This window comes from Sorghum bicolor, chromosome 6 (assembly GCF_000003195.3).
Source record: "Sorghum bicolor cultivar BTx623 chromosome 6, Sorghum_bicolor_NCBIv3, whole genome shotgun sequence".
NCBI lineage: Eukaryota > Viridiplantae > Streptophyta > Magnoliopsida > Poales > Poaceae > Sorghum > Sorghum bicolor.
In genome coordinates this window covers 40952379-41024467 of record NC_012875.2, presented here as the reverse complement: position 1 = coordinate 41024467, position 72089 = coordinate 40952379, and the positions used below count along the sequence as shown (strand labels likewise).

The window sequence follows — 72089 nt, the reverse complement described above, 5'->3', positions numbered from 1 at the left end:
ACTACCAGCTCTGCATCCCAGAGTGATCTCCTCAGAGGGTGTTTGTACTCAGTGCAGAAATACTCCAATGTGGCTTGCAAATCCGGGTAATGGTGTTTCAATGTCAACACCAAATTCTCATGGAAGAAAGCCTTGGGATCTGCTTCTAGAAACCACAGCTCAGTAGTCCACCCCATCCTTGCATTAGCTAACTGAGCAGACTATGGTGGAGGTGGATCTTGCATCTCCTCATCTTTAGGCACATCCTCCTGAGCTTCCACCCATGATTCCTCATCTGCCAGCTCAGGAACACCTTCCACATGCTGCCCTCTTGGGTTGAACAGGGCACGGTACTCCTCAGTAGTCATGCGTGCAGCACTACGGGTACGGGGCGACATCTACAAAGAGTTTTTAGACATAGATCAGATGGATGCAATAATTTCATTATAGAGCAAGATAGAGAAGCATAAAACTTTTAGCAAATAACAAGACCATAGTGGGAAGCATGAAGTAAGTAAAATAAGGGACCTAAATTTTCAACCATTGCTAACTAGGTTTGCGTCCTACAGTCAACAAAGCTTTGATACCAATTTGTCACACCCATATTTTAAGAACAAAATAGGATGCATAAAAGACTCATATGTGCCCCAGAAACAGTCGCGCATATAAATAGACAAATCTCAAATGTACCATTATAGTGTTTAGTACATAGCGGAACATAATAAATCACATAGTCTTATATATAAATGATAGCAAGAAGTAAACAACGCTCTCGACGGAAGCTCCACACAGGGACACATTGACTGGTTGACTTCAAACCTAATACTCATAGCGATAGTCCTCATTCCAATCATCATCATTAGCATAACCTGGGGTGTTGGGAAATTGCAAGAGTGAGCACATATCGTACTCAACAAGTATAACTAGGGGTTCATGAGGCTCAAATAGCTGACACTGGTTTGACTGCATTTAGCTTTTAATAGTGGATAGCATGTTCATAATTAAATAGCAAATGTCAAGGTAGCATAAATAATCTGATAATCACATGATCAAGTGTAAACATAATTAATTCATAGCATAAATGATAATCAAATGAACATAATAACATAATAAGCTCATCATCTTAATGTAGATGTCCCCAAGGCCGCTCCTGACCGTGAGGTCGGCTAATATATTAGTTTTAACACTCTGCAGAGGTTGCACATCTTTACCTATGAGTTATGATTTACCCTTTCGCTCGAGGTAGCTAGTCTCTTAACCCCCTTCCTAGGGAGGTCGACAGGGATCACTATGAAACCTTTCAAAAGTTCGAGTAACATGTTAGGGCCGCAAGGTTTCCTTCGCGTGTAGATATAGATACCCCCCTTCCGAATGGCACAATAACGCGCAGCCTATACACATAGGGACAGGGGCTCGCACTATACCCGTGTCGGTTCAGCCCCTCTAGCGCCCTTTCGGGTAACCGCTAACAAGCTAGAAAAGGTCTTTATACTGAGCTAAAGCCAGAGTCATTATAGCCCTCATGGTTGCACTGTTATCCCGGGTGATCACGTACAGACAAGATCTGATACAGTTATTTGTCATTCTTTTATGTTCATTGCACAACTATTAATCATCTTACAAGATCATGGATTATATCAATCACTAGCACATCTACACCAAATGCATATCAAGTAGGTAGCAAGGAATCCAGGTAACAATCATCTATGATTTTGCTAAAGTCGACAAGGTGAAAGCATGCATATGATATATATGTGTATTTATAAGTGAATAGGTAACAAGGATGATCCCAAGTTATACTTGCCTTGATCAAAGCTCTCCTGAGCCTGCTGGTCTTCAAAGGGTTGGTCTTGCTCACCAACGTACGGCTCACCGTCTATTCCCAAACATCAATCAACAACATGCAATCCAATATAGACAATCATACACAAAGCAAACAAACTATAATTAGGATATTACACCAGCTGTGAGAAATCAAAGATAAAAGTTTATAAAAATAATCTACGCAGCGCTACGATCACACAAACATAAAGTTCACGAAAATCGGAATTAAAACGGAGAAGATATGAATTTTCCAAGATTTCCTATAGAATCTAACAAAATTTGAATGGACAAAAACGGAGTTAAAGTGAGCATTTTATGGCCTAAAGAAACTCAATGGTATTTTTGTAAATTCTGGAAAACATATTTGGGCGTTAACCCGACGCTTTACGCTTCCCCAAGAGCAAAACGTATTCTCTGTAAGGCGCTAAGGACTGTGGGTCATATTCTAAAGAAGTTTGAGGACTCTTTTAACAAAAATACCCCCCAAGGGGTATCTTCTGTTCGGGGCCATCGATCTCCGATCGGACGGCTCAGGAATCACCAGGGGAGGACACCGGCCAGCCGGCCACCGGAATTAAATTCCGGCGCGGCGGCGCCATGGATCCCGCTCTGGAGCTCGCCGGCGACAGGGGTTCCTGCAAAACTGTGCACTAGAGAACAAAGGGATTACACCGGGCGGATGAGGAGCATACCCCGAGCTCGCCTATGCACCTTGCTAAGGCTGAGGACGCGCATGTGGAGCTCGCGGCGGCGGCGAAAAGGGCTTTGCTCGGCGAGATCCAAAAATGTCATGGGGTATAAAGCTAGGGCGTGTTTTTGCCGCAGCCACGGAAACAAGTGTTGGGTATTTTAAACGCAAATAGAAAAATCTGCAAGCACACAGATACCGATGTAGCTTTCACCCGGGAGTATTCCAGAGTATCGATTTTCCACAGGGAACGTGAGTGTACTAATTAAGATTCAAGATCGCCCAAGGATAACTATATAATTATTTTTGGTGGAAAGAGAGAAAGTTTCCTAAGAGTTCTCTAGTTGATCTAAGAATCAAGAATTACTTCAAAGATTATTTATTTCGGGACATCAGAACACTAACCACAGAAAGAGATGAGAAGGGGGCTAGGAAGCTCTAACTACGGTCCTACAAACACCGATCCGAACGAGGTGGAATACGTCGACCGTTAGGGCTGTCACTACCCTAGGGCTACCATAACAATCTGCATGATTGGGTGCAATTCCAGGTAATTGCAAGACTAAACACCACGTCTAATCTATTAATTACTACTCTAGCGTTGCAAAGACTAGAGCACTTGATGCAAGCGGGAATCCAATAAATAACTTGAATGTAAATAAAAGTAATTAAAGAACTCAGGAATTATGAATTGAAGAACCTGGAGAACGATGAAGGACGAACCAATTGCTGCAAAAGTATAATGTTGAGGAAGATCCGACAGATCCGGCTCCTCCTCCGCTCTCCTCTTCTCTCTCCCTATTTTCTAGATTACAACTAGAACTAACTAGAACTAGAACTAGAGGAACTAGAACTAGATGAACTAGAGGGATCCTCTCTACTTGGATGAAAAATTGAAACCCTAGCTTTGATTCTTTAGAAGAGGTATGCCTCCAGGGGCTGGTGGGGGTCTGCTTATATAGTCCCCTCAGGTGAATCTGGGCCGTCGGATCAAACCGACATTGATTGAACGGTTATCCTTGATCCTTTAGGTCGGTGGAGCACGATCAGCGAAGTTGACCCTGATTGGGCACTACAGGAGGGCGGGCGCCGTGGTCTCTAGGGCGGGCACCCTGGGCCAAGCCCCGTTCTGCCTCTGCTTCGTTCCCGTGGCTTCGGGAGTCTTCTAGATGATAGAAAATTGCCGCACACGTTAATATCTCTATGTAAACCCGACGTGTGGGCCTTTCCTCCGTATTTCTTGATAACCCCCTGCAGAAATAGACAAACACCAAAACTCATGGAATTCTGTCAGTTGAAACCGTAATTTTGGATGTTGGTTGCATATAGGTGCTTTTCCATGATTAGTTGACGGTTAAATGTGAGCATTAAGGACTGTCAACAAGCTCCCCCAAGCTTAACCTTTGCTTGTCCCTGAGCAAAGCTAAAATCATCAAGAAAACAGGGGTTACTTTTATGCCTTTTACTACAGAGTTTTAAGTTATCACTAAGATCTTAAGTGATTGAAAAACAGAATGATCAAGTCAAGCACTATGTCTCAAGTTCTTCTGTCTTACCTTTGTTCTGGAGTTTTTTGTAAGTTTCCAAAATAAAACTGAGGCATTTGCCTTCTTCTCGAAAGATATATAAGCAGAGCTTTAAAAGTTTTAGCATACTTACTTTGCATTTTGCTATGTCAATGCTCGGAGCAAGGGAGAGGAATGTCATACTCCTAGATCAAGACCTTTGATCTTTTTGAATAGTTGTCATCTCTTACTGGCATATTGCTTATTAGAGGGGCCATGGGCTATCATTTTATTTCTTTTTTTCAAGTGGGCACCAAGTACCCCTAATTCTACTGTCGGACACGTGTTCATTTTTTTCCACTTAGGTGGGTATCTTTGTACCCCTAATTCTACTTCAGACACTTGTCCATTTTTACCGCTCGTCTCACTCTCTTTTTTTTGAATCAAATTTTTGCATAGTCCCATGCCTCTAATGCAATAATACTTCGGAAGAGTGAATCTTTTATATTTTAAAAACAAAAAGACCTTAATCTTTGGAGCATGATAATACTCTCAACCAAAACTACAAGAATTAACAATGGTTTGAACAAAGCAAGTGCCCACAGTTTTAATATTTATATCTTATAAGACTCTAGGTATTATGTCAAACATGATCTCATCATTTTTAGATTTTCAAAAGATAAAATCTCCAGAACTCTAGCGAAACTTGGAACAAGTTAAATAGTAGCTCAGACCTTCTCATATTATGTTTGTCAATTACCTAGACTTGGATCAAACTTTCTTTTTATTTTACTTAAAACTTAGGATTACACAAAACTGTTGTATATTACTCAAAAGAAAAACATTGTTTGGTTTCATGGTTATGCATTTTTTATTTCCGAATACTAGTAAATAAAGCCAAGAAAGAAAAGTAATACTTATCTAGATACACGTGGGGGTGCCTCCCCCAAGCTGGATGTTGACATAGTCGTTCACTCTTGTGGCCTGCACGTTCGGTCTCACTCTTCTTAAGCCTCAAAATCCTACACAACCCAAATAGACAACAAAACTCTTGGAGCATGTTAAGAGTTAGGTAAATGTCTAGAGCTTATGAGAGCTTAATGTGAGAATTCTATGAACTCAATAACATCAAGTTCCTCTACCAGGTTGTTTTGTGGCTCGAGATAGATTTTCAAGCGTTGACCATTTACCTTAAAAGTGTTACCTATGTCGTCTTGGATGGTAATGGCTCCATGAGTTGAAGTGTCAATAACCTTGTATGGTCCATCCCACTTACTTCGTAGCTTACCATGCCCAAAGAGCTTAACTCTTGAATTGAATAGTAGAACCTTATCTCCAGGCTTAAACTCCTTGTGCTTGATTCTCTTATCATACCATCGTTTTGTTCTCTCTTTATAGATCCTTGAATTGTGGTATGCTTTCTCTCTCCATTCTTCTAGCTCAGATAGTTGCATCAGACGATTCTCGCTAGCGAGGTGGAGATCCATGTTCCATTTCTTGAGTGCCCAATGAGCCTTAAACTCTACCTCCATAGGCAAATGACAGGTCTTTCCATATACGAGTTGATAAGGTGACATGCCTATAGGTGTTTTGAATGCAGTTCTATATGCCCAAAGTGCATCAGGAAGTTTGTCCTTCCACCCCTTACCCATCTTATCTAGGGTCTTTTGTAAAATATTTTTGATTTGTTTGTTAGATGTTTCGGCTTGACCGCTAGTCTGAGGATGGTATGGTGTTGCGACGTTGTGTCAAACTCCATGATCGGCTAGGTAGTTCCGGAAGATTTTATCGATGAAGTGGGAACCTCCATCGCTTATAACTATCCGGGGTATACCAAAGCGAGGAAAGATTACTTCATGGAACATTCTCTTGGCATGTTTTGAATCAGCATTTCGACAAGGTAGGGCTTCTACCCATTTGGACACGTAGTCCACAGCTACCAAGATATACTCACAATTCCCGGACATAGGGAATGGCCCCATGAAATCAATGCCCCATACATCGAAAAGTTCTACTTGAAGATTATTTGTGAGAGGCATTTCATTTCGTGAGTTGATATTCCCATGTTTTTGACATCGGTGGCATCTCCTGACAAAGTCCTTTGTATCTTCATACATCGTTGGCCAGAAAAAGCCACTTTGCCAAATTTTAGCATGTGTCCGGAATGCTCCGTAGTGTCCTCCATATGGCGAGGCATGGCATCTTTCCATAATTTGAGTAGCCTCAGCCATAGGAACACACCTTCTCAAGAGTCCATCAGCGCAGACTCAGAAAAGATATGGCTCATCCCAAAGGTGGAAACGACTATCGTGAAGCAACTTCCTTTTGTTTGTACCAGGTGGGACATGGCCTTTTACTATAAAGTTTACGATGTCTGCGTACCATGGATCTGCATGTGTTATCTTAAACAGGGTGTCATCCCTTAGGTAGTCATTTATGGGAAGCTCATCATGTGTTTCCTTATATTGAAGCCTAGACAAGTGGTCGGCTACGGAATTCTCTACTCCCTTCCTATCTCGGATTTCTATGTCAAAGTCTTGGAGTAGAAGAATCCATCGAATTAGACGAGGCTTAGCATCTTTCTTAGTGAGGAGGTGCTTGAGAGCAGCATGGTCTGAATAGATGATTATCTTTGCCCCCACTAAGTAAGATCTAAACTTGTCTAATTGAGCTGTGGTCCAGACAAGGTTTTGCTAGCGTAGGATATGGCATAATGCTTTTTATCCTTGGTTTGTCCTAAAACGGCACCAACCACAAAATCGCTAGCATCACACATGATCTCAAAAGGAAGATTCCAATCAGGTGGTTGGATAATCGGGGCTGAGATGAGTGCTTTCTTAAGAGTTTGAAAAGATTCATGCAACTCATCACTAAAGATGAAAGGTGCATCCTTAGCTAGGAGACTAGTTAGGGGTCTAGCAATTTGAGAGAAGTTCTTGATAAAGCGTCTATAGAACCCTGCATGTCCCAAAAAGCTACGGATTCCTTTCACATTCGTGGGAGGTGGAAGTTTTTCAATAACTTCAATCTTTGCTTTGTCCACCTCTATACCACGTTCGGACACTTTATGTCCTAGCACTATTCCTTCCTGAACCATAAAATGGCATTTCTCCCAGTTCAGGATTAAGTGCTTTTCTTCACATCGCTGCAAGACTCTATCTAAATTCTCCAAACAATGATCGAAGGTTTTGCCATAGACGGTAAAATCATCCATGAAAACCTCCATGATCTTCTCAATCATGTCCGAGAAAATAGACATCATGCACCGTTGGAAAGAAGCTGGAGCATTGCACAATCCGAACGACATTCGTCGGTATGCATAAGTTCCATACGGGCATGTAAAGGTAGTCTTTTCTTGGTCATCTGGGTGGATTGGGATTTGGTGATATCCAGAATAACCATCAAGGAAACAAAAGAAAGAGTGGTTTGCAAGCCGTTCCAACATTTCATCAATGAAGGGTAACGGAAAGTGATCTTTCTTTGTAGCCTTGTTGAGTTTTCGATAGTCAATACACATACGCCATCCAGTGACAATTCGTTGAGGGATGAGTTCATTCTTCTCATTCCTAACAACCGTCATTCCTCCTTTCTTTGGCACTACTTGGACAGGGCTAACCCACTCACTATGTGGCACAGGAAAAATAATCCCAGCACGATAGAATTTGAGGACCTCTTTCTTAACAACCTCTCGCATAGCATTGTTAAGTCTCCGTTGTGGTTCTCTTGAAGGTGTAAAATTGGGATCAATAGGGATACGATGAGTGCAGAGAATGGGACTAATGCCCGTGAGATCTTCGAGAGAGTAGCCAAATGTGGATCTATGCCTTTCAAGAACAGTGACAAGTTGTTGTGTTTCATAATCAGAAAGTTTGTCACTGATAATTACTGGAGTTTTTGGGTTGTTGTGCAAAAAGACATATCTAAGGCTAGAAGGAAGAGGTTTTAATTCTATTGAAGGAGGTGAAGGTTGTTTATTTTTGTCTAGCTCAATGGGTTCTACCAACTCTTCTTCTTCTTGAACAAGGTGTTCATGATTAAAGAATGGTTGGGCCATCTCCTCTTGAGTCAGCATTAAGATCTCCTCAATAGGATCTGGTTCAAGTTTGGGTTCCACTATTGTGTTAATTGATCTAGCAAGAGGAACAACAATAGTGGAATTCCCAACCTTGAAGTCTAAATGACCTCGTTGTGGTTGTTCTTGTAGAAGTTTCATGATTGGTCTGCCAATCAAGAGAGGAATCTCTGGTATGTCAAAAATGTGAAAATCTAGACATATTCTAGAGTTCTTGATTCTAACAGGAACTGCCCTTAATACCCCATGGCTTTCTAGAATTAATCCAGATGGACTTTGTAAAAGTTTCTGAGATGGGGTTATGGACTCGTTGGGATAAAGAGTGTCAGCTAACTCCATGGAAATAACATTTATCCCAACATATGGATTGTAGTGGACCTTCCTAGCGGACCCTCTAATTTGGCACAGAAGAATGGTTGAAGGAGTGATGATTCGAGCTACCTCAGGAGACAGCTCAGCTTCTGTTAGCCATTCATAACTCAGAATAGCCGAAAGGCTTTTGATGTGTTCTATGTCAACAAATTCTACTCTTAGAACGGATTGAGTGGTCCCTGCTAGAGGTCGTGTTTGGATAGGAAAGTTCGAGGTGTTTCCATAATCTTCAAAAAGATCTTCCTCGAATTCAAAGGGATGCTCTAAAGGTGGTGGTTCATCATCCCTTAATTGGTTTTGCATTTCCTTATCAGGAGGTTTATCTACAACCAAATTAATAGATGGGTCAGGTGGAATTTCTAACTCGGTTGCAAGTTCCTCATCTTTTGGTTTAGGATCAGGCTCGACTTCTTTTTCTTCTTTAGGAAACTCATCATAAATGCCTGTGTAAGAGGTATTTTCAAGGATTCTCTCTAGGATAGCTCTCCCCTCATCTGTGAGTTTGTGTGTGAATGAGCCTCCTGAAGCAATGTCGAGGTGAAGAGCAGCTTCCTTGTTTAGACCACGATAAAAGTGGTAGTACAGTACATGGCTAGGCAGGGAAAGGTTTAGACCGGAATTGATAAGGCTTGTGAACCTAGCCCAAGCTGATCCTAAAGTTTCCTTCTCTCTTTGTTTGAATGTAAGAATTTCGATTCTAAGGTTAGCGATTCGAAAAAGTGGGAAGAAAGCGAGACAAAAGTTGTCCCGAAGTTCATCCCAATTTCCATTAATGCCTCCTACAGAATGAGCATACCATTTTTTTGCTTTCCCCAAAAGGGAGAACGGAAATAATTTCCATTTAAGGGTATCTTGTGTCATGCCAGAAATAGATCGGCAAGAGCACAACTGCTCAAATTCTCTAAGGTGGGTGTATGGATCTTCATCTACTTGCCCAGAGAAGAGTTGCTCCTGAATCATGGCTATTAGATCAGGGCCGAGGTCGTAGCCATCTGTAAGAATTGGATGTGATGATGGTGGTGGCTCTAATAACTCGCCCTTTGGAGCAAAGAATTTATAGATAGAAGTGAAATCCATGTGGTGTGGTGAAAATGGTAAGGTGAGTGTGGAAAAAAAGGAAAAGAAAAAGGATACATGGACGACTTGGTTCGAAACTAGCACAGCTACCGTTCTCCGGCAACGGCGCTAGAAAGCTTGTTGGGTATTTTAAACGCAAACAGAAAAATCCACAAGCGCACGGATACCGATGTAGCTTTCACCCGGGAGTATTCCAGAGTATCGATTTTCCACAGGGAACGTGAGTGTACTAATTAAGATTCAAGATCGCCCAAGGATAACTATATAATTATTTTTGGTGGGAGGAGAGGAAGTTTCCTGAGAGTTCTCTAGTTGATCTAAGAATCAAGAATTACTTCAAAGATTATTTATTTCGGGACATCAGAACACTAACCACAGAAAGAGATGAGAAGGGGGCTAGGAAGCTCTAACTATGGTCCTACAAACACCAATCCGAATGAGGTGGAATACGTCGACCGTTAGGGCTGTCACTACCCTAGAGCTACCACAACAATCCGCATGATTGGGTGCAATTCAAGGTAATTGCAAGACTAAACACCACGTCTAATCTATTAATTACTACTCTAGCGTTGCAAAGACTAGAGCACTTGATGCAAGCGGGAATCCAATAAATAACTTGAATGTAAATAAAAGTAATTAAAGAACTCAGGAATTATGAATTGAGGAACCTGGAGAACGATGAAGAACGAACCAGTTGCTGCAAAAGTACAATGTTGAGGAAGATCCGACAGATCCGGCTCCTCGGCTCTCCTCTTCTCTCTCCCTATTTTCTAGATTACAACTAGAACTAGAGGAACTAGAACTAGAACTAGATGAACTAGAGGGATCCTCTCTACTTGGATGAAGAATTGAAACCCTAGCTTTGATTCTGTAGAAGAGGTATGCCTCCAGGGGCTGGTGGGGGTCTGCTTATATGTCCCCTCAGGTGAATCTGGGCCGTCGGATCAAACCGACATTGATTGAACGGTTATCCTTGATCCTTTAGGTCGGTGGAGCACGATCCGCGAAGTTGACCCTGATTGGGCACTACAGGAGGGCGGGCGCCCTGGTCTCTAGGGCGGGTGCCCTGTGCCAAGCCCCGTTCTGCCTCCGCTTCGTTCCCGTGGCTTCTGGAGTCTTCTAGATGATAGAAAATTGCCGCACACGTTAATATCTCTATGTAAACCCGATGTGTGGGCCTTTCCTCCGTATTTCCTGATAACCCCCTGCAGAAATAGACAAACACCAAAACTCATGGAATTCTATCAGTTGAAACCCTAATTTTGGATGTTGGTTGCATATAGGTCCTTTTCCATGATTAGTTGACGGTTAAATGTGAGCATTAAGGACCGTCAACAACAAGCGCGTGGTGCATGACACTAAGGCTTTATAGGGGTTTGATTGGCGCAAAAGGCAAGGGAAATCCCGCTGTTTTTGGGATTGAAATCGGCCGGATAGGGAGAGTTCGTCTCGGTTACGAACCGAGGAAGAAGAGGCATTGTTTCGGTGGGTCCCACCTGTTAGCGAGAAGAGAAGGGGGGTCCAGCAGTCGGTGAAAGAAAAAGAGAGAGAGGGAATCAGGGCGCCTGCGCGGCTGCTGGGCCAAGCAGGGTTAGCTGGGCTGCGAGGTTCTTCCCCTTTTCTTTTTCTTTTCTGCTTTCTTTTTTCCAAGACATTTTCCAAAAGAGTTTTGAGCAAAGAATAAACTCCAACCAAAAAAACAATCAATGATCAAATATGCTCCAGCATGTATGCACCACATGTTCCTAACCTTAGGATAGATTTTATTTTCCACAAAAATTATTTGTTTACTAGGTTCAAATGCTCACATAAATTCTTAAATAAATCAAATAAATTCCTATTAAATAAAATCCAGGTTTTGGGTGTTACAAAATTTTTTAGAACACTGAATGCACTTGCTCATTGCGCTAGTAGGGACAAAGACTTCTAGTTAGAGAGGAGCCAACATCAATGTCCCTTGAGGTTGTTAAGAACTAGAGGATGAAGAAGGGCTTCATCAGGCATCAATGAAGGATTAAACCAACATGGAAGCACTTGTTCACTCAGTCTTTCACTATTTGTTTATTTGATGTGTGAGATCTCTTGATGTGTGATGAAGCGGCGATGGTGCAAGGTGCTACTTAGGCACATGAGCAGTGTGTACTACTAATTATGGGGGATAGGTGATAGAAAGAGTAGTAACTAACTCAATAAGAGGTGGCCAAGTGAGGTAGGGTTACATAGCTTTTATTTAACTGGCTGCTTTGGGATTAGCTAGACCAATATACCTATATTGGGTTTATTTTGATTAGTGTATGAAATGCATTATATAAATTTTAGAACCCCTAATGGGTAACAAGAATGGTATGTAGGGAATGGGCTGACCCTATTGTATTTCATATTGAGCTAAAATTTTGTCATAAAGCCCTCTAGGGGAGTGAAACCAACCCATCAAATGTCCCCTAATGGGGAAATCTCCATTAGGGATTGGGGATTGGAGTCCATTACCATGCCTAGTGGAATGCTTATTTAGCATGTGCACTCTAGAAACATAACTTGCAGATGGATGACATGATCAAGACCTCTATCTGCTTCATATATATAGATACCCACCACGTGCTTTAGGCTTCCTTTCCCCTCCACATTCTTATTTGACTCTTGTCTCTAGTCATCTCATTCGTTCTAGACACTCCATCACCAAAGTTATGCCTCCTTGTCAACGAACCTCAACTCCCCACCACCACAAAAGTCTCTCTCTCCCTCTGCTTTCAATTCATTAGATTGGTCTACTTGTTACCGCCTTGCTAGTTCCCAAGAAGGACTAGCTCCATGTTCCTTACTATAGTTGGCACAAAGGAGGGCCATAATCCTTAGCAAATGTGGAGCTCTCATTGGTTCCATCTCGTCCATTGGAGGAGGAGGGCACCATGATAGATATTAGTACTAACAATAACTCTTAATTTTCTTTTAAGTTCAAAATATTTATTTCATTTAAATCCTTTTAAGAGAAAGGGTCCCATTTAAAACTTCCTAGTTGAATGAAGTTTTCTCAACTTGAAACTATTTGTATTGTTTGTACTCAAAACTTTTGACTTGGAGTGTTTAGACTTGTTGAAACATATATGATTGCTTTGGGCTTAGGTCAATATACCTATATTGGTCTTCTTTTGGTCAGTGCATGAAATACATTGTATGAATTTTAGAGGCCCTCATAGGTAATGGGAGTGAAACGAGCCTAATGTCCCATAATGGAAGAAATCCTGATCCAATATTGGGGCCCATTGTCATGCCTAACGGAATGCTTATGTAGCATGTGCACTCTAGAAATATATCTTGTGCATGGATGACATGAGCAAGACCTTTTTCTTCTTCATATAAAAATCCATCACGTGTGATACACTTTCCTTTTTGCCTCCACATTCTTATGATCTCATTTGACTCTTATCTACAATCTTTCTCATTTGTCCTAGACACCACTAGAGTTTGCCTTCTTGTCAACGAACCTCATCTCTCCACCACAATAAAATCCTTTTATTTGCTTTCATCATATTTGTCAACTTGTCATTTCCTTGCTACTTGCCAAGCAGAACTAGTTCCATTACTCCTTAGTGGTTGTGACAAACAAGGGCCCTCGATCCTTAGCAGATGTGGAGCTCTCATTAGTTCCATCTCATCCATTGGAGTATGTGCACTCTAGAAACATAACTTGTGGATGGACAATGTGATCAAGACCTTTTTTTCTTCGTATAGAAACTGATCGCGTGTCATATACTTTCCTTTTTGCCACCACCTTCTTATAATCTCATTTAACTTTCATCTCTAGTCTTTCTCATTTATCCTAGACACCACAATGCTAGAGTCTGCCTTCTTACCAACAAACCTCATCTCTCCACCACCACTAAATCCTTCTATTTGCTTTCATTAGATCTATCTACTTGTTGTTGCAATGCTACTTGTCAAGTAGAACTAGTCCATTGCTCCTTATCAGTTGTGACAAAGGAGGTCTGCAAATCCTTGGCGGATGTGGAGCTCTCATGGGTTCCATCTCATCTAGTGGAGCATGTGCACTCTAGAAACGTAACTTGTGGATGAATGACATGATCCAGACCTTTTTATTCTTCATATATAGAAACTGATCACATGTGATGCACTTTCCTTTTTGCCTCCACATTCTTCTAATCTCATTTGACTCTCATCACTAATCTTTCTCATTTATCCTTAACACCACATCGCTAGAGTCAGCCTCCTTGCTAATGAACCTCATCTCTCCACCACCACAAAATCCTACTATTTTCTTTCATCATATTTTTCTACTTATCGTCGCCTTGCTACTTTCCAAGGAAACTAGTTCTAGAGCTCCTTATCAGTTGTGACAATGGAGGGCCGCTGATCCTTGAAAAATGTGGATCTCTCATTGGTTCCATTTCATCTAGTGGAGCATGTGCACTCTAGAAACATAACTTGTGGATGGATGACATGATCAAGACCTTTTTCTTCTTCATATAGAAACTGATCGCATGTGATACGCTTTCCTTTTTGCCTCCACATTCTCATAATCTCATTTGACTCTTATCTCTAACCTTTGTCGTTTATCCTTGACACCACATCGCTAGAGTTTGCCTCCTTGCCAACAAACCTTATCTCTCCATCACCACAAAATCCTTCTAGTTGCTCTCATCATATTTGTCTACTTATCGCTACCTTGCTACTTGCGAAGCAAACTAGTTCCATTGCTCCTTATCGGTTGCAACAAAGGAGGGCCCCTGATCTTTGGCAGATATGGAGCTTTCATTGGTTCCATCTTGTTCATTGGAGCATGTGCACTCTAGAAACGTAACTTGTGGATGGATGACGTGATCAAGGCCTTTTTCTTCTTCATATAGAAACCCTAGAAACATAACTTGTGGATGGATGACGTGATCAAGACCTTTTTCTTCTTCATATAGAAACACATCACGTGTGATACACTTTCCTTTTTGCCTCCACATTCATCTCATTTGACTTTCATCTCTAGTCTTTCTCGTTTATCCTTGACACGCCATCGCTAGAGTCTCCTTGCCAACGAACCTCCTCTCCACCACCACCACAAAATCCTTCTAGTCCTTTCATTGGATCAGTCTACTTATCCTTGCAATATGCCAAGCAGAACTAGTTCCATTACTCCTTATCAGTTGTGACAAAGGAGGGCTGCTAATCCTTGCAAGATGTGGAGCTCTTATTGGTTCCATCTCGTCCATTGGAGTAGGGTACCATGGCAGGCACCAGTATCGATATTAAGCTAGCGTACCTCTTATTTTCTTTTAAATTGAAAACATTATTTGATTTTATATCTTTTTAGATGAAAAGTATTGTTCAGAGCTTTCTATTGAATGAAGTTTTTTTCAACTTGAAACCTTTTTTGCATTATTTGTATGTATTTGTTCGGTTGGTGGAAAAGTGGTTGAAAGTATTGTTCGCTGATTTATTGTGAGAGAAAAATACTGATGAATGACTGACAGATTAGGCAGATAAGCTCAAGCGAACAAGCTGTTTGACTCGAAGTGTTTAGACTTAAAACTAAATATTTCCCGCTTCACTTGAGGCTAACTAGTACCAAAACCCACCAATTTCAATCATGTAGGAATTTACTCGCAGCTCTGATATGTTTGTTTCTTAATTGGGGTGTGAAAGGATTCCCAGGAACTCATCGTTTCCATCAGCAGTATTGAACCAAGATGGCAGAGTAATTAACCGCTGCCAAAGTGCCCACTGTAAAGTTTGGTTATCTTTAGTGGTTACAAGGAAATGTTATCTGTAACAATTTATGAAGCTAGCTGGTAATAAAACGCGTGAGCTCTAAACAAGGAAAAATATAATATCTGTTATACATATAGAATTGTATGCTGCAATAGATTTAGATGTTAACATATATATGCATTAGATATATATGATACCTATATACAATCCTGATATTAATTTCTTCCAAACACTCGTGATCAAGGTGCATATAAAAGGCACATCCTGCCACAAACATTTTTGCATTCCACGATCGAGCAGCAGCTACGATAATCAAGAGAATGGAGCACGGTGTCACCGCCACCGCCGCCGGTAAGCCCAAGGTGGTCTTTGTGCTCGGCGCCACAGCCACCGGGAAGTCGAAGCTCGCCATCGCCCTCGCCCAGCGCTTCAACGGTGAGGTTATCAACGCTGACAAAATCCAGGTCCACGAAGGCGTGCCCATCCTCACCAACAAGGTCACAGAGGAAGAGCAGGCCGGGGTGCCCCACCACCTGCTCAGCGTGCGCGACCCCGACGCCGAGTTTCCCCCGGAGGAGTTCCGACGGGAGGCGGCCGGCGCCATCGCCGGCGTGCTCTCGGCGGGCCGCCTGCCCATCGTGGCAGGCGGGTCCAACACCTACATCGAGGCGCTGGTGGACGGCGACGGCGCCGCCTTCCGCGCGGCGCACGACCTCCTATTCGTCTGGGTGGACGCCGAGCGGGAGCTGCTGGAGTGGTACGCCGCGCTGCGCGTGGACGAGATGGTGGCCCGCGGTCTGGTCGCCGAGGCTCGCGCGGCGTTCGCCGGCGCCGGGGCTGACTACACCCGCGGCGTGCGCCGCGCCATCGGCCTGCCGGAGATGCACGCGTACCTGATGGCGGAGCGCGACGTCGTCGGCGCCGCCGGGGAGGCCGATCTCGCGGCCATGCTGGAACGCGCGGTGCGCGAGATCAAGGACAACACCTTCCGCCTTGCGCGCACGCAGACGGAGAAGATCCGGCGCCTCAGCACGCTCGACGGCTGGGACGTCCGCCGCATCGACGTCACCCCCGTGTTTGCGCGCAAGGCCGATGGGAAGGAGTGCCACGAGCAGACGTGGAAGAAGCTGGTGTGGGAGCCGTGCGAGGAGATGGTTAGGGCTTTCCTCGAGCCGGCGCCGTCCCTGGCTGCCGTTCCAGGTGTTGCAGCAACTGAAGATGGGGACGAAGGCCGTGATGCCGGCGTCGTCGCCGCCGCCGCCATTGCTGCCCCCGCTGCCAATGTCGCCCCCACTGGAGATGTCGCCAACGCCGTCGTTGCTGATGCAGCGGAGACCATATAAGTAGCTAGTGGACGTGGCCATGCATGCAGGCAGGCAGGCCTTAGTGCCTCCGGCTTGCTTAAAACTGATAGGTGTGGGCATGGGGAGAGAGGGAGAGATACATTTGTATGCGACTTGTCTTTCTTTGTAGATGTCTCTCCTTTTTAAATTTATCTCCCCGTAGCGTCTGGTTTAATATAATTATAATGTTTTTTAAATCATATCATATATAATGCTCACACTCAGCCATATGAATATACGAACGTACTTTATCCCTGTAAGCATTGGAAGACTGAGGTGGTATATATATCTTAGGATTGACAATCGTCTCGCTGTCAATGGTACATTATTTACACTTAGAAATTAGAAATGAAAACAGTCAGAAAACACCTCAATGTTTTCTACCGGACACAAAAACGAATGCGAACTTATGGAATATCAAGAATTTTGAAAATGAACCAAATCAAGCAGAATTATATCAAACATGGTCGGTATAAAAAAAATCAATATAAAACACTAACCCATAAGACCAAATGCATAACAAATATACTTTACTCATAAACATGTGAAAACTGATTAAGCTATATTCTCTACGATCTCAACATCTAAACGTAGTTCAACATCAATGCTATAACGGCCCACTTCAGCCCAACGAGCAGCGGCAGCAGCAAGCGAGCCAGCCCAACGAGCAGCGCTGCAAGCACCAGGCTCATTTTTCAATTTTAGTCCCATGCATCTTGCTTATTAGATACTCCCTCCACCCCAAATTATAAGGTATTCTAAGAATCTTATAGAGTCAAAGCATTTCAAGTTTGACCAGAATTATAAAAATAATTATAAAGATTTATGAGATCAAGCAGATATACTATAAAAATATAATTAATAAAGAATCTAATGATACTTAGTTGGTATCATAAATGTTGTTATTTTACCATATAAGTTTGGTCAAACTTGAGATGCTTTGACTCTCCAAAATTCTTAGAATGACTTACAATTTTGAATGAAGAGAGTAGATGGGTAAGAGAGTCCATGGTCTATATAATAAGATCTAGATGCACTAATTTTTTTATCAAAATCTAGATCCACTCATAGCTTAGTGTGCTCTTTGCGCTCCCTATCTCTTATTGGGCTAGGCTGTGTCTAAATTAGGATTCCTATCGGACTAAAAATGGGATAGTCCATATTTTAAAAATTGGACATTCCAAATAAAAACTGGAAAAGTGGAAGACGACCATTTTTGTTTTATTACTGAATTTGGAATGTTGTATTTGGTATACAAATTTTGAATTTTTTTTGAAAATACGAATTTAAGTAGGCCAAATGTAGAAAATGATGTGGTACAAGATGTATTTTGATCGTTTTCATCTCTACACTGTAGGAATAGTACCGTTAAATCATAAACAAATTTAAAAAATTGTGAGCACCTATATCAATGCAAGTCTAGCATTACCCTTGTCCAAGCCATACCATCCTCTCTTAGGAAAATTATGAGCTCTGCGTTGCAATTTGCATGAGATCAAAGAAATCCAAAAGACGAACCAGCTCTATTAAATTGCCTAAACTCTGGTCTACTTATTCTAGATGCAAAGCTTCTTCTATTCCCTAGCTTAAGACTATTTGTAGTAGCTCTAATATCGATTTGAATGCAAACAATGCACAATGCCTACTTTTGTTAAGTCGATATCTTGCTTTGGATTACCGAAATGATTGTATTGGAGGATTCAATCTAGGTGGATAGCTTCCACCATAATGAACCCATTTAGTTCAGCTATGCTCAATTCACTAATGTATGGATGTTGTTTTGAGTCCACAAAACAGCAAAAGCACAAACATGTAACATGAGGTGGTACTTATTGATATAACAGTAATTTTGACAGCAAACTTTCAAATCAGGCATATGAATGGTAAATCATTAATTTGTGCAAATATATAGTAGCACAATATTGATATGATATAATTATTGGCAAGTGATATTGTCAATAATTAAAATGGCTATATTTGAAGGTCATACAACTATCAAAATATTAAAAAGATGCTAAAAAGTCAAGCATTGTTCAACTGTTCCATACATTAAGACGTCTTTGGTGACTTTATCACGCAAAATATATGCCTGGGCCCCAATGCTAATCAAGTGGTAGGTGGAAACACGAAAACTAATTCAAAAGACATATTTAGGTTATTAAAAAAAATCAAAGTTTGGCATATCCATAGTACATACAACTATGTACTCACATATGCAAAATTTGAGACGCAAACTCACTTTTGAAAACTTCTACAAAAATGACCATACAGGGATTCTCCACAAAGATCCACTAATCTTAAAGAAATCCAAGCCGTTCTGACTATGAGCATGGCTAATATGTCAGTTTTACACTCCATAGAGGTTGCACACTTTCACTATGTGTTGTGATTCTCGTTTGCCAGGGATAGCTAGTCCCATATCATATTTCTAAGAATGTGCGGCTGAGCTTCACAACAAAGCCTTTATGAAGCTCCTCCAAGCCTGTTTTTACACCTCTACTTGGGTTTCACCGCTAATAGTTGATACCAACACCACTACAGAAGCCCGCTCTTGTGCCACACAAACCGACCCAATATTAACCATAGCTTGGACAAAACTAATTAACTGGCCAGACCCATAGCCCATATGGGTCTCATGGTTGCATTGTTTACCTAGGTTCTAGGCTCTGAGAACCATTTTTTTAATCCAAGCAAGAACTATCACAAACCCAACATCCAACCACTGTATCATAACACATCCAAAACGAGATCCACCATATCATGGCATGAACCAACCTCAACCAAACCATTCATCTTATTGAATTCATATTCTTCGCATTGCTAAAAACATTACATCCCAAGGTTTCATATACTATTAGTCAAAATTAACATTTAGCCCAGCCTAGGCTAAGACTACAAGGTTAAGCATATGAATCTACCCATCCGAACCTAGGTTCCAAGGATGATATATCAAATCTAGTAAACCCTAACATGAGCTTTTCAAATTAAGACTCTACATGCAACTAATGTTCTAAGACTATCTCCAACAGCCCATACCCAGATACGAGACCTGTTCCACAATTGGGTCACCCACAACAAAAGGGACAAGCACCCAAATCAAATCTTCTCCAACAACCAACCCAAATCTCACCCAAAAACTGCATCTGTGCAAGGCAAGGGACCACATGGAAGGAGCAGTAATGGTCTTGGCCGCCGACTGGAAGGAGGAGTCACCATCGTCGTGGGGGGAGGAGCAACCTGCGGTGACCTGGCTGAGGCCGTTGGCGAGGAGCAAGGTGATGGCGTTGAGCCTCGTGGCGAGGAGCGAGGCCAGCGGTGAGCGATCTCGTCCAGGCGGCCCGAGGAGGTCCGGCGCATCGCAGGTGAGTGACATCGACTAGCTCCTCCTCGTCATTGTAGTCAGATGGCAAGGAGCCTGTGCTCAACAACCGCATCATCGTGGCATCCAAGCCCCATCACGGGGGCCCTAGCTCTCGTAGTTTTCCTCCTCTTCACATCATACCACTCCCCCTACGCCGCCGCCGCCAATGGGGAACGATGAGATGATGGACCCCATGTGCCCTAACCGTGTCTAGAGATTTGGGTCATGCATCGTGAGGACGCTTATTTGCCCCTCCTCTCTCCTCCCACCCAAAATGGGTAGTCTGATTGCCTACTATGTTGGAAGGGGATTTTTTACTGTGCAGCATGTATTTTAGGTTTAGGTAGCCTTATGCATAGTCTGCTGGAGATAGTCTAAGTACACTAACACAAAATATATAAATGTAGGTGCAAGATGTTAAGAACACTTGCCTCCAAAAAGTTATTTAGACATCTGTTCTTTCCTTCTGGATCAACCTTGATCAAGGCTTCTTCAATAGACTACAACCATATGAATAAGCATAACAAATGTACCTAAAAATAATACACCAAGCATTACAATACATAAAGGCAACTAATGTGTAGTGTTTGTTTCTATGATTGCATGAGAAGAAAATTCACTAAAAACATAGCTACGCTTTTCAAGTTTTAGTAGCATATTTGTAAATATTTTTTTGTTAATGTTTTAGTAACATTTGCATGTACTTGCATTCTTCTCTTCTTAACCTTCATAAATAGAACAATTTGAATCATTAATGTTTCATATTTTTTGTTATTTAATTGTGCACTTAACGTCCACTGCTATGTCCAGGAAAAAAGAAGATTAAATAATACCTCTATAACTGAAATAATTCCCTTTTTCCTACCGAAACATTAAAAACAAATGATAACACTTTCTTGTTGTCTTTCGTTAGCTTCTAGCTGTGTTTAAGTTTCTCAGCTTCCCTAAAGTATGCTAGATATTCATTTGGTATGTTATTTCTATTAGATTGTTAAAGCATCTTTGTTGAGCATGGACATTATTTAATTTAGAGTTGTTTTATAGAGGCTTCAAAGCTTTTTGTTTCTGCTAGATTAATTTGCACAACAATCGTAGACGATGGATTCGGAGATCTTTGCTTAATAAAAATAGTTAGCCTTTGCTATCTTTTGTTTGTTAATAACAACTTCTGCATTTTATCCGTGGGAACTGTATTTATCTTTTGTTTGTTAATAAAAACTTCTGCATTTCATGTAGGCTATCGCTGCTTCCTGAACCACCAAAGGTAAAAATCCCTCTTTGGGCTGTTTTCCCTTCTTAACCAGTGCAATGTTTGTTAGAGTAGCAATCCCTCTTTGGGCTGTTTTCCCTTCTTAACCAGTGCAATGTTTGTTAGAGTAGCTTATTTAGTTGATACTGAAATTGGGCCTTCCTTATTTCAAGACTACTTTTACTTGAGAGATAGCTATGGCAGTTGTGTTGAAAAACTATTATACAATTCTGACATATTTCACTGTTTAATGCCCAAAGTATTGTCTAAAGATCCATCTTACTTAAGCAAAGTATGAAGTCTATTGTAACATTGACACTAAATAAATTACATACAAGAAAAGCACAACTATATTGTAGATGAGAACATTAAAATTATTAAGTTTTATTGACCTTTGCTCCCCTAAATAAATACATACATGGTTAGTGGAATATTAATTTATAACTGTAAATGAAGAAAGCTTCCTTATAATAAAAAAATTAACTTTTCAAACAACATGGGGTAGATAAAGAAGAGTTTTGCATCTCAGATTGTGCCTTAAGTTAGTTTAATCAATGTTCCATCTATTTATCCTACTATTTATTTGAGAATCATATATATATATATATATATATATATATATATATATATATATATATATATATATATATGGGCAGCATCAGGAAGAATGCAGCTACAACCTAGGTGAGTGACTAGTTACCCACATCCACATGTTCATGACCAAATATTAACTGATTTGTTGCTGCTTATTGACATGACATATTTATATAATATATATATATATAGATGTGCTTTCCCTATTGTCCAATTCCCAAATGTTTGTTACAGTTCCTGATTTTGTTGATACTGAAATTGGGCCTTCCTTAAGACTAGCCAAAGGATGCTAGATCAGTTGGTCTAGTCACTCCAACGGCACCTCACAAGTCAAGAGTTCAAATCCAGTGGGAGGAAATTCAGGCAGGTTAATAAATCCTCTGATCCATCCTCATACCAAAGCACTGGGGGCCCCGGCCCAATTCTCACTTAGACGGCGGAAAGGCCACCGTGCATGGATTTGGATGTGGTTTGGGGGTTTTCTCGCCGCCCCCATTCTCACTTCGACGTAAAGGCCACCATGCATGGATGGGGGTGTGGGTTTGGGGGTTTTCTCACCAAGTGAGAAGGCACTTTCCTCTTAATTTGAAAGTTGCGCCAGCAGTCTTAACCGCCCCGGTAGAGTTTTTTTATTTCAAGACTACTTTTACTTGATACGAACCATGCTATAGCAGTTGTGTCAAAAAAACCATTATAAAATTGTGGCATATTTGATTGTTTGATGTCCAAAGTACTGTCTAAAGATCCGTCTTACTCCAGCAAAGTATGAAGTCTATTGTAACATTGACACTAAATAAATTACGTACAAGAAAAGTACAACTATATTGTAGATGAGCACATTCAAATTGGTAAGTTTTATTGACCTCTGCTCCCATAAATTAGCACATACATGATTAGTAGACTATTATTTTATACCTATAAATGGAGAAAAGTTCACTAGAATAAAGAAACTAACTTTTCAAACATCATGGAGTAGATGGAGAAGGGTTTTGTAGCTCAGATTGTGCCTATGTCTTCAAGTTAGTTTAATAAATATTTCATCTATTTATTCAGCTAATTATTTGAGAATCAAATATATATATATGCTCTGCAACACAACAGGAAGAATGTTGCTAAGCCTTGAAAGCTAGGTGAGTGACTAGCTTCCCACTTCATGCTATATCTCAAACCAATTCAGTCTTCATATTTGTAACTGCGCTTTCACTAGTGTTGTATAAATTTGAAGACTTGCTAGTGTGCTATAAATTAGAATACCTATTTATTTATACGCACAAAACATGTATATTTGCTAGAACACATGATTTTTTACATATATATAGAAAATAATACAAAACCATTTGGACCGTTTGACTCCATGTAAATGGCTAGAATGCTAAATGAAGGGTGACCAACTGTTAACTATTTTGCATTTAGAAAAACATTGGCAAGGTCTAATCGTACACATAGACAATGGTATCATGCTCTCAACCACGAGATCTCTCTCAATATAGTCACGGGCAAGACTTAACCAAAACTAAGTCTAATGGCTCAAACAAAGTACTAGAAGAGATAGCTGGCTTGGCCTCTTATTTATAGAGCTATTACACATGTTGAAGCATGTCCTTAGATATTTTGGTTGAACCACTTAACCTCAAGGGCATATAATGGTCCAAGTAGAGATCCATGCATCCGATGGCCGTGAGCCCCTCACGAGAATGCTTTGCCTCGACGTAAGCTTCCCGGTGACACCATGTGTCGCCTCAAACTTCATCCTAGGTTTTGAGACCCAAATTGACCAAGCAAAACCGTTCTCTGTTGGTTTTGATGCCCAAACCACCAAACTCAGCTGGAGAAGCATATCTGCTACACCTCCTCCATGATCTCAATATGTGTCACTACTTGCCCTCAACTGCATGTGCATGACCACCAAGTCCTTTGCATCCCCGCGTGATTTGGTTCACTGTCATCTTGACTTGGTCAACTCAGTCTACTACACCATCTCCTTATGTACACTTGTTTATTGATGTTCCTATAACACTCCGAAATTTTAATTTTGGATTGTTATTAGAAAACACTAAATTAAATGAAGGATTTAAAAATTTTCTAAAATATTCCAAGATTTATCCAATTGTTGATAATTCAAAATGAAGAAAATATGGAATTTTAAAAACTTTTACAAGTGAAGTGAAGGGTGTTTTGTTTGATTAGTGTGCCCTTGCTTGTTCGTGGTTGTGTGTAAAAAAATGAATTTCTAAAATTAAAGCAAGCCACGATTAGGCCCTTCTCGATTTAAAAAAATAGCACTTTAAAAAACCGTATATGAAAACCTAATTCCAAATTTGAGTCAAGAATAATTGAAAAATATGTATAAAAGAAAATAGGTTTTGTTTTCAAAAGTGTTAAAGAAAACAAGCTCCTAAATAATATCAAATTAGGAATTCAAAATGGTTTGAAAATTGGTTAGGCAAAATAGTTTAGAAATTTTATTTTATAAAAATGAAAGGTATTTCTTTTCCTCTCTCTTTCCCTCCCTCTATTTTGGCTTGCTCGTGCTTGTAGCCCACTAGCAGCAAGCGGCAGTAGCCCAACCCCGACCAGCCTCCCTCTTCTGCGCCCGCAACCGCCCTTGGGCCTTCGCCCAACAGCCGCGCAAGCCCACCTTCCCCCTGCGCACAGCCGCTACCATGCGGGCCCCGCCTGCCAACCCGCCGCTTCAGCCGCTGACGCTCCGGTCCCACGCATCAGCGGGGAGGGGTTGTCCCTAACATCTCGCCCGCATCGCGCGGGATGCACCCGCCGCCGCTCGATCCCCCCTGTGTGCGCGAACCGAGGATGGACGAGCCTATAAAGGTCATGCCCTGAGCCCTGCATCCCCCTTCGAGCCCTAGGGCAGTGCCGCCGCCGCCCCGGTGCCCTAGCAGCGCAGCCATCATATCCACCGCCGCCCCGAGCTCCATGCGGCCGTCGATCTTCTCGAATGCTATACCCCGGATGATGAGGATCGGTCTCTAAGCTACCCGCCAGACCCTCTCCCGCCTTCCCCCTCGCTTTCTCTCGCATGCTCACGCGCTCACCGGAGGAGCTCCACGGGTCCGAGCTGCCCCGCCGCGCGTCACGCTGGCCCCAGCAAGCCACTTCCACCGCCGTCACCCTCGGTGAGTTCGTGAGGTCACGCTCTACCCGCCCATGCCCCCGCGTCGTCCGATCATGCCCCGTAGCGGCAGCGCCGCCCTACTCCGGCAAGCCGCCGCCATGCACCACCGCCAGGGGCGGCACCCCGGTGACCATCTCCGCCAGAGAAACTGTGGCCGTCCGATTTGGATCTAGTGGCCCAGGTTTGATCTGGAGCCAGGTCAACCCCTGGTTAACCGAACCAACCCAGTCACCTACCGCGTCAGCGCCACGCAAGCGTCATGTCAGTGTTGACCAGTCAACCTGGTCAATCACCCCGGTCAGCACTGCTCACTTTGCACAAAGGCCTCTGTAGTTTTTGGTAATAAACCCGTAGTCCATCCCTATTCAAAAATAATTAGGTTTAGGTCCAAATTTTTGCAGCTTAGACCCTAGATCCGTTGGTATTCATAGATTTAGTCCAAAATGCTTTTAAAATTCAGTTTTGATTTATTTAAAATACGAAAAATGGTTCTACTTATTCACAGTTTTACCACTGACCTAGTTTTGGCCATATAATCCGCGTTTTAACTCTGATTGAGCTCGTTCTTGTCGCGTTAGGTTCGTATCGACATAAACTACGTGTTAGCCATGACATATGCCTTGTTTGACACTTTATGTTTTCACCATAAATATAAAATGATTAATGTCTAACTAAATGCCTTTTTAATCTATAGAAGTAATTAGGGTTTATAACTTTAGTTTTTCTTAAACAAATATTAATATGATTAATGTCAACATGATTGTCTTTTTAAGTGTGACTTACTTAGTCTGGCCTCTTTTCATAAATGTTTTGTTTCACTTATGTCACCAATTCCATGTTTCCTAAGCTATAAATGATAAAGTGACTTAAATGATATATAATTGTTTATGATTAAAACAAGACTAACGGTGAACCTCAACTTTTATAATCCTTTATAATTTGGTTAATTCAACCTTGAGATATTTCTTTGAAAAGTCTATCACCTTCTTTCACAAAATAAAATACGACTAGCGTGTAGCTATCTTTTCCGTTAAGTTACATGCCTCAATAGTCGTGTCTATTTAACTATAGCTTCGTTCTCACTCGTTCTTGTGTTGTCATGATCGTAGCGACAAGTCATGTTGTTTAGTATGCTCTCTTTCAAAGCTTTTTTTTAATTGATATCTGTTCTTAATCATGATTGTTATTTGTCTGTTTGTGTTGCTTGGTTGCTTTGAGTAGAAGAAGCATGGTTCGTTAGCGTCGAAGACTAGGAGCTGAGGACCGACAGTGGCAGCACAAGATGGAGATCTGGAAAATAGAAACCGAAGACTTCTGAGCAGTTGTACACTGGGAATAAAGGCAAGTGCAGGCACCCTTTGATCATATTGTACCTATGAACTTTAAATACATTTACTTTCCATTGCATGTGTCTTAATACTGCAAACTCTAAGGACATGACTAGTCCTCTACTATATTCCTTGTACTCCTGGGTTTATACATGGGTAGTATAGTGAACAGTAGATACGATTAGTTGCTCTACTCATCTATTCCATATGATAAATAAAAGTAATGATCTTGCTTAATAAATTCTTCAATGATAATTAATGTTTAAATGATGAATGATGGTCACTTTGGTGATGGAGATGTGGCGGTGCTTGCGAGCATCATGGTTTGTTGAGGAAAGAGGGAACGAGTACTAGAGCTTGGCCCAATTTCTCAGGGTACTCGTTGCCGCCCTCTATAAGGACTTAGTCATGGAGCGGCTGAAAGTACTAGAGCTTGGCCCGATTTCTCAGGGTACTCGTTGCCGCCCTCTATAAGGACATAGTCATGGAGCGGCTGAAAGGTCCAAATGGCTAGAGGAGGGTGAATAGCCTATTTAAATTTTCTACAAACCTCAACTAGACAAGTAGATTAGTAAAACAAATGGCAAAACTATTCTAGCACTAGCACAACTAAGCTATGCAAGCCACCTACACAAGTCTAGCAAGAAGGCTAAACACTAAGTCACAGCAACAAAACAAAACAAAAGTTAACTACACTCCTATGTAAGAAGACTAAGCTACACAAGCTATATAACAAGTAAGATGTGCAAGAAAGTAAAGGAGTAGAGAGTGATTGTTATACCAATGTTGTAGAGTAGATATATGACCAATCAATCAATCACAATCACTAGAGATCCTCGGCAATAGATGACACAAGATTTTTTTAACGAGGTTCACTTGCTTCCCGGCAAGCTAGTCCTCGTTGTGGCGATACACCCACTTGATGGATCACGAGCTAATTGGCAATCCAAAGCCAAACCCTCAGCGGGTGCCGCACATCCACTCAAAAGATGGGGATCCTCCAAGCCACGAGCAATCCACTAGAGTAGCCAATTGCGATCTCCCGCGGGGAAGGCTCAAGAACCCCTCATAAATCACTTGGTGAGGCTCGAAACAATCTCCAATCACGAGCTCAACACCTCCACTGCTCCAAGCCATCTAAGGCATCGAGAAACACCCAAGAGTAACTAAATCCGCAGCAAACTCAAAGATCAAGTGCCACTAAATGCAACTCTCAAAGCAATGCACTTGAATCTCACTAGGATTAGCAATCAAGCAAGGAGATGAGTGGAGGGAGTGTTCTCTAGCTCAATGTATGCCTCAAGTAATTAAATGTGCAAGAGGGAACCCCCCAAAGCCGGCCACCTTCTATTTATAAGCCCCCTCAAAGAAATAGACATTGGCCACTTTCATTGGGCTGAAGTCGGGGGCACCGGACTCTCGACTGAAAGGTCCTAATATGGCTAGAGGGGGGTGAATAGCCTATTTAAAAATTCTACAAAACTCACTAGAGCAAGTGGTTAGTAAATAACAAAGTGTAGCTTTTTGCTCTAGCTCTAATGGGGTGTTTGCAAGCCACCTATCCAACAATTCTAGTTGATATGATCACTAGGCACACAAGAGCTATGTCACTACTTACACTAGAGAGCTATCTAAAGTTTCTATACAAGTAAGTAAGCTACTCTAGTTTGCGGGAATGTAAGAGAGATGGTATGATCTTTATACTGCTGCGTAGAGGGCATGAACCAATCAATAATTTGAAGTCCAATCACCGGAAGAAATCCAATGAACAATCACAATAGAGACACACAATTTTCTCCCGAGCTTCACGTGCTTGCCGGCACGCTACGTCCCCGTTGTGTCGACCAACACTTGGTGGTTTGGCGGCTAAGAGGTGTAGCACAAACCTCGTCCTCATTAGGAGACCGCAAGAACCGACCCACAAGTGAGGTAACTCAATGACATGAGCAATCCACTAGAGTTACCTTTTGACTCTCCGCTGGGGAAGGTACAAGACCCCTCACAATCACCGGGAGATGGCCACGAACAATCACCAACTCGTGCCAATGCTCCTCCGCTGCTCTAAACCGTCTAGGTGGTGGCAACCACCAAGAGTAACAAGAAAACCGCAGCTAGAACGATCCCCAAGTGCCACTAGATGCAATCACTCAAGCAAATGCACTTGGAATCACTCCTAATCTCACAAAGATGAATAATCTATGAAGGAGATGAGTGGGAGGTGTTTGCTTAGGCTCACAAGGATGTCTAGTAGTCAAGAATGCCAAGAGAGGGAGCCCCAAGCCGGCCAACACGTATTTATAGGCCCCTCAAGCAAATAGAGTCGTTGGCTCTTTCACTGGGCAAACTGCGGGGTCACCGGACGCTACTCAGGAGGCACGGGACGCTCAACCCTTGCGTCCGGTGCTCCAGAAATGGCCACGTGTCGCCTTTTGAATTTCTCGTGTTGATTTCTAACGGTAACCTGCAGAGCACCGGACGCTCCTAAGTTGGCACCGGACGCGTCCGGTGCACACCGGTCTTAAACGCAGAGAGGTTCGCAAAACGTGTAGGGCACCGGACGCTGAGCATCGGATCGTCCAGTGCTCACCGGACATAAACCCAGGGAGCATTGCAAAACGGATCTCACATCAGACATGGAACACCGGATGCTCCAGCCTGCGTCCGGTGTCTGGCGTCCGGTGCCTAACCCTAGCTGAGCCAGGCAGCCTGCACACCGGACGAACAGGCACAGCGTCCGGTGCTTCTGGGCCAGCGTCCGGTGCCCGCGACTTCTCCAAAATTCCCACCGGCGCAATAGAAAATATGCACTTCATTTTCTCAAAAAGCGCCGAATCCCGCCTCGCAAGCTCGGCAGGAGGGAGAGAGGAACCAATTCTCTCTCTACCCTTCAAACTCCACCTCCTTCTTAAAGTGTGCCAACACCACAATGTGTAAACCAACATGTGCACGTGTGTTAGCATTTTCACAAACATTTTCTTCGAGGGAGTTAAGTTAGCTCACTAGGTTCTAAATGAATGCACAAGAACAATGACACCTAGTGGCACTTGATAACCGCTTAGCCAAAGAATTTCTCTCTTTATAGTACGGCTATCTATCCTAAATGTGATCACACCCTCTATGGTGTCTTGATCACCAAAACCAAAACCCTAAGCAATACCTTTGCCTTGATCTCCATAGGGTTTTGTTTTTCTCTTTCTTCTTTTCCAAGTTGAGCACTTGATCATCTTGTGGTCATCACCATCATCACCATGATCATCACTTGCTCCATCACTTGGCATGTACCAACCTCATTAAGTCTACACACACTTAGTATAGAGGTTAGTACTAGGGTTTCATCAATTATCCAAAACCAAACTAGGGCTTTCATCGACCCCCTGCGTCTGGTGCTTTGGGGTTGGCCACGTGTCCTCCTTTGAATCTCGCGTGTCAAACTCTAACGGTCACCTGTGGACCACCGGACGCGTCCGGTACTCACCGGACTCGTGCGCAGAGAGTTTGTAAAACTCAGATCTCACTGGACTCAGAGCACCGGACACCGGACTCATGCGCAGAGAGGGTTGCGAAACCCCCTCACACCGGACGCACACCACCGGAAGCACGCAGAGCGTCCGATGCTCTCAGTCAGACACCCTCTGCTAAAGGCCACACCGGACACATGAACAGGGAACACCCTGCGTCCGGTGCTCAACCCTAGCAGGGTCAAGCACTGACAGCACACCAGACGCTGAGGCCAACGTCCGGTGCCTCCGCACCCTGCGTCCGGTCCCGCGACTTCGCCAAATTTCCTACCGGCGCAATAGAAAATATACACTTGATTTTCTCAAAAACGCCGAATCCCGAGAGGAACCCAAACCTCTCTCAACCCTACAAACTCCACCTCCTTTGCAAAAGTACTAACACCAACAAGTGTTCACCACCAAAGTGTATGTGTGTTAGCTTTTCACAAATATTTTACCAAAGGAGTTAGGTTAGTACTTTTCTAGATCCTAATGCATATGCTCAAGATATGGACCAAGTAGCATTTGATTCAAAAGATAACCGTGATTTCCCCTCTTGATAGTCGGCTATCTATCCTAAATCCGGTCAATCACTTCTCTACTCATTTTAGACCGACAAAAGTAAAACTCTATGTTTATACATTTGCCTTGATAACTTTGCTCCTCGTCTATCACCATGATCTTCAATTTATGCTTTATCCCTTTGTGATCATGTGGCCACCTTTCTATGCCACCATGCACCTTCATCACATGTGTTGCTATGCCTAACTCAAATCACTTAAACACAAGGCATTAGCAACTTGGTGTCATTAATTACCAAAACCAAACTTGGGCTTCAAGCTATATGGCTCTGGCTTGACGTAGTATCACGACCTCTACTACTAGGGTGTAACTTTCTGGGTAGGCGTAAGGAAGTAGCTTGGGTATTCATATTAAGAGGTCGGTCAGTTTGGGGTCCCATGGCTATGGGCACGACTACCGCGCGCCCTGGCCAAAACTTACGAGTTGCACTCTATTAGCTAGAACTTGTGAAAAGTCTCGTAGTGAAACCCTGTCTGCTCACCTTGGTAGTGTTTTGGAGAGTCGCAACTCCGGGTAAATGGGAATCACGACTTGAAGTGAAAGTGTACAACCTCTACAGAGTTTGATCAAACTAATATATCAGCCGTGCTTACGGTCACGAGCGGCCCAGACTCTCACACGATGAGTAAATTGGAATCAAATAGAACTTGGAGGCGAAACTTGGTTGAGGTTGCTACCTCGTGTTTTAGCGGAATAGCTATTATGTGTTAGCGGGATAGCAATCCTCCCATGACCTTAATGAGGTTGCTACCCGAGTTAGTGTCCGAGGTTGCTACCTCAGAAATAATAATAATAATAATAATAATAATAATAATAATAATAATAATAATAATAATAATAATAATAATAATAATAATAATAATAATAATAATAATAATAATAATAATAATAATAATAATAATAATAATAATAATAATAATAATAATAATAATAATAATAATAATAATAATAATAATAATGGTGGCTAATAATATTGTTAATTTACTTTCATATAATTAAGGGTTGGGATGTTCTACTCGCAACTATTTGTTTTAATAATAGTATTGTAATAAAAGTTTACCAACTAAAAAGCTCACTTGCAGTTAAACAATGTCAGCTTTTCTTTTGATTAAGCCTTGCATGTCATTATACTTTCCGCCTGTACTTGTTGAGTTCAACATGAACTCACCCTTGCTATTTTCCCCACACCCCCCAATTTGTAGTAAAGTGCTGCTCGGAAGAAGGATAAAGATGTCATAAAGTTTTCTAGAAGCTTAACAGAAGTGCTTGTAGTCACCTGTCCTTGAGAAGAATGGAGCCTAAAAAGTTTAGCTACTGTTTTCGCGTACTCTGATAGTTGTAAGTGTTATTATAAATATGTTTTCCGCTATATATATATATATATATATTCTATTATTTTGTTGTATGTATGGAATTTCTGGGCACACATATGACGACTCTAGTTTTCTTTTAAAAAAAACAGGGTGTGACAGGTGTCATTCACACACAGTCAGTCTTTAGGCACTCCTTCGATCTAAGCCTCACGTCCATCCTTCATCGCTCCCAGTCTATCGGCACAAACCCGCTTGACCTTCTCCATAGCCATCGATCGTCTCAGTGCTCCACATATGCGCACCACGTACAAGACAAGAGACATATTGCACAACACCACACTCATGCCTTGATTAGTTCAAAAACACTAAACCAAAGCTTGATCATCTTCTGACAATCACTCATCATCACAACACATATGGGCATAACAATGTGCTCGCAGTTTTTCTTTAAAATGACCAATATATTTTGTTCGGCTTTACAATTCTTCTTCAAGTGGCCGAGAACTAGTGGGTTGTCTAACTTAGGCATTCCCCTAGTGTGAAAACATAATTAACAACCGTAATAAAGAATCACCAACAACCATTTGACAAATGGTGCTAGTAGTAGTAGCAAAAGATAACAAAATAATTAAACGGAAAAATCTTATTATGGGCAAGTGAACCAGTTTAAATAGTCTAGTAGGGTAATTATAAATAGGGCAGTTCAAATTTTGGATTAGGTCAGGTGGACAAACCAAACAGTAGGCCTAGTAAAATGGATGTATTGGCGGGTGTAAATGAATTGCTACTGAAGGCATCATTGATATCAAAGAACAAATGGAGATCCTGAAATTTGTATATGTCTAACCATTCGAGTGTTTCTTTTTTTTTTCTGGCAAGGTTACTTTTGCAGAGCTGGAGCCGATACAAATCATTTGATCAGGCACGCCTGAAACAGGGTGAAAGTGACGGCACAGAACAAACAGAAATAATGGCAGCTATGGACACGGACGACGGCGCGCTGTGACTGCTGAATAGCAGAGTGTGCCTTCAAGGCTTCAACGGTTGCACTTACACACACACATGTACACTATGGGTCAGTGAACTTGACACGAGTGGTCTAATTGCATCAAGATCATTTTTGGCTCTTTATTCAGACGCTGCCTGCTTAACACGGCATCAAACGGTGTATCCAGTCTGAGCCAATGCAAGAACACCCAATGCACGAACAATATAATGATCAGACTGGCCACATTATGGTAGAACTATCATATACAGACAATAAAGGGTTTACTAGGGAAAAAATGTACATATAATAGCAGGTAATAAAAGATATTACACTGAAGTGAAGCGCCAGCAACACACGAGTGCATGCCGACTGATCATTTTTTACACATATATATCATCACTACTAATACAAGCACCCAAAAAAACAAATGAGAAAGGAGCATAAAAAGAACACATCACGGCCCAATATGAAAGGCCCATCCATCATCCAGAAAATGGAGATGGAGGCCCAAAAAAGTGAAAAAAAATACAGTGACAGTACATTATAGGGGTATTATTAATACTATGATGACACGACTGAAGTAATTAAACTGCTAAGCGCACCCAGCAACTCACCACGCCACAGTCCACCACCGGCGGGCGCAGAGGCGGTCGTCGATCGATCCGGGAAGACGGCACACGATCAGTAGTAGTAGGACGACGAGGAGCCGCCGAGCTGGAAGCCGTCGGCGCAGGCGTCGTCGACGGCCGGCATCGGCGAGAAGAGCGGGCTGTGCACGTACCCTTCCTCGAAGTAGACCCCGTGCGAGGCGGCGGACGACGCACCACCGTACGCGCTGAACTCGGACGCGTCGCACCACCCGCCCCCGCCGCTGCCGGAGCTGGCATTGGCGCTGCCGCTGCCGCCGCCTCCGCCTCCGCTATACATGTCCACGGAGCCGCCGGCGTCTTCGGCGGTGAGGTCGTCGGGTATGGCGAGGTCGTCCATGAGAGCGGACATGTCCTCAGCGCTATAGTCGTTGTAGCCGTAGGCGGAGGCGTAGTAGTCGTCGCCGGCGCCGGCGCCGTACCCGTATCCCGCCCCGGCGTTCGCGGCCGGCGGGGCCGCGGCCGCCGCCTGCAGGGACGACGCGGCGGCGGGGTCGGCGGCGTAGAATGGCTGGAGGAGCTGCGTGGCGTTGTCGCCGGAGGTGAGGTCCGGGGACAGGTAGGGGGTGATGGAGGAGCCCGGCGGGAGGTCCGGGTAGGCGAAGTTGGTGCGGGCGCGGGCGCCGCGGAGGGAGCGCGCGGCGCGGTCGTAGGCCACGGCGGCCTCCTCCGCCGTGTCGAAGGTCCCCAGCCAGTGCCGCTCCTTGGTGGCCGGGTCCCGGATCTCCGCCGCGTACCGGCCCCACGGCCGGCGACGCACGCCCAGGTACCGCGTCGTGTTGGCGTCCGGCTGCGCCTGCTGCTGCTGCTGCCGCCGCTGCTTGGACGACGACGACGACGACTTCTTCTCCGAGGATGACGAGGAGGAGGAGAAGAAATACGACGAGAAATTCATGCTGTCGAGAGCGAGCTAGAGAGAGTGGTGTGTGTGCTTCGTCGTCGTTGACAACAAGCTGAGGAAGAAGGAGGTCAGAGGCTGATGGAGAGGTGGTTGAGGATGGTAGTTGTTGGATTGGTGGTGCATGGGGAGGTTGCATGGCAGGAGTATATATAAGCGCGGGAAAGCGAAAAGGGTAGCATGTTTAGTGGGGCGGAAGTTGGCCATGAAAAGAGGATTAACAAGCTGATCCGTCGTTATATGCCACTGCTGCATACTCTAGTGTTATATATATGTATATATATTACTCTATATTTATATACTCTCATTGGAAAAATATAGTCATATTCGCAGTACGTATCATATGGGTACATGATTATTCAGAGAGAAAAGAGAGAGGGAGGAGAGCGTGATGAAGGAAACGGTAGCAGCTAGAGCTAGCGGCAGTGATCTCTTTGTTGGTTTGATTCTGTGTGGGGACAGCCGAACGAAGGTGGTCAACCCAATGATTTGGACCGGTGGATGCAAGGAGGGGTACATGATTGTACATGGCATTGATTTGGCATCAATCATAGACCTACAGTAACTAAAATTTTATTATACGATATATGTGTGTGTGCATGCATGTATACAAACCAGAGATAACTTGAGATGCTTGAAACAAAGAAACCTTTAATTTGGGGCAGCTGAAAATTACCGACCCCTTCCACTACTTAAAACACAATATCTGTCTAATTGGTTCTTTGCATTAGAGGTTGTTTTTTTTTTATGTAAAACCGGGGGGGGGTGGGGGTGTTCCTCACCTTCTCATATCAAAAAAGGACAAATATTTCCCACCAGTTACCCGGCGGGGTTTACAGCATGTGAGTTACAAAGAGCAATGAACGATCGCCAGCCGTGAAGGCTGTTTACAAGATGGCGCGGAAGGCGTTTTTGCCAAATAACAAGATCATCACAGACTGACTTTAGAACTAGCTTAGCCTTGAACTCTACATTGCGGAAGACTGCTCCATTTCGACTATCCCATATTCGCCAAAGGATCGCTAGGAGGACGAAAGGCCATAAACCTGGGTCCACCCCTGGCGGCAGAGCTGGCGCGCCACAGACCCTCGGTGTCCAGGTCGGCCACATGAGCAAGTTGGAGAGCTGCCCAGATATTTCTACTCTGAGGGCAATCGAAGAAGACATGGCGCCTGCTTTCCATGGGGTGTGCATTAGAGGTTGTAGTGGTGGTGGGCACTGGCGGAGCTTGAAGGGGATTCAAAAGAGGGGCCAACAGTATTTAAATTATAGCTGATGTGTAAAACTTGCTCAAAAAACAAAGTTGATGTGTAAATTTTTATTACTTACTAAGCATTAACCATAGATATTATTAAAACTTCAATTGCCAAGGGGGGGCATGGCCCATTTTTGGCCTCTATGTAGCTCCGCCACTAGTGGTGGGAATTCAAAGAAACATTCGAAGAAGAGTGGCGATCGATGTCCCACTAAGTTCACTAGTTTTTTGTTAGCACAGGTTGATGGACACGCTAGTCACAATAATAAGAGGTGGTTCCACAATTTGTGTTTTTTTTTAAAAAAAAAATTTGCACAGAGTCATGGAGTGTTTGGTTTAGGGAATCGATCTATTCTAAAGATGAGGTGATGAATCATGGGTCTCTATGTCTCAGATTTAGTGAATCCCATATCGGTACTAATTATTAGTTTTTGAATTATAGTGTGACATTCCATTTTGTAAACAAACTGAAGAATAAGGTGATATGGTGGTTGGGGGACTATCGTGTTATACAGACCAAAGCACCCCTTACAGTTGAATCTATTACAGAGATTGTGTAACTTGCTAGCTACCTAATGCAATGTTAAGGTACGTAAATGTTGCTTCTCAGTTTCAGATAGCTGGGAGAGAGAGAGAAAAGGTTTTCTTGGAGCAGCAGAAAATTGGCAATGCAAGCTAGGGCAGTACAATAATTAATAAATGTAGGACAAGTCCAGATGGTTTATTAACTTTCGCGATAGTCGAATTACTGTATTCACCTTCACCCCCGGACTGAACGCTATGTCGTCGTCGTCGACGGACCACATTTGGTACGTGTTGGAACTACTCTGTTTTTTTTTTTGTCAGTCAAAAGCTCCAAAACGGTACTACTCCTGAGTGCTGACGACCGGTGTGCATGCATGCATGGCCGGCATGTCGTGGGCGGCGCATGTGGCCGGCCGGCCCGCCCGCCCGTCCGTTGGTGGTCGATGCGCGCGCGCGCCATGCAGGTGCAGGGGGCCGCCCAGCAGTACGTCCCACCACCAGGCACCACAGGGGCCACGAGCCCACGATGGATCGACGTCCGTCCGGCCGGCCGTCGCCACAGCCGCGTGCTTCGACGACCATCGCATATCGCCCGCACGCAGCAACGCTCCTGCAGTGGTCGATCGACGCGCTACACCGACCACGGCAACGACCACGTACGACGACGTACGCGCGCGCTATGCAGATCAGAGCAGCGAGAGCCGAGAGACACGTCCAACGAACGAACGAACGTGCGTGCGCGCATGCATGCATGCTTGCTTGGCCGCGTACCCCGTAGACGGACGTCGTCCATGGCCACAATGGCAGCAGGCAGTAGCAGCAGGGTACAGTGCCCAGGGTGCCGGCCGGGGGTCCATCAGCAGCAGCAGCAGCAGGAGCAGGAGGAGGAGGCAGCAGCTGCTGCAAGCAACCGCCGCCATTACTCTGGTGGTGGTGCACTCAACAGTCAGAGGTAGCTAGCACGCAGGGGATGCTCATGTCTGGGAACAGCAACCAGACACGGATCGTTTTCCCGGTACGTCGTCGACAGGGCGGCTTTAAATTCCGCCCCGGAGGAGTAGTTGCGTGCGCAGTGGGGATCCATCGATCTGCCGGCACATGACGAGGATACGGCGCGCGATATCCACCGGTACGGCCGGTGGATGGACACGGCCGGATCAGCAGCCATATGCCGCCGGACGGACCCTGTGTAGCCGGCCGGCCGGGCGCCATGCCATGCCATGCCATGGCAAGGCCATGTCATGGTTGCACGCAGCATTGTCCGGTTGTCCCGCCGGCCGCGAGATCTTGGCTATCACATCGATCTCTCGCGATCGATCCATCCACAGGATTGTCACTTGTCAGTGACGACGACGGCGTTGATCCATCATCTGATACGCCCGGCCGGCCGGCCGGTCGGTCGTTTTCCACACAGTAGTCTAGATCTGTTTGATGAGGCGAGGGGCCGCCGTGCCGGTCGCAACCAGAGATGCAACTGCCATAACTGTTTTCGATGCCACCACTTGTCACGTCGATCGTCTCCCGTCGCTGTACAGGATTATTAATAATAATAATTAAGTAAACCTCATCATCGATCTACCTATATATATGCCTCTCTATAAGATCAAATTAGAGTATATATATGTATATATAAATAAATAAACATAAATAATAATATAGGGCCATCAATTCGCATGCAGCAGCTGATGGATGCATATATATGTGCATGTGTCCTTTGACTGCCTGGGCGGCTGAATGAAGAAGATTGACATGCATGGTGCATGGGCCGGCGGCCGGGGCGCACGCTAACGTGGGACGTCGTTCGTACAACGAGATCCCAACCGACCAAACTGCTGTGGTCCATGCCCCATATGCCTGCTGCCTTCCTCCTCCTGAAGTCCTGATGAGATGAGGAGCCTACTAGCTACTACCAACTTGCATGCACTGCTGCAGCATGCCTATATCATTTTTTTTATATATACTAATACTGCTGCATGCATTGTGCCAGTAGGCAGTATAGCACGCACATTATATTACCTGATGATGAGTCAAGGGTCAATGTGCCAAAGGCCAGGGCGGGCGCGGGGCGACCTGCAAGTCTCTGATCACTGCTACAGACGTTCACATGCCTCTCCACTCTCCATGCAACATGCATATTGGATTGGAAATTACAATTCTGGATTCTGGATTTAGTACACTGGCCCGATTTTAGTGCAATTTGAACGAGTGAGTGAGTAGCTTGGTGGATTGGAAAACCGCCATGCAAACGAAATGGTTGGGAGTTCAACTCCCCATCTCAAATGCGCAACATGGTTGAAGTGTTCTACCCTAGTAGCATTTCGTTTAGGGCAGAATACTTCAACCCTAATAGCATTTCCTAGTAGGGGTGATCGAGTTTTGTTTCTTAGAGCAAGTGCGCAACAAGCTAAGATTGTATTTCGCCACACACACTTTAGAATTTTAAAACATAGCGTCGCCTGGTGCGGAGCCGACAACCACGCCCATGTCATCCGTGGCAGCGGCACCTGCCACAGCGCCACTCCACCTGCACTGCCCCAGAGGCCCGAGCCACCACGTCCACTGCCACGGCCCCGACTGCTCCACCTGCGCCGCCCCGAGCTCCCGGTGCAGGTGGATTTGGAAGGTGAGGACCTAGGAAGAGCAAGATCTCAGCGAAGGAAAGGAGAAGAGAAGCTTAGGCGGCGGGGAGAATGCGATACTGGGGAGAGGATAAGGATAGGGAAATTTCCTCTCATGCGCTATGTGAGCTTGCGAGCCGTGCGTTTCTTTTCGACTCTATCTTTGCTGCGTGAGCCAATATCCTTTCAAGAAGCACGCGATTTATATTTTTGGACCGTGCATGCGGCGCCCCTGCTGATTTCTGGCCTTTTCCCTTTGGTATATGGTGACGCCTGGTGGTTAGCTCTCTCGAGTCCTTTGAAAGAGATCCAAGGAGGTCCAGCAATAAATTTTTGCATATTTTAACTAGACCGACAGGTGGGTCCCACCATCCCTATTTACACTCTGTCCAAGCTATCCACGTAGGATTGTCCATATCAACGCCATGTTGGATGTTTCATCTGTGATCAAACCAAGTTGTTCATCACAGAATCACAACTGAGTTGCCACATTGCTCTGTGACGTCTAATTGTCACGGTTGTATTATCTTTGGCATAGACAATGTAATTCTGTGATGATTTCTGAGAAAGTCACCAAAAAACATCATTTAAAGCACCATTTCTTGTAGTGCGCAACAAGCTAAGATATGAGTTGTATTTTGCCACAAAAAATTTAGATTTTTAAAACACATTTTAATTATATGATTTTTTATGAAATAATATTTTTTTTGAGAATCATAATCTAGCCTTCTAATTCATCACCCTGAATATCTACCAAACACACACTTATAGCTTGACTTCAAATTTAAGTACTTCTGTTTAATTAGCTGTTTTCTGTTTTACTAAGTTTAACTCTTATATATACATATATTGTGCAAATTTTATTTTTCAAATTTACATTTTATAGAGAACTCTACTGATGTTAACTTTTTTTCATGAAAGAAGTGAGTACACCACTAATGCCCTTGATTAAGAAACAGCTTTCGCCTCAAAATATTGATGCAAAATCTAAGCTAGTGCTCTTCGATCGATTCAAGGTGCCTGCGCGTGAAAGGCCAGGTATGGGTGGATGCATATGCATCATGCATGCTGAACACTTTCGGGCCGCTTATGATTGCCCTCTGATGCAGGTGAAGCTTCTAATGATGAGCAAAAGAGATGGTTTAATTTAGATGTTTGATGTGAGTTGTGAGATGCAAAAGAAAAAGGAACGAGTACATATATATTATTTATCTATATAAATATGGATGGGGCCAAAGGAACAAGTAAGCTCACATGATTAGTTGAGCTCAGATAAATGATTAGCATGTGCCTTCCCCTTTCTTTATTAGATGCCCTTCTTCTCTTTCTTCAATGCCGTAAAAAATACCCATGATTAAAGTAATGTTTCGATTCATTGTACCTCTAAAGGTTCGTGTTAAAATATCATATATAAAATGTGCCTTCTTTCTCAATTGACAATAAGATCTTTGCATATATGGAAGCATCTTTCTTATAAAGACATTAATAGTATCTTAGGGCATTAGGTATTATGACTTTTGTGGCATTTCGCTGGTACGTACCAGGCTCTATTCTTGCATGACACATGGAAATGCAGATACTTTAGTCCATGTTACTTCTCAACAAATACTATGAGCGAGTCTATGACCACCTTCCTTCTGATCTAACTTTTCGATTTCTTAACTTCTGGTTCATTCCTCAAGAGTCGAGGGAACAATCTATGACCAAAGTCTTCAAAGAATGAGAGTAGATGCTCTAGCTTGTTAATTTATCCAGTAGTTACTGCTAATCAGTTGACCAATCCAGTGGAGGTTATGGCGGTTGGTGGTCTGAATATATGAAGGTCATGCATGAGCTTAGCCATACAGAATCTTTGATTTGCAAATATTAATCGAAACCATGTGACGAATACCGACACAATACATCCAAGTAGACTACCTGAACTGAAGGGGCAAAGAATAAGTTGTAGTAGTTTTTTTAGGCTACCTAGCTAGTAGATTTTCTGAAAGATGCCACATTTGTTGTTTATCTATCTTGGACATTCAAATAGTACAGGCCAGCGAAATTAACCCAAGATCTCACTATCGATCCATCCCTTTAGTATCATTGCAAGTCGTCTCAAAAGGGGAGGCGCGCATGACAAATTTCAGTTATGATCGATGCAGATGTGTGGTAGCATGATAGGATGCTGTACCAGTACCACTTCTGCTTTGTTTATGAACCATCACCAATCTTTCCTGGAATATATTAAAGATTCTACATTTCACCTTCCTTTATGGAGTACTCTTATATCATAACTAACTGAAAATTTGTGTGCCGACATTGATATTTTAACACAACTCATCAATAATCCCAACTAAAACGGAAGCCATCTGTACTTACAGTATGATATCCTATTGGCTCTTTTAGATCACCCCCATCATGTTACTAATCATGCAGGTTATTAGTTTTCTGGTTTTGACAATATAAGGGCATTATCATTGCCACTTCCCCATGCATGTGCCTGCAATCTCAGCCAAACTAATCATGGGTTACTTCCATGAGCATCCATCACCTTTGAGGCCCCATGGCAACACTTTTAATCTCAGCTCACTCATGTCTAGATATATTAGCAGATGCCTCACTCTTCTCTCTCCTACGTACATATGCATTGATGTAAGATCAAGGCAACAGGCTACCAATGGGTCCAAACTAGTTATGGGCAACATGTGAGCCAAGAGACCCAGCTGAATTTCCTAACGGTAGCCGAACAATGTACTGGCCAGTGGGCACTCCAATCTTCTGAAAACAAATTGGTAGAGGACAGTCTAATATCTTGTATGGGAAGGCAATGGATCAACAGACTGTGCTTACACTCTCTGATCATGTGTTTAATCTTCTAGAGATCTTCTGACACAAGCAATCTCTGCCCGATCCAATGTGCATGAAAGGTGAAAGGTGTATCTTTGCCAGATCTGGGACTACATTTACTATTATCATCGCAGCAACAGCCATAGCTAGCCAGGATCAATGCATCTTGAGAATTGTTCGGGTTGGAAGCTGATCATCATGTACATAGTTTATCTCCTTTGTTTTGTGCTTCTCTGGCTGAATCACCTATAATCCTAGATGACCTCAGGTGTCCCTTGTTCTTGTTAGATATGTGAGATGCAATCTTCCACTGTTGAGTTTTCTTTTTTAAAAAAAGAGAAAAATTAATGAACTCAACTAACATAACCATTTCGAGTATGGATGCAGAGTATGTGCGATATGATACGACATAATATTCAGCAGTTATTGTTCGTATCATATTGGCATTTCTAATAGATTTCTTTCCTTTAGAGATAGTACATCAGAATTAAATAAAGCGGTGATCTGAAACTAGGAGCTTCTGTCGACAAAAATCTGTATAAACCAAATGCAGGTCAAGTCAATCCTCCTCGCACTCTTTTCAAAAAAAAAAAAAAACTCACTTATAGTCACATGACATTAAAGACTGTATGTCTGAATTCTGATTCTGCAGAGTATTTGGCAAAAATTGACCGTTGACGAGCTATCCTGATTTAGTACAACTAAAGGTTCGTATCATATTACAAGCAAACAAATATACTAGTGGTTTTGAAATGACTGTGCATTTCCTAGAATATTCAATTGACTCTCGTTGTTCTCAGCTGCTGCTGCTCTGAAACTGAAAACTACTATTCAAGTTCCTGAGTTGGTAAAGTCCAGCTATTTATCTACCATATATATGCATCTTGAGAAAATCATTTTGATTAACGATTTCATATATAACATCCATTTGGCAATGCAGAAACATTGCTCTTAAGTGTTGACCATAAACAAACAAAACTGGATATGATAACATATGTTCTCAAGTCTAAAAGTCTATCTATCTACTAGTATCAGAGTAGGTGTGTACTAAAAACCTAACAACTTACTGTGAAAAGAATCCAAAATACTCTATCGGTAACTTTATCCTAATGGCTACCTCTTGTGATTAGGTATCCTTGTGACTTCGGCGATGCTTCCTCAGATAAAAAAGCAGACATAAAAAATTGGATGGAGCATGATTTCGAACAAATTCTCCAATGGGCAACAAACAAGCAGAAGCTTGGACGAATAAAATCATGTGCTCTAAGGAAAAGATTTGGACCTGATGTCAACAAACCTGTTGTTCTGAAGAGCCTTAGTGTCATGCTATAAGAGTTAGCTTTTCAGACAGTACAGTCTCTTGGTAAACAAAGCGAGCACTTCAGTGCTGCACACATGTTATGGACCAAGGTTCCATGTACTAGTAAAAAGTCTCACTTGGGACCCAAAACTTCAACAATCTAAGTGTCGGGGACTGGAAAAGGAGCAGAAGCAATGTATGCTGTATCCTGATTCCTGAAGCATGCATTAGACCCTGAAAGTCAAAGTTTACTACTTATTTGGTTATGTATGTAGTAATTAAATATGTCATGCAAGTAAAAAAGTAATTAAACAAGAGATGGATAATCATGGTGCAGCTACCACTACTGCAGAAATTATTTTGACCAACAACATTTTCACTGCTAATTTCTCCAGAACCGGCGGTGATAATGTCTGACGCCGTCAGTTCCAAGGCCGACGAGGTGCAGTGGGGCAAAAAACCGAGGGTGAAAAATATTTTCACTGCTAGGTTGACGTATGATTTGGCGGTAAAAACTGTAGTGATTATCACCACTGGATCATACGCTGACCCCACAGACGTCATTATATATTTATTACTATTGATTCGGTTTTAAGTTATCTGCAGAGATTTGGAGTTGATTAGGATATAGGGTTAACTACAGCCTAGATTTTTTCGGAACTTTTGGGTTCCATAGGAATAGGCATATCCACTAGTGAGCAAACAAAATGCACACATCCGCCCCTTGTGACCTGTACTACTGTTAAGCTAGGAACAAAATAAAGCTTACTAGGGTTGACGACCAAAGCTCAGTACTGTTGGCCAGTCAGCCATGTGCTGATGTGCAGGTAACCCCACTATGAAAGATGAGTAAAGCGTGAACTCCTCTCTTCCAAAATAGCCTGAACAACTTGAGGCCAAATCAGCATTGTATTGCATGGATCATGGATGGTGATAACTGTGTACAGTTTTTTATCATGAAAATGAAGAGGCGAATTCCCCTTCTCCATGTTGCAACAGACGAACTTCAGGCTATATAGCTTTCCAGAGCTCAGGCTCCATTATTATTATTATTATTTTGGGGAAAATTTGGGGGGGTTGGGGGGGGCGGTGGGGGGGAATGGACTATGGAGAGCTTCTATAAAAGGCCGTCAGACCAAAAGTTCATGGGCAGCAGGTACGGGCCGTCGGGCCGACTATGGAGTGAGGATACCAATTTGGAAACCAAAGTTTCCTTTGGTAATTGGTAGTTTCAACCCAGCCCACGAACAATCAATCAAGAACAATGTAAGCGGCAATATTTTGGATAACATAAGTGGCAATTGAATCGACGTTCCTGCTCCACTGCATCCAAATTAAAGCTCTCCATTATAAAAAATAAAGCTCTCCAAAATGTTTACAACTTTTGATCCTTGAGATATATATATAAAAGATGAAACTCATGTTTAGAGTATGATCACCACACCACTCTTTGGTTTTCAGTTTATTTATTTTTAAGGAAACAAGAGGGGCAAAGCCCTTCCTGGAATTTCTTAAGTACAACAAAAAAAAAGGAAAAAAAGATATTACAGAAAAACAAAACATAACCTAGAAGAAGAGCAGAGACAAACTTCATCAGGGGACAAAGGAAGAGAAAAGGCTCTTGTCAGGAGGAGGCGACGGCTCGCCAAGGGTGGTAGATCAGATGACGGTGAAGGCGTGGAGCCTAGCGTGGCGGTGGCCTGGCCTAGGAGTATGATGGCGTGGAAGAAGCAGAATAGGGCTTCCCCCACAAGGCCGCTCTAATGCCACCGCTTGCTCTATCAGCTTTGACACCGCTGCCATCTCAAATTACAAACCATCCGAAATCGATTTAAGATTTTTAAAAATATAGCAAAAATTCTCAAACTTCCTAGTAATTTGAGAAAAAAAACTATTTCAATATGTATTTTTTTTTTAAAAAAAGCAAAACTAATAAGAGGTGTGTGTGTGTGTGTGTATATATATATATATATATATATATATATATATATATATATATATATATATATATATAGAGAGAGAGAGAGAGAGAAAGAAGTCGAAAAGGTGGTTAGCACAACAAGCGACGATAAAAACAGTGGAAAGCTTATGACTTGACAAAGTCAAGGAAACTCTACGCACTGACACTCTGACAGTTGTATTCATTTGATTTAATCCGTGGCCAAACCAAACTCATTTACAGGCCCAGGGGGTTGACCGGACAAGTTTGCAACACTGCATTTGTTGAAGCCAGAGAGCATTTCCAACGAAGCCAACCGACACCAAAAAGTTCATTCGAAGGAACAGCCGTGCCTGAGGTGACCAGTCTCTAGTTGCAAGGAGCAGAGAGCCTTCAGATGGTCGGTTTTATGACTGCCGCGTGGCATTGACATTAGCATTGGCATTGGTGAGCTAGCAGAGCGCCACCGCTCGATCCGCGGCGGCCTTGACCATCATCATGCACACGCCGGCGTTGTGGTCGCCGAGCCCCTCCGCGGCGGCGGGCTTGGGCTCCGTCTCCGTGATGAGGCGGTCCAGCAGCGCCGACAGCGCCTCGCGCATCCAGTCGTAGCGGCACAGGCGGTACGCGTCCGCCGGCGAGACCTGCACATACATACGGTTATTGCCTGCCTGCCATCATATATATCGATCCAGAGCAGCAGCGGATTATTGGGTAAAGCTGATCAGTTAGCTGCTCACCCACTGCCTGCCGTGGGTGTCCTGCTCCGGCCACTGCTCCAGCTCCTCGGCCACCTCCAGCGCGAAGATGTAGCCCTTGCAGGCGCCCCGGGGGCTGTCGTCGCTGCTCACCGGGCTGCTCTTGCTCCTGAACACCCACATCCCGAGCGCAGTCCGCTGGCATTGGGAGAAACAAAAAAAACAGCATTCATTCATTCATTCATTCATTCATTCATTCATCAGTTAATCAATCAATCAATCAATCCCTTCTTCCATCCAATGTGGGTTTCAGCAAAATTGATTATTTAGCAGCTGTTCGATTTCATTTCTGGGCTCTCCTTGCTAAAGAAAACAATTTTACTTGTATTCTAGTATATTATTCTAGACTGGGTGACATGTGTTTGCCAAGCAGGAGACACAGCACATGCATACTGGCCGGCCATGGACACAACAATCGCGAAGTCAAAAAAAAAAAAAGTGTGTGGACTGACCCAGATCTCTGAAAAGGGAAAAAAACGTCTTCTGATCGAGTTCTGATTTCTGACAAGAAGCCCACGAATAAAGCGAGCAATCAATCACAATCTGGGATTCCCAACTCGATGAAAGGAAGCACCATTGTAAAAGAAAAATAAAATTGAAAACGTCGCATTGCGCAATTGGCGTGCTTATCTTGAACTCGTCTATCAGCAAACTTGTTTGTTGAGCAAGTCAACGGCAAAGTCTCTCCTCTACTATACTACTGTTGGTTTCTGACGACGATCCGCCGCAATAGCACATCTTTCGTGCGGGAAATTTCCCGGTCACTTTCGCTATCGAGTCGAGCGAGCTATCGTCGCTGTCGAATTCTTCAACTATTGGGCTTACTTTATTCAAGTGTACCCTCACAAATCTCTACATGTCAATGACCTCAATTCAGGGTTCTTTGTTTCTCCGGGCTAGTAAGAAGCCGGTTCAGCTAACTCCACCATGACATGAGCTTATCCATTATATTTAATTTAGCTTTCATCCATGGATGAAGCGAAATTCTTTTAGGCGGATAATCTTGCAACTAGTCTGCAGCAGTTGGTTGCTCACAGCCTATTCGTTTGAGCTTATCAGCCGAATCTACTAGTTATTTACCAATGTTTTTCGCTCATAATAAATTACAGTTATTCAACAGTATTTTTCTTTAATCAGTCAGCATCACTTTGTGTCATGTCTCATCCGCCAAACGAACAAGTCCCATGGGTTTGCTAGGATCATGCTCCCGTCGCCATCAACTGCGTGCTTTTTCACTCCACTAGGTGGATCGAGCTACTAGCTAGATCGCTACGATCGAAGATCGCCGGAGACGGACGCACGCTAGCGACGTGGAGGTGAGTGTAAGACCGGACAGAAGAGAGTAGTTACGATACGTACGTTGATGGCGCCCTTGACGCCGGCCTCCTCCATCGCCTCGCGGCAAGCCGCCTCGTGCACGTCCTCGTCGTCCTCCCACCCGCCCTGCCAGCCCAAAAGTGCCAGAGGAGGAAGACGATGATGTGCTCAGTGCTCACAGAGATGCTATATATGATCAAGTGTGGCTGCTAGTAGTTGGAGAGTAGGAGTTACCTTGGGGAAGACGAGGTCGTCCCTGTTGGGCGTGGAGACCATGAGCAGCTGGGGCTGGCCGTCCGCGCCGACGCGGTACGGCACGCAGCCGGCCACCAGGCGGTACTCGCCGTCGTAGCGCTGCCGCAGCCGGCCCTTCCTCGCCACCAGGATCGTCGTCGTCTTCTTCTCTCCTGACGCCATTTTTAGTCGGCTTGCTTGCTGCTGCTGCTGCCAACTATGAAGTGACGGCCGGTCAGGTGGTTGTACGTTGGAGAGCAAGACAGAGCAGAGAACGGGGGAGATGGAATGGAATGGAATTGCAGAGCTCAAGAAAGGATCAGAGATGGGTTTGATTTTGATCAGGGTCGGAGATGGAGAAAGAGGGAGGTGAGGCGACGTAGGAGACGCTAGCTTCCCGCCCGATTTAAAGGCGCGAGCCTAGGTTGAAGAGGTCAACGACCGCCATTAACGCACCAGCACCGGCCAGCCGGACTACTATTGCTCTGCTCTGGAGGAGAGGGAACAGGATACTAAAGAAAAGAATTGCGGCCAGTATTTACATATACAAATGCAATGATTTGGGAGGAGGAGGAGGAGGAAGAACCCAAGAAGAGGAGGAGGAGCACTGGAACTGGAACAGTGCTACGTACCCGCTAGTAAAGAATGCGAGACACGTTGAAATGGGCGGCACCTCGAGCCGGCCTAAGATTGGAATCCAGGAGAAGGCGGCTCAAGATTGGGGTTCGTTTCGTTTCGTTTCGGGAGCAGCGATGGACGGGGATGATATACTACAAGTCTACTACACTTCTTTATTATAAAACGAGTCACACCCAGCCGCAAAGCCCGTGACACTGTCACTGAAGGTCGATAACACACTGAGGGTTAATAGAGGGACAAAAAAAAAAAGACAAGTCGAAGTCGAGCTGCTATATTAGACTAGTCTCGGTAGGTGTTTCATAGAAATTTCATAGACACTGAATAAAACGATATGGTATAATATAAATGAAGATAGAGATGAAATAAGTTTATAGAGACGAAGCTTATCTATACAATTTTTAACATGTCGAAGTCTTGAAAACTATGACATAAAATCCATTGAGATTGACTTTAGACGACTTCGTACTAAACAAGACGAGATATTGATGTATCATGGTTAGCATATGGGAACCTGAATTTTGTAGAAAAAAGTTTAAATTTGTGTTCTTATAAAAAAAATACATTTCATATAGTTGGAATCATTTTACAAGACCTTTAGTTAGTAGGCTGAATTACGATCCACAAGAAAATACATTTTTTTAAAAAACATATAAACAAAAATACTGTCTAAACAATTCAAACTTTTTATACGCAAAGAACAACTTAAATATAACTTACTTAGCTTGTTAAAAACTAAAAAAAGGATTATAATACGGAATATGTAGATGTAGAATAGGAGAAGGCAAAGAAACGAAAATGATTCATAATGAGAAATCAATATTTTGCCGACTCGATAGAGCAATGCAAAAATGAGAAACAGAGCAAAATATTTCTACTTGAAACGTCAGGATTTTTTCATGGTATACATAGAAAAAAATAGCCCGCTATTTTAGCCGCTATAGCACGAAATAGCTTGAAAACAATTATGCCGCTATTTGTGTTTATGCACAATTTTACCGCTAAAGTACGCTAATTACGGTTTATAAAACGCTAAACACCTTGGCCTTAGCTCGCTATTTAAAATATGGATGGTATATAAGTATGACCCATGGTACATTCACCTGATTATATTACATGCCAGCCTAAGCAGGACCCTCGGTGATACTATATTAGTCTTCTTTCTACTCAGTTTGCATAGTTGTCGTTGCACCAAGATCCAATCGTGAGTTTCACAGTAATTCTAGAGGATGATATCGACGAGAATGTCTACTTTCCTAGCATTTGCCTTTTACAACTAACAACTGGCTATATATTCCATTCACTAAAGACATTTTGTTTTCCTCAATGATCATTGTTATACTAGGTTAGATGGACTATTTTTGTGTCGTGTCAGACAAGTATGTCACAAGGTGTCGATCGTTTAAAGCCTATTGTGTTGACACCATAGTCATGGCACAACCCTTGCGTTTGTGCAGTGTTGGCATGCACTTATCCCAAAAATTATCGTGTTGTGCCAAAAGCTTGTGCCATATATGCATGCCTAAAATGGCACAACCTAAGTTGCAACTCTAACTCTTTTAATACCATTCCCAATAGAGGTTTCAATATCATTAAATGAGATGTACATAGGCAAAAATAATAATGTGTTAAGAAATTCATAAAGAGAGAGAAGACATGACCTTCATAGAGATAAATTTGGCTTTATACTATTTCCAAGACTATGAAACATATTAAATTGGCATTCAGGGCTGGGTGTTTCATTTCATCCAACTGCTCCTAATCTTGTGCACCATAATAAAATGCTATGCCTATGCGGAATGAATCTGTCTAATAGAGACCTACATGTTTCATTCACCAACAGAAATCTATTTTTGATGACATGACATTCTTAAACCGAAAAAATAAAAACTCCTTACACTACGGGACACAGAGGCTTTGCCGAGTGTCTCTGGCACTCGGAAAAGGCCTAAAAACACTCGGCAAAAGCCTTTGCCGAGTGCCACACTCGGCAAAGAGCACACGGCAAAATAAATCTGGTCGGCAAAGGGGGTTTTAACTGAGTGTTTTTTATTGGGCACTCGGCAAAGGTTTTGCCGAATGCCGACACTCGGCAAATACAAAAATGAAAAAACCCTGAAAAAAATAGGAATTTTTTTCTAGGGGGAGGGCTGCCATCAGCTAGCACCTCCCCACTTTTTTCAGCATTTTTCCAACAAAATTCGCACCTGGGACCTCTCTCACGAGCACCTTACTCCTTATCCACTACACTACAACATTCTATAATTCGTTTTGGTTCCTTATATATTATACCAAATCACATGTAAATTGATTATTTGAGCCTCTAAACAATTTCAAATAAAAAAGTTGTCAACTACAAAGTTTCATAACTTTTTGAGATCTATAATTTTTATTTAGGAAGTTTCTCCATCCGAGGTCATTTACAAAATTTAAATTTCAAATTTGAGAAATTTAAACGTAGTTTTTGCATGACAAGATTATTTCAAATCAAAAAGTTATCAACTACAAAGTTTCATAACTTTTCAAGACCTACAAAGTTTATTTAGGCAGTTTTTTCATCCGAGGTAATTTTAGAAAATCAAATTTAAAAATTTTCAAATAAAGACGCAGTTTTGAATAACAAGATAAACTCAAATCAAAAAGTTGTCAACTATAAAATTTCATAACTTGTCAAGATCTTCAAAGTTTATTTTTGTTGTTTGGTCATTTGCTCATCTGACACGGCAATTCTAACATTTTTCACAAATCTTATATATCTCTTTTATAGTTCCTAGAACTATAAGAGAGGAGGAGATGTAAAATTGTGAACAAATTTATTTTCACTTTGTCAAAAGAAGAAATGGCCAAAATAAATAATATAGATTTGAGAAGTTATACAACTTTATAGTTCAAAACTTTTTAATTTGAATTTTTTTAAGGCTTCAAAATTTGATTTGAAATTTTCTTTGCCGAGTGTTTTTTTGGCACTCGACAAAGAAGGTCTTTGCCGAGTGTCAAAAAAAACACTCGGCAAAGAGGATTCTTTGCTGAGTGCAAAAAAAACACTCTTGGCACTCGGCAAAGAATCCACTTTGCTGAGTGTTTTTTGCCGAGTGTTTTTCTTTTGGCCCTCCGCAAAGAAGCTCTTTGTCGATTGCCTGGAAAAAAAATACTCGGCAAACCACTAGACACTCGGCAAAGAGCCGGATTCTGATAGTGTTGCTTGCCGGTTATTAAGATTTTTCTTAAAACTAAAATACGCTTAATCAATGGCCCGATGGAAGTAACTAATAATAACTAAATGAAAAAAATTTATATGAGAACTATCTCATATGTACTCGTGTTGGAAGATGATCAGGCATTATTTGTTTGGTGTAGGTTTGTACTTGTTGAAGAAGTTAAAAAGTGGGTTCGCAATTATTGTTTCAACTCGATTCAAAAAGAAGGCTGACTTCCCCATTAATATCATTTTCAAAACCTCACTTCATTCTTTTCATTGCTTATTAATTAGAATGTGAACATCTAATATAGAAACAGTTAACTTCTTAACGACTAAGCTTGGATGTTGGATTAATCTTTTTTTTCATCATCGTACATCATGTTGGTTAGGATTCATATGCTAGTTTTTTGTGCAGCAGTTTCTTAGTTGGGCTGGGGAAATGTGTTTTTATCTCAAAGCACGGAGCGAGGTGTAGTTGGAACACGGTGTGAATTCTTTTCGTTTGTGCAGTAGTTGGAACACAGTTTCTTCCCGGTGGTTAAGCTTGGAGGTTGGATTAATACTCCCTTTATTCTAAATTATAAGGCATTTTGGCTTTTGTGCATATCAAAAATCATGTACCTAGAAAAGCCAAAACATCTTATAATTAAAACGTAGGAAGTATTAAACAAGCTAATTCTAGCCAAGTAACAATTACCTCTAACCATTAGTTTTAGGTTTTTAGCTGATCAAATCAAACAAACCTAAAATAATGTCCCAGCCTCGGCTGTGAGCCCGTGCACACTGCCAACGTGAAGTCCGAGAGTCATCGCTACCAGCCTACCAATGATTACTAGGCAGTTCAGATCTTGTTAGGAACTGAATCTTCAATCACATCAACATATAGTCAGTTGGAACCAACTTAACCACTGGGCTCAACGACTGTTCATGATTCTCACCATCCTGTACATGATTGCTTCAAGCTACCAGCCAACGTACTAGTCCTTTTCTAGTCCAAATCAAAGCACCCGACTTCCTCAGAAATATGGAAAAAAATAAATATTAACTTGACTGTCTATTTTCCAGTAAAGTTTCTTTTTCTGATAACATTCTGTGACTAAGAGACCTTGGGATCCATTTTGTCAAGTCAAGACAGTACCTATGTCTGGCCTTATAAACTCTTTTAATTGGCTACCCATGGATATCAATTGAATTTTCATTGACACCGCCTCACAAGGTGTACTAAACCAAGACGCTTGGGAGTCAAGGTTACTGTCATAGATTACATATTAGAGCACACATTATAAATTAGACCAATTGTTGATCTCAAATCAATTACAAAATTTGTGATTGGATTCCTTAGTTATAGGAAGATGTTAATAGAGAAGAAACAACAAGGCAAAAATCACAACAAAAACCAACCACAAATGGTAGCGGTAGCAAGACAACCACCAACCATAACAACATGTCCACAAACCCTCTCTACATTGGTGCCTCCTGCAAAGAAAATAATATCAATAGATGTTACCAACTCCAACAAAAGATCCTTCATCCCCCCACTCCTCCTGGTCAGCATAGATCCTCTCGGATGCTAGCCCAATACCATAGTTGTTGGTGCTGGCACTAGCCCATAGTGTGCAGTCACACAACACACTTAGACACTCAGGACACTGCATGTGTCGCCATCCAAATCCAGGCATTGACCATGTGTCAGTGTGAAACACCATTGTAATAAGTGGGCATAGTCGTGGATGTTTTGCCAGTTCCCTCTGGCACCACTACCACTATCTCTCGCGGTAGATCTGGAAGTGGTGACGGGGCCAGTATTGATATGTATCACCACCACGCATGGTATCTTAGCATCCCTAGATCTGGCCGTAGGTGACTCCTACCAAAGAAGAAGTCGACATCCATGCACTCTGTTACCATGAACATGCCTAAGCACTGAGGCCTCATTGTCACCTTCATGGTCTTCTCACAGAAGGCTTAGGTGACGACAAGAAGACTGAATCGGGGTGGGAGGGGGTTGTAGTGTAGGGATGGAGTGGCCACTCGAGCCATACATATAGTCAATATTCATGTATATATAGTTTAGAAGTTTTGCTATCGGTTTGTTTGCAAAATGACCTCCCAAAATCTACCTAAGATTTTTTCTCTCTTAAGTCTTGTTTGTGGCTGTTCCACACTCTGCTCCACCAAACGCACATTGGATCGGCTCCACCAAAAAATAGAATCCATAGAGTGTCTCGTTGCATGATCCACCAAAATAAACTAAATGGTTTAGTTTGTTATTCCATGGAGTTGGCTGCCTTAGAGCATCTATAGCAGTTTCCCAATAGGATCCTCGATCCCCATAAACCTACCATATTGGGGGAGATGAAGTAAATTTCTTGCTCCAACAGCTTTCCAATATGACTCCCTTTTTGGTGGCCACCAAAAAACAGGCCATCTCACCTCAAATAAAGGGGGAGTTGCATCTCCCCCAAAAGCTAGTGCCCACCCCCAACTGTCACCCTCCTCCCTCTCTGCCATGGCGTCGAAAACACCACTGCTGGCCCTACCACTCTCCTTCGCCCACCCTCACCATCTCGCCTCTCTCTTCTCCCTCCACCCCTTCGCCCACCACACCTGGCCATGCCACTCGTCTCGGCCCACCGCAGCCATGGCCACCCCTGGCTAGGCCCACCCGCTCTCATGCCACGGCCATCGCGCTGCCATGGGCGACCTCGGCCAACCACGGGGCTACCTTCTCTTTGACTCCGGGTGAGATGAGATAAGCCACGACTACCTCCTCTTTGACTCCGGATGAGATGCAATGACCTCGCCCAACCATGGAGGGATAAGATGAGACAACCTCACCCAACCACAGCGAGCCGCACCTACCTCCTCACTGACTTCGGGGCCAGGGCCAGCGTGGCGACACGGGTCCAAGGGTAACATGGCATGGGTTGAGGACAAGGCCAGTGGTGGGATTGGGGCCAGATCTAGTGCACTGGGAGAGGTCACGACAGGGAGAAGCCAAAGAGGTTGAAGATGGTACTGACATCTAGGGCCCACGTGTAAGTGCATATTGGGATGATGTATTGGGCATCTGCTGTAGCACTCTCCCAATAATCTGAAAAGGTAGTATTGGTGGCCACTGGTACTACTCTATTGGGGATTAATTATTGAGAGTCTGCTGGAGATGCTCTTAGAAAATGTGTGTTTGGGGTTACTCCACTACATCCATGATTGACTAGTGCTTAAGCACTCCTAAACAAAACCCTTTATTGTCGATCGTGCATGTGCCCTTGCGGAGCAACATACTTAAAATGTAATAACAGATCAACATAGGAAACACTAGTAGCTTTTATATTAATATTGAAAAGAAAATGAGCACCCAAATCCATTTGGAGAACTTAAACTTAGATGGTTTATGTCTACATTCAGAAAACCATATGCAACAGAGAACAAGTTGAAATTATGCATTATTTGATTGGTACCCTCTAGACTATGGAATCTTTTCTTAATGACCGTGAAATCTTTTGATGGATTTGAAAGTGATGTGTACATTTTAAATCTTTTATCTCGTTGTGAAAAATAGACGACAACTTATACTATGATCAAGTTGCATTTGTTTCAAGTCGCTGGTGTTGATCGTAGCGTAAAACTAATGGTAACTACAACATCCATAGTTCCAAACGGATGTGTTTTTATAAAATTCAAAACCCGGCCCACACCTCTCATTAAGGATCGTAGGCACACACACACCTCTCGACCTGACGACAAGCCATAACCAGATGGACACATCTTTACGTCGGGATCAGAATAATAACATTTTGGCCATTTGCCACCATTTTCTACTTTGATCTTCTACATATCCCTCCAACTCTCTTGAAGCACCTGATCCCTTACATACTCTCTCCATTTCTAAATAATTTGTCTAAATTTAACCAAATTTTATAGATAAGCTAATATTTATGGCATAAAATTTATAGTCAGATACAACATGAAATATATTTTTATACTATTATTTTTTATCACAAACGTTACTACTCTTTTGTAAAACAAAAGATCAAACTTTAAAAGTTTCACTTAGGGCATTTCTAGAAATTGAGCCGATGTAGTAGAAACGTAAGAAAACTTAAAAATTGAAATTAAAATAACTGTGGCCTTCAACCTTAAACAAATTTGCGCTGGCATCCGTAAACTTCTGGCAGAGTACATTCCTCTATTCCAAACAGACCTAACTAAATCTGTACTATTGAAAATACGAACAGGATTTGAAACATGGTTCCATCTCTATACCTTTGAAGCTTTCCAAGTACACCTTGGCTTTTGCATCAGTCATTTGTTTAGGTTTGAATCTTGGAACGTTGTGTAAATTTCGGCGCGGAATGTAGTTTCGTGTGCATGGCATATCGTCTCTATCTTTTATGAGAAAGAACAAAAAAAAAAACGAAGGGTGTATACTGCTTCCATGAGGCTCCATATATTTTGATTAGGGTCCATCCCACTACAAGGTCCTGGGAAATTTCCAGGAAACTTCCCTGCATGAAATCTTATGATGGGGTTCCTCACCCCCACTTGAGAAAGTGATGACAAAAGGTAATGATCGCAAAGTTTTGCATCTATTCTCCTGACAGAAAGTTGCAGTTCATCCCTAAAGGGAAAAAGAATAGAAGATAGAAACTGATGGCTTAATAAATAAATTAAAGAGATAAAAACAAAGTAGCTAGAAAGACTTACTCAATTGATAGAGAGAAAGAGAGGAAAAAAAGCTTGACCTCGAAAAATGTTGAGAGAAAGAACTGATACATATTGAAGTACAAACAAAAAGGAAGATTGATGTTCTTGTCCTTACTTTGAAGGCAGGAAGGTTGATGTTCTTGTCCTTACTTTAAAGGCCGAATGTAAATTTGTCCTTGTTTTTTTAACTTTGTGATTTGTCTTGCCCTTATATTAAACTTTGTTAGCGGAAGATCAAATAATAAATTAAAAATAAATACTTTTTAATAAAAAAGACAAGACTAACCACTGATCATAATCTAACCCTCCCAGATTTCACCAATGGTTAATTAATCATATAAAACTTGTTATACTTATCTTGAAATATTTCCAAATTTTGATATAGAAATTCTTTTAAAATGTTATTCAAATATTTGGTGTGAAAATAATAGAGATTTAAAATCACACGGTACAAAAAAAATCTGAGCCTATTCACTGTCTGAAAAGTCTTCGCTAGTTTGTTGTGAGAGAAAAATACTACTGAATGGCTAGTAGATTCGGCAAATAAGCTCAAGCGAATCAGACCTTGAGAAATTAATCTTTTTTTAGCTAAACTAACACAATTACCTCCTCCAAACGAAACGTGGGCAAAACCACAAAATTAATTAATAAATAAAACAAAATTACAATCAAACTTGAAAATAGAGATAAAAACACAAGTGACTCAAACAAAATTAGGATGAATATATTTGTAATGGAACAATAATGAACAACGTTAATAACCAACGATCCATGACAGGATCTGAAACTAACTAGAAATGAGAATGGTTTCCATCGTAAATTATTATTTATACCATCCACCGTGGAAATCGTTTTAGACATCAATACGGTCTCATAGTCTCTATACACTATTATAAAACTACATTTTAAAATAAATTTACTTACATAACTTTTATATTTTCAATCTCAATCTAAAAAACTATTTGTAACCAAAAATTTAAAGCAGGCTGAAGCGAGGGAGCGGCATCAGGGGCATGGGTCGTGGACAGCCGCAAAGCATAAAGGCGACGGCCGAATGAAGACGACAAGTGCGTCTGGAAGCATGCCCCATGGTCATGGATGATCCCGAGCTGCTCGCTTGCGTCCTTCTCCTTCCATACGCATAACGCCACGCCGAGACGATCGAGGACTGACGCTGACGCCGCCACACATAAACTACCGGTTGCCATTTCCGGTAGTATATTTTACAGCCAACCCGTGGGCTTCCTGGCACGTTGTTTGGCAAGCACTATACCGTACCGGCTGGTTATCTCGTCATCTCTTCTGGGAGCTAGGAGTACCCTTAAGCTTTAATTATAATTAGAGCCTCGCTCGTCTTTGTCTTTTGTCTTCGTCTTGGGCTTGTCCCATCCCATGGATTGATGCAAGCGCAGCTACGAGTCTGCAGAGTTCAGACGTCGCCAGCAGCAGCATTGCATTCACATTCGCAGGACCAGGACCAGGGCCTTGTATAGTTCTAAAAACTTTTATAAAATGAACGGTATAGCTTTTTCGTTTATATTTAATAAATATTGTTTGTTTAGGTTTATCATCTGAATCTGTCAATTATTCATCAGTATTTTTCTCTCACAATAAATCACTCAATGTCATGGCTTATCTGCTAAACGAACAAACTAGGCTCAAAAGATTTGTATCGCAAATTACAGACAAATTATGCAATTAGTTATTATTTTTATCTATATTTAATGCTATATGCATACGTCGCAAAATTCGATGTGACAACGAATATAAAATTTTTTTGCAAATCTTTTTAGAAACTAACAAGGCCAAGGTCATCTTATTCCATTCCAATCGAAGGAAGGAGCACCGTTCAGTTTCCAAAATTTTGGAATTTCGGGTACCATAGTACTTTCATTTTTATTTAACAAATATTGTCTAATATGGACTAATTAGGCTCAAAAAATTCATCTCACAAATTATAGGTAAATCGTGTAAGTAGTTTTTGTTTTCATTTATATTTAAGGGTACTCACAATGCAAGACTTTATCATAAAGTCCAGAACAATTAATTACATATTATTTATGGTATTTTGCTGATGTGGCAGCATATTTATTGAAAAAAGAGGTAAAAAAAATAAGACTCCAAGTCTTATTTAGACTTTAAGTCTATATTGTTCGAGGTAATAAATAATTTTAGACTCTATGAAAGAGTTTGCATTGTGAGCACTCTAATACTTCATGCATGTGCTATAAAATTTGATGCGACGAAAAATCTAAAAATTTTTGGCTTTTGGGGCCAAAGCTGCGCGACCGGCTCTTTGGGACCTGGCTGGCGGGCAGCGGGCAGCCAAAGCAGAGCGACGACGCTCTATGTCATCTGACTAGCGTAGCGTGTACTCATCAAAAGCCCAGAGCGTGGCTTTATAATAGACAATAGCAAAACTTATTTTTTCTTAAATACACAAATGGTTTAAGTATGTTTGTATGAAGATCGAGAGACAGTGAAACGTCACGGACATGGTGAACTAGGGGTAGTGTTCTACAATCGGCTCTATCTCCCTAGTAGGAAGAGATCATAGGCTATTACTCACTCATCATGCTACCTGCCAGCATCAGCAATCAGACCGTTGGCTTGCACGGTGCCTCGCTCGCTCTCTTTGTGAGTAAGAAAAGAGCTGTCACATTGTCTCAGCATGCGAAGATATTATACTAGGCGTTCTTGTCTGCCATGGAAAGCTACCAACACAAGCTTTGTGTTTCATTTTATGATAAGTGATTGTCAACGTGATCTACGAATAGGTTAAGTTGGTGACTAACATTATCATGACGAAAGCTATGTGTGCGACATGTCTCTTGGCTTGTGGCGTTCAGATGTGGAGCTCAGACACGGTGGTCAACGACGAGGAGAAGGTCAAGTAGAGACATGCCATGCTGATGGACCTGGAGCGGTACGGTGAAGGGCTGACGTGAGGCTTGAACTGACGGACCAGGAGGCTGGGTGATCAGCCGTAGTGGCTGACATCTAGGACATCGACAAGTGCAAGTGTACATGGGAGTGATCCTGTTGACCAAGTCAAGACGGCGGACGCGAGTCGAGCGAGGCCCAAAAGGACTTGACGGGCCGGCCGGTCGAGGACGGTGGTGACACGTGTTGAGTGATGGAGGAAGCGTATGGAGTACGCTACTCGCGGCGGATTTCGTGGGTTTAGGCCTCAAAACCCGGGCAGAGGTTCCAAGGCAGAACGGACGACACGTGGCGGCATCGGGGAGTTCGCGTCGAGTCGAAGCAACCGATGAGGAGGTACGGTGGCTGTCGGATCAAGAGAGAAAGAGTTGGACTAGAATGTCCTAGGAGTAGCTAGTTCGCTCAAAAATATCTAGGGGCATCTGGAAAATATGTAATATGCCTGATAAATAAGCAGGGGAGTCCCCCATCTCGCTCACCTCTCTCCCACCCCTCTTTGTCACACCCAAACTTAAGGATAAATTTGAGTACAATAAACCTCTTGTGCGTCCCACGAATAGTCACGCACACAAGTTGATAAATTACAGAAATATCATCACAAGAGTCTTACAATGCGATTATTACGACAAGGAATATCAAAGTCTAGCAACAAGTGAAAATAAAACACATATCTAACTCTAGCTTGGTAGCTCCAGCATAGGGACGACCCGCCAACCTAAAAATCCTCCAAAAATTCCTTACAGTAGCTGTCATATGTTACCCATCTGGGATTTTTATCAAAAAGAAATATAGAAACAAACATGAGTACATCTCGTACTCCGCAAGCATAACACAGGATTTTATGTGGCTCAAAAAGGTCAGACACTGGCTACTGCAGTTAGCATTTTAGTTGGTCAATGTTTTAACCCTAAATATTCATAAGTTGTGCTTAAGCCCCGGGTTAACCCATATGATTACATGATAATAACACCGTTAACCTTCACGGTTAACACCATTACCATCACGGTTAAACCACATTAATCATCACGATTAATGCATCACAATTTCATAAGTCATCCACCATAACCATCCACACCCAACTATTTCGTAAGGGTCCAAGGCCGCTCATGTCCGAGAGTACGGCTAGTATACCTGTTTGATCAAACTCTACGTAGAGATGTGCACTTTTCCCGCAAGTCGTGTTACCCATATGTCCGGAGTTTGCAAGACCCACTAACATGGCCAAGGTGAGCGGGCAGAAAACACTATGAAGCCTTCCATAGGCCTCGTCTAACCAGTTAGGGCCGCGAGGTTTCCTCAGCAGGCAGATATAGAGAATCCCACTTCCCTATGGCACATTTCCATCACGGCTATACACATAGGAACAGAAGCAATTCTATACCCAAAGTGGCAAGCCCCTCTTGTGCCCTTTCGGGTAACCTCTAACCAGCTAGATGAAATCCTACTACCGAGCTAAAGTTAGAGCCATATAACCATTACGTTAGCACTGTATGTCCCGGATAGTCGCTTACAGAGAAGTCCTTACGGAAGGTCTAAGTCAACCTGACCGAAGTCATTTGCACCACAACCCTTTACCCATTATACATCATCATAATTAGTAAAGTTAAAATGATAGTAAAGTCTCAATTAATTAGAGCACTAGCAAAGCTAACCACATGCAATCTACCCATAGGTGTCATTAATATATAGTCAGGTAGCTAGGATGTCCTTAGGGCTATCAAAATTAGACACATGCAGATGCGTAATTAATTAAATGAGTAGGTTTACAAGGAGAACCCATGTTATACTTGCCTTCGGTGAAGGGAAGCTGCTGGTGGTCCTCCTGCTCCTCGGAGTAAAATAGATCACCCACGGTCACGTCACTGTCTGCGCTCGATCGGCACCGCACAACAACACACATCTAGGTTCAAACATACAAGCAAACAATCCTTTAATTAGAACAGTACATCAACAGATTAAAAACAAAATGAAAAGTTTAAAAAATAGAACCTACGTTTCGCTACGATCACATGGATACGAAGATCACGAAAATCGGAATTAAAACGACCAAACTACGGATTTAATATGGATTTTCTATAGCAGTTTAATTAATTAAACCTAAGCCTAAAATAAAAAGTTGCAAACTACAATAACAGAGAGCCTATCATGTAGAGAATTTAAATATGAAACCAACGCAATTTGAACGGGTCAAATCGGAGCTAAAACGATGATTCTACGGGCAAATTAATGCAGTGGCAAAACTGTAATTAAGTTGAAGTCGAAAATGAAATTTAAATCAAATTTTAATCTGAAATTGGAGTCGGCCGAGGACTGCGGGCAGAATTTGGAAGTTCAAGGGGGGCTCTTTAGCAAATCTGCTCCCGAAGGGGTATGGAGCGCGCTCGGCCGTTGGATTCAAGATGGACGCAGAGGATTAAAAGAAGAAAAACAGAGAGAGGGAGGGGGTTGCACGCCGGCCAGAGGAGAGGAGGGAGGCGGCGGCGCGCCATTGCCGGAGCGGGCAAGGTTGCCGGAGTTGGGCATTCGCGCGCTGCGGTGCACCATTTTCCAAATCACGAGTACCGGGAGAAAGAGGAGAACGAGGCGAATTCGTTCCCGAGCTCTGTGCGGCCGGGGAAGGACTCGCGCAGCACGCTCCATGGTCGGCGGCCATAGAGCACGTCGGAGCACGCGGCTAGCGCAGTAGAGCGCCCCGTTTCGCGAGAAAAGTAGACGAGGACGAAGCGGAAGAGGAGGAGAGCTCACCAGCGCGAAGAACGGAGGCGGAGAAGGCTCAATTCGGCGGGACGGCGTGCGGCGGTCGCGGCGGTTTCGACGAGCTCGCTACGAGTTCAAGGACGAGGGCAGAGGAGGGGAGAGAGTAAGTGGGGCAAAGGAAGGGGGCTCGGGCGCGCGTGCGACTCAAAAGGGCGAGGAGCGGGGGAAGGAGAATGTGGGAACGAGGGTTTTACGGCCAGTTACCATCCAAGCGAAGGGAGCGGTGAAGCAGTTGGGGAGGGGAAGAAGCTGACAAGGTGGCCCCACCTGTCGGCGAGAGAGAGAGAGAGGGAGAGGGAGGTGGGGTGGCCGGCTGGGCCTCGGCCCAGGAAGAGAGAAAGGGGGCGCGGGGGCGGGTTGGGCCTAGCAGGCCGAGAGATGGAGAGAGGGGAAGAAAAGGGTTTTGCCATTTCCTTTTTCAAATAAACTTTTCAAATACATTTTTCAATTGAATTTTTGAGCAAATTGACATTTTGTTTTTAAAACAGTGTCGACGAAAGCTAGTCGGCAGTCTACCTTGGGGTATACCCACGGTAGTAGTTTATCGGTAGACGGTGCGCAGACTACGAACTCGATGGTGACGCAAGACACGGACAAGCTTTTTATCCAGGTTCGGCCGCCGAATTGGCGTAATACCTACGTCCTGCGTCTGGTTGTATTGATTTGTGCTGAGAGAATATGATGTGATGTGTCCTCTAGGGGACCCCTGCCCCTCCTTATATATCCTGAAGGGACAGAGTTACAAGCAAAGTATCCTATTTGGTACAATATCTTGTAGCCTTGCGGTGCACGCCGACCAGTCGTGCGCCGCACGTCTTCATCTTGTGGGCCGAGCCACCTCTGATGGTGCGGCCCATATAGGCCCGTGAGGGTATAGGGGTTTATACCCCCACAGCTAGTCCCCGAGCACCATGTATTGTGATGTAACACGCCGTCTTGAGCTTCTTCGATCAGCGAGGCTTGACGTCTTCAATAAACAGGAAAGTCGCCCAAACAGTTGCAACGGTATTTTGACCAACTCAAAAGACAGTTGATCAACATTGACATCGAAGAAGCAGGTTGTTCGAAGAATGCATGGTGCTCTTAATTAAAAAAGATTTCTTTCCTGGTGAAGTGTGCCCACTTTACTTTTCTGAAAAGTATAAACGTCAAAAAAGCAAGCAAATTCACCGCAAGGTGAAGTGTGCCCACTTAGTCCCCGAGCCTGGTAGTAGGTGACGCAGGCACGTGGTGCCAGGGTCAAAACAAAAGTCCTCAAAGAAATTCTGTAACTGAGATGCATCGCCAGATGCATCGTACCGATGTAGTCCCCGAGCTTGCTGGAAGGCGAAGTATGAACCTTGTAGCAAGGTCTAAAAAGCGGAATTTACCAGTCTGACTGCAATTGAATAGATTAATCGACCAGTCACCAAGCACCAAGTGTTTTTTAGAATCCTGTGTCGCTGTACTGTACGACCAGTCCCCGAGCATCGAGTGCTCGGTGGTCGGTGCAGTTTTTTTTTTAAAGCGTCTAGCTGATAGACTGGGCGACCAGTCCCCGGGCGTCGAGTGCTCGGTGGTCGGTGCAGTCCTTTAAAGCTTCCAGCTGATAGACTGGACGAGCAGTCCCCGAGCGTCGAGTGCTCGGTGGTCGGCGTAGTCCTTGAAATTCCGAGCTGATAGACTGGGCGACCAGTCCCCGGGCGTCGAGTGCTCGGTGGTCGGCGTAGTCCTTGAAATTCCGAGCTGATAGACTGGGCGACCAGTCCCCGGGCGTCGAATGCCCGATGGTCGGCGTAGTCCTTGAAATTCCGAGCTGATAGACTGGGCGACCAGTCCCCGGGCGTCGAATGCCCGATGGTCGGTGCAGTCCCCGGATTGTTGACTTTCTGGCGTATGTGTCGTCTTGTTTTTTTTTGAAAAGATCTTCCCAGTTAACATTAACGTGACGAGACCTCCTGACGGGGTGTCGGACGGATGCATGAAAAGTTGCGCCTGGCAACTTGTGCAACTGCCTTTGCATGGTTTGAGAAAAGGAAACCATCAATTGGTACGAAAAATCCGCCGCATTAATTGTCTATAATCATTGTAAACCGAAACGCCGCGTCCGCCGCATGGCCTGCCCACTTCCCGAGAATACAGGAAGTGGGAGAGGTGGAGTTGCGGGCTTATAAGAGCCTAATAGGTCCGCCTGTACCGCTTTCGCTGCCATTGCCTTCAAACCTTCCGCTCTCATCTTCTCCAATCTCCTGCATCTTCCTAACTCAAGCCCACATTCGCACCTCTAATGGCGAAGAGCGACTCCAGGAAGAGGGCCGAACTGATGGCCAAGGAGTGGAAGAAGTCTCGCAGCACCACAAAATCTCTTGGTGACCTCGTCGATATGGGGCTTCTGCACGGCCCGGAGCTCGGCGGCTGGAGGGCACCGGAGGGGGAGAGCTACCCCGACCCTCACGCCGGTGAGATCGTCGTATTCGAAGATTTCATTAAGAGGGGTTTTGGTGTTCCTGTTCATCCTTTTCTTCAAGGTCTTCTTCTGTATTATGAGATCGGGATTTGCAATCTGCACCCGAACTCAATTCTCCTCATTTCCACCTTTATCCACCTGTGCGAGGCCTATGTTGGCATAGAGCCGCACTTCGATCTTTTTCGGTATCTTTTCTGCTTGAGGAAGAAGGGAGCAGTTGGAGGCTCCAAGGTTGCAGGTGGAGTATACCTCAACCTTCGTGATGGAATGAAGAATCGCTACCTGCACTGCCCATGGAACACTTCCTTGACCGAATGGTACAGGAAGTGGTTCTACATCAGGGAGGAACCGGGCAGCTCCACGTTCTGCGACGTGGGATACATTCCTGAGAAGAGGACGAGCTGGACCGACCGCCCGGAGTTCGACGGTCCAGTGGCGGATCTCATGAAGCTGATCGACTGGTCGCGCCTGGACGGGCTTGGCGTGGTCGGCAACTTCATTTGCCGCCGGGTGATGCCCTGCCAGAAGAGGGTGCACTCGGCGTACGAGTATGTCGGAAGCGCAGACCCGACCAGGATGCGGTCGGAGATCTTGGAGAAAGCGGAGGTACAACAGCTGTTGAACGAGCTGTTTAACTTCGCGGACGGAGGCTTCATCCGTGGCAGTGATCGGGTGCAAGCCTTCAAGTTAGGACGACCAGCACCAAAGGTATATAGGAGATTCTGTTTTAGCATTCGTATATCGTCGGCAGTTGACTCATCTCTGTTGCTCTTGCAGATCGGCGGTGTCGACCGGTGCACAGTGTATGTATCACTGGCACCGGGGATGGAAAATCCTGCGGGAGAAGACCCGCCAGAAGAGGACGCTGCTCGGTGTACTCATTACACCAGCAGTGAAGAGGACCAAGCCCGCCCCATCCCGACCTCCGAGGAGAGGGTAGCGGGGAAGAGGCCATTGCCGGCAGATCCTTTGCCAGCGGATCTTCCGGCGGAGAGCAGCCAAGCACCGAAGCGTCGTCGGCTCGTTGACGATGACGACGACGACGAGGAGGCTGCGCCGTCGTTGGTCCGACGGCCCCGGGGTCGCCCAGATAATGCGCCGGCCGCTACTGATCGAGTGGCCAGCGACGCCCCTGCACTGCAAGTTGTCGAGACGGGGGCGCAGGTGCCGACCGGCCGGGCGAGGAGGAGGTTCACCGCCACCCACCGTCGATCAGACTTGTAAGTGTTCGACTTACGTATTTTTGGACTCCTCTTTGATTTTTTTTTTGAAATTTGACTTTTGTTCCTGTAGTGCGGCGTCGGATGTCGACCCCGGCCAGGTTGCCAGCCAAGGGACGGGCGAGCCTGCCCGCGGTTCTGGGGATGCGGCCCCCCAGACCACAGAGCAGCCAACAGCTGCAGTCGCGCCTGGGAGCACCGAGGGGCTCCCGAGCACGGCACCGACTACGACAAGCAGCCCGACCAGGGCTGGAGAGGCTCCCCCAACTGACTCCTCAGGGAAGGGAAGATCGCCGACCGCTCCTCCTGCCGGGGGGAGTGAAGTCCCCACGCCGCCCCGAGCAGGAGCCTCCTCTGCTGCGGGCTCCCCAGGTCTGGTCCAAGGGCCAGTAATACCTGGGACCACCACCGGGGGTGACGCAGCACAGGAGGAGGAAACCCGGGCGGCCTCCGATGATGAGGTGGAAGAGATCGAGGGTCGTCCCCGTGATGGCCGCCAACACGTGTATGTGTGGCGCCAACGCGGGGATCACTTTATCGGGCATGAGGAGCTCGCCGAGACCGAAGAGGCCGCCAGGGTGGAGCGCGCGGCCAAGTGCCTCGTCGACGAAGTCAAGGTAAGCGGCTTTTTGCACTGCTGCACATTCTTTTGCCTTGTCTTGCATGGTCGTTATATGCTTGCTTTGTAGGACGCAATGAAAACGGCGAAGTACCGTAAACGGTGCTTTGACCAGATAGAAGGCGTCATGGCCGAGAACAAGGCCCTTGCCGCGGAGGTTGACCGGTTGCGGGCGGAGGTCGGGGAGAAGGTGGTCGAGATGAGTGCCGAAAAGGAGCGTCGTCTCGACCTCGCTCGTCGTTTGGCCGACCAGTACCGGCTGCAAGAAGGTTAGTCACACGCTCCGAGCAGCTTCGCGTACTTGTATAGTTTGCTTTGCTAACCAGTTTAGGATTCACGCAGACTTGGAAGAGGAGGTGGCGAGCCTCCAACAAGAGAAGGAGCAGCTCAGCCAACAGCTCGCCGGTGCGCTGGAGTCCGGGCGGCGAGCAGGAGAGGAGTTGGGTCGAAAAGACCGGGAGCTATCTGGTAATGGTTGCCGCCTTGTTGGTTACTGCCTGCCCCTTTTTTATGCCGAAAATAACGCTTCGTTTCGTTTGCAGTGCTCAAGGTGAACGCCAAAAAGCACCTGGGCGATCTGACCAAGGACCGGGACTCCTGGAAGGTCAACCGTTGCAGGATCTGGAAAGGAGTGTCCCCGGTCCTAGACCTGATCAGTCCCGAGCCCTCGGAGAGCCAGCCCCGCGCGCCGCAGTTGACCCCGGTCGAGAAGGCGCAACGGGCGTGGGACTGGCTCCAGCAGTTTGTGAAGGACGCCGGGGAGTTTGCCGGCGCGCACGTCCTCAGCATGGTGCGCGCCCACTACCCCCTGGTCGACTTGAGCAGGCTGGAGAAGGGGTACCCGAAGGAAGTCGGCCCGCAGGACGCGGACGAGCTTCGGAGTAGTCTGCTGGACTTGTCGTCGACAGTGATCGGCGACATCAATCTGTGCGGAACGGCCACTCCTCCAGACCAGCCGAGCTCAGATAGGTCGGCCAGGGAGTTGTCGGGCGCGTCCGTTGCTGGAGATGGGCGGTCGACGCCTGCGGTCTCGACCAGCCAGGCGCCGGTGGCCCCGACCCCTTCGTCCGGGCAGCAGGGCCAGGCGGGTGATCAGCCCGAGCAACTAGGCCAATAGGGTAGTCTGTAGGAATAGACTAGTGTCTGCCCGTCAGGGTATTTATTGTAAACTTTGTATGTAAAGTTTGTAATAAAGTTTACTTTTTGTCATGACTGTTGTTTTGAGCGCTGTAAAAATATCTGAGTGACGTGTCACTGTATTTGTCTTGGTTGTCGCTAAGAGCATCCATTGCAGGAGTTTTGCCGAGTGCTGTGTGTGACAAGGTATAGGCAAAAAATAGAGAATTTCATTATCAAAAATTATAAGATACTTACAAAAGAAAGTCATTAAAACTTTATGGATAGAAACGTCGCAGTTTGTCGATGTGCCAAGAGTTAGGCACTCGTGTTCCGTCTGGGTATGCCAATCTGTAGGACGTAGGTCGTGTGACCTCGGTCACCACGAAGGGTCCTTCCCAGGGAGTGGATAGCTTGTGCATTCCCTCCTGGCTTGTTTTCCATCGAAGCACCAAATCGCCGACCACGAAGGATCGGTCCTTGACGTTCCTGTTGTAGTATCGCCTGACTGCCGCGAGATATTTTGCTGTTCGGAGACATGAAACTAAACGCTTTTCCTCCATGCAATTGATTTCGAGTTCTCTGGCGTTGTCGGCGGTCGCCTGGTCGAAGTGCTCGATTCTAGGGGATCCGAAGTGTATGTCAGACGGCAGGACCGCCTCTGCACCGTATACCATGAAGTAGGGAGACACCCCTGTGTTTCGACTGGTCTGAGTTCGGAGGCCCCAGACCACTGCCGGCAATTCTTTCATCCATCGACCGGGTGCTCTGTCGTTTTCGGTGTACAGCCTTTTCTTTAGGGCGTCAACGATCATTCCGTTAGCACGTTCGACTTGACCGTTGGCACGTGGATGTGCCACTGACACATATTTTATGACTATGCCTCTGTCATCGCAGAAATCCCAAAAAGTGGTGCCAGTAAACTGGGTGCCCAGGTCGGTGATTATGCTGTTCGGGATGCCGAATCTGTGTATGATTTGATTGAGAAACTCCACAGCCTTCTCGGAGGTTGCCTTGACCAGCGGCATGTATTCAATCCACTTGGAGAACTTGTCGATTAACACGAAGACAAACTTGAAATTGCCCGGGGCTGGTTTAAATGGTCCGATCATGTCAAGCCCCCAGCAAGCAAAGGGCCAAGACGACGGGATGGTTTGAATTTCGTGGGCAGGTACATGGGTCCTCTTAGCGAAAAACTGACATCCTTCGCAATGCCGAACCAGTTTTTCTGCGTCGCCGACCGCGGTTGGCCAATAAAAACCTGCTCGGAAAGCCTTTCCGACCAGCGTTCTAGATGCGGCGTGATTGCCGCAGGATCCAGCGTGTATGTCCTCCAAGAGCTTGATACCATCATCTTGGGGTATGCACTTGAGCAGTACTTCGGAGCTTGCGTTTTTCCGCATGAGTTTTCCGTCGACCAGGATGTAGTTCTTTGATCGTCGGATGAGACGCTCGTTCTCTGTTTTGTCCTGAAAGCCTGTCCCGTCTGATATGTATTTGATGAACGGGGTACGCCAGTCACGCCCGCCGGTTGTCGGAGTGGCGTCATCTATGAGCATTGCCTCGGTGGGTTGCTTGTCGACCAGGGGGGAGCTTACGCTCGGCTCATGGATGTCCTGGAAGAAAATACCCCGCGGGATTTGGGCCCGAGATGAGCCTAACTTTGACAACGCATCTGCTGCTTGGTTCTTATCCCGGACCACGTGGATGTACTCTATGCCATAGAAGTTAGTTTCCCATTTGCGAATTTCTTTGCAGTAGAGATCCATCTTCTTGTGGGTTGTGTCCCACTCCTTGTTGAGCTGGTTGATGACCAAAGCGGAGTCGCCATAGACGTAGAGGCGCTTGACCCCCAGTTCAACGGCTAGTCGTATGCCATGCAAGCATGCTTCGTATTCGGCGACGTTGTTTGACGCCGGAAAAAGGATCTGAAGGATGTAACGGAGTTTGTCCTTGTTGGGTGATACGAACAATATCCCAGCGCCTGCACCGTTGATGCTCAAGGACCCGTCAAAGAACATTGACCAGTGGTCTGAGACATCGGGAACGGAAGGCTCGTTGAGATCCGTCCATTCGGCAATGAAATCGACCAGGGCTTGAGACTTGACAGTGGTGCGACTCTGGAACTCCAGGGAAAATGGACATAATTCCATTGCCCATTTCACGATTCTGCCATTGGCGTCTTTATTGCGCAGGATGTCCCCGAGAGGGAAACTGGTTGTCACCAGGACTCGATGGCCGTCGAAGTAGTGCTTCAGCTTTCTTGACATTATCCGGATGGCGTATATAAGCTTCTGTATTTGTGGGTACCTGGCCTTGGACTCGTTTAAGACTTCGCTTATGAAGTAAACGGGTCTCTGGACCTTGAAGACGTGACCTGGTTCATCTCGCTCGACCACTATTGCCGTGGAAACAACCCTGTCGGTTCCAGCAATGTAAAGGAGTAGGTCTTCATTGGGCTGAGGCGCTGTGAGGACAGGTGGTGAAGTGAGGAAGGTCTTAAGCTGAGTGAACGCAGCGTCGGCTTCCTCTGTCCAAGAAAATTTTTCTAACGCTTTCAATAGTTTGAAGAAAGGGAGGCCTTTTTCTCCCAGCCTTGAGATGAAACGACTGAGGGCGGCCATGCATCCGGTTAGCTTCTGAATATCCTTGACGTTCTTCGGTGGTCGCATGTCGAGTACGGCTTTGACTTTTGAAGGGTTTGGTCGTATGCCGTCGCGACTGACGACGTTACCGAGCAGTAGACCGGAAGGAACGCCGAAAATGCATTTCTTGGGGTTGAGCTTCCACTTGTACCTATTGAGTGCCTTGAAGGTTCGGTCTAAGTTGTCGATTAGGGTGCTCGCGTCCCTTGTTTTTACGACCACGTCGTCCACATAGGCCTCGACGAGGTCATCGCGAATCTCGTCGTGGAGGCATTGCTGGATGGCCCTTTGATAAGTGGCCCCGGCGTTTTTGAGTCCAAAAGACATGGTAGTATAGCAGTATGCGCCGAAGGGTGTGATGAAGGATGTTTTGATCTGATCTTCTTCCTTTAGCGAGATCTGGTGATAACCAGAGTAGCAATCTAGAAAGGAGAGGAGTTCGCATCCGGCCGTTGAGTCGACCACCTCGTCGATGCGAGGAAGACCAAAAGGATCTTTAGGACAGTGTTTGTTGAGGTCGGTATAATCAACGCACATTCTCTATTCATTATTCTTTTTGCGTACAAGAACCGGATTGGCGAGCCAATCGGGGTGATACACTTCTTTTATGAATCCGGCTGCTAGAAGCCGTGTTATTTCTGTCCTAATAGCCTCCTTTTTGTCACGAGCGAACCGTCGCAGTTTTTGCTTGATTGGTCTTGCGGTCTTCGAGACATTTAAGGAGTGCTCGATCAGATTTCGTGGGACACCGGGCATGTCTGCGGGTTTCCATGCGAAAACGCTCACGTTGTCCCTTAGAAACCTGACGAGCGCGTCTTCCTATTTTGGATCCAGGTTAGCCCCGATGAGGGCTGTCTTCTCGGGGTTGCCTTCGACCAGCTGCATTTCTTTGTACTCCTTGGATTTTGAGTTCTTTCTGGCTGTCTCCTGCTCAGGTAATCGGAGCTGGTCGGGAGGCAGCTGTGCGGCTTGGTTTGCTGTTTCCGCCATGCGGATTGAGAGGTCGATTGCCTCGGTGATCTTGAAGCTTTCTTCTTCGCAGGTGTACGCGGTGTAGACGTTGCCTCTGATGGTTAGGACACCCTTCTCCGTGGGCATCTTAAGGACTAGGTATGAGTAGTGCGGGACTGCCATGAACTTTGTCAGCGATGGGCGGCCCAGTATGGCGTGATAGGTCCCGTCGAAATCCGCGACTACGAAGTTGATGAACTCCGTCCGGAAGTGATCGGGTGTGCCGAATTGGACAGGCAATGTTATCTGTCCGAGGGGCACCGAACTTTGACCTGGCAAAACCCCCCAGAATTGGGCGTCGTAAGGTTTTAGTTGTGCCGGTGATATCTTGAGGGCGGGCAGGCTGTTGCGGAAAAGGATGTCGATGGAGCTTCCCCCGTCCACGAGCACGCGCTCGAATCTGATGCTATTGATGCAGGGATCAAGAATCAGTGGGAAACGACCCGGCTCTGGGATAGCGGCCCACTGGTCCTTCCTGCTGAACGAGATCTCCCTGTGGGACCACGCGGGAAATTTCGGATCTGCGATCAGCCCGTCCGTGCTGTCTATGTTGAGGCAGGCTCTCTTTAACAGCTTTCTTTCTCGCTTGGACTCAGTGGAGACCTTGCCCCCCAAAAATGGAGTGGACCACGTCGGTGGGGCTGACGTATTGGTGTCGGGGGTCCCTGTCTTGGTCCTCATCCTCATCTTCGTGGTCGTGCCCGTCGCGCTTGTTATTTTTCTTGGCGGAGTCCTCTTGGGCGGCCCGCCGTGTATAGATACTTTTGAGGACGCGGCACTCCTCCATGGTATGGTTAGACTTTGGGTGTAGCTGGCACGGTCCCTTCAACGTTTTGTTGTAGTCGTCTTGGTAGTCCCGTCGTCCATTGGGACGTTTGACCGTATTTACTTCGTGGTCGTATTCGCGAGGGCGCTTTCCTCTGAAGTCGTCGCGGCTGTCGCGCCGCCGATCCCAACCCTCTCGGTGATCGCGGTTGTCGGAGCGGCGGTGATTTCTGTTGTCGTAGCGACCACGACCGTCATCTCGCCGGGAAGGCTGGTCGGGGCCTCTCGCATCGTCTCGGATTAGTTTTTCTGCGTCATCAGCATCGGCGTAATTTTTAGCCGTGGCGAGGAGCTCTGCTACCGTTGATGGGCGCTTACGCAACAGCTTGTTCCTCAGCGCTTCATGGAAACGCAAGCCCTTGATAAAGGCTGATATGGCCTCGTCATGAGAAATCTTCGGGATTTTGAGGCGCATATCCGAGAATCGTCGGATGTAATCGCGCAGAGGTTCATTCTTCCTGTCCCTTATCCTTTCAAGGTCATACTTGTTTCCGGGCTGCTCGCATGTGGCGATGAAGTTGTCGATGAAGGCCTGGCGTAGCTCTTCCCAAGAGTCGAAGGAGTCCTCGGGCAAGCCGAGAAGCCACTGATGACCAGCCTGGTCGAGGACTACGGGGAAGTAGTTAGCCATGACGTGCTCATCTCCTGCCGCTGATCGGACGGCGATTTCATAGAGAGTGATCCAGTTCTCTGGATTTTCCTTGCCGTCGTATTTTTTAAGTTTTTCGAGCTTGAAATTGCGGGGCCACACGACCTGGCGGAGGTGTGAGGAGAACTGTCTTAGGCCCGGAGGACCGTGGGTCGCATCGTACTCGATGCGGCGCAGGTTTTCGTGGACTGCTCTCTCTGCGGCGCGCCTGTTGATGCGGTCCCGGGCATCTTTGGGAGGGATGTTGTGGCGGAGATCCCTGTGTTGGTCTTCTTCTTGGCCACGTACGCCGTGAATTTGCTTGCGGCGGCCATCGGCGTCCCGACCACCATCGTCGCGCCGCGAGTCCCCTCGACGGTTGTCGGGGGAGCGGCTG

The 72089-nt window shown here is 44.5% G+C and overlaps 3 protein-coding genes across 5 annotated transcripts; 1 reads left to right on the top strand and 2 right to left on the bottom strand.

Moving 5' to 3' along the window:
* On the top strand, positions 15535-16738 carry LOC8072042 (adenylate isopentenyltransferase 3, chloroplastic). Its single transcript, XM_002447690.2, has one exon. It carries the CDS (start codon positions 15553-15555, stop codon positions 16573-16575), a length of 1023 nt encoding a protein of 340 aa, XP_002447735.1. The 5' UTR covers positions 15535-15552; the 3' UTR covers positions 16576-16738.
* On the bottom strand, positions 32905-34271 carry LOC8072041 (ethylene-responsive transcription factor LEP). The gene has a single exon (XM_002446320.2). It carries the CDS (start codon positions 34160-34162, stop codon positions 33302-33304), a length of 861 nt encoding a protein of 286 aa, XP_002446365.1. The 5' UTR covers positions 34163-34271; the 3' UTR covers positions 32905-33301.
* On the bottom strand, positions 44760-47721 carry LOC8070856 (nudix hydrolase 13, mitochondrial). 3 transcript variants are annotated; one of them, XM_021462649.1, is made up of 5 exons: positions 47573-47721; positions 46941-47157; positions 46749-46832; positions 45372-45527; positions 44760-45275 (listed from the first exon to the last, which is right to left on the bottom strand). In XM_021462649.1, the coding sequence occupies exons 2-5, from the start codon at positions 47121-47123 to the stop codon at positions 45084-45086; spliced, it is 615 nt and encodes a 204-aa protein (XP_021318324.1). In that variant the 5' UTR covers positions 47124-47157; positions 47573-47721; the 3' UTR covers positions 44760-45083. The 3 variants fall into 3 exon arrangements, with proteins under 3 accessions (XP_021318324.1, XP_021318323.1, XP_002446364.1); XM_021462648.1 differs by having other exon boundaries at positions 46941-47430; positions 47573-47719; XM_002446319.2 differs by lacking the exon at positions 47573-47721 and having other exon boundaries at positions 46941-47566.

Excerpts from the sequence above, each read along its gene's own strand:
- LOC8072041 (XM_002446320.2), bottom strand. The coding sequence starts at position 34,162 with ATGAATTTCTCGTCGTATTTCTTCTCCTCCTCCTCGTCATCCTCGGAG.
- LOC8070856 (XM_021462649.1), bottom strand. The coding sequence starts at position 47,123 with ATGGCGTCAGGAGAGAAGAAGACGACGACGATCCTGGTGGCGAGGAAG. Across the intron at positions 45,528-46,748 it reads GCGTCAAGGGCGCCATCAAC|CGGACTGCGCTCGGGATGTG; the intron begins GTACGTATCGTA and ends TCCCAATGCCAG. Across the intron at positions 45,276-45,371 it reads ACACCCACGGCAGGCAGTGG|GTCTCGCCGGCGGACGCGTA; the intron begins GTGAGCAGCTAA and ends ATGTATGTGCAG.
- LOC8072042 (XM_002447690.2), top strand. The coding sequence starts at position 15,553 with ATGGAGCACGGTGTCACCGCCACCGCCGCCGGTAAGCCCAAGGTGGTC.